Genomic DNA, 72,089 nt, shown 5'->3' with positions numbered 1-72,089 from the left:
GCCCATCATTTCAATTCAAGTGGGTGATTTTAAAATCAACCGGGCACTACTAGATCTTGGTGCTAGTGTAAGCATTTTACCGGGTAGTTTGTATGACCAATATGAGTTTGGTCCACTTCAATCGTCAAACACCACCGTGGTGTTAGCCGATTTGACACCTAAACTACCCCGTGGAATTGTTTCGGATGTGATAGTGAAAATCGAGGTTTTTTACTATCCGGTGGACTTTCTTGTACTTGATTATGTGGCCAAGGACCCAACCAAACAACCTACGGTGATTTTGGGTTGACCGTTCTTAGCAACTGCAAATGCTCAAATTGATTGCAGAACGGGAACGGTTGACATGACATTTGGAAACCGGAGGTTGAGGTTACATGTTTTTTCCGGACTTATGGGCCCTCCAGTTGATGATGAATGCTTTACGGCAGACATTGTTGACACGTGTATACCTCTTTGCGACACAGTCGTTTATGGGGAAAACACAATGGAGGATTGTTATATGTTTGACAGGTCACAGGTGGAGGTGGAGCAAAGCATGGATGAGGAAGTGAGGAGTTTAGAGGTGCTTGCGGTTAGAGAAGGAAAACCGACATGGACGCACCAAGTCGAGAGCTTACCGGAGAGAATTGATACTAAATTGAAGCCGTCTTTAGTGGAGCCTCCGGAAGTGGAGTTGAAAGCATTGCCGAAGCATCTAAAGTATGCTTATGTTGGAGAGGGCAATACTCTCCCGGTTATCATTGCATCAAATTTAACCGGAGAGCAAGAGAAAAAGTTGATGGAAGTGTTGGTCACCAATCGGGCGGCGATTGGATGGACCATTGCAGATATGAAGGGTATTAGTCCCCCGGTGGTGATGCACAAAATCATCACGGAAGAGAATGTGACTCCCGTTCGAGATGCACAAAGGCGGTTAAATCCGAACATGCGGGAGGTCGTGAAGAAAGAGGTGTTGAAGTGGCTTGATGCGGGTATCATTTACCCGATCTCGGATAGCCAGTGGGTGAGCCCAACACAGACGGTTCCCAAGAAAGCCGGTATACAAGTCGTCAAAAATGACGCAGGTGAAGAGGTACCCACCCGGCCGGTAACTGGGTGGCGAATTTGTATTGATTATAGGAAGTTGAATACCACAACTTCCAAAGATCATTTTCCTTTACCTTTTATTGATCAAATAGTTGAGAAATTGTCGGGGCAAAAATTTTATTGCTTCTTAGATGGTTATTCCGGTTATAACCAAATTGCCATCCATCCGGAAGATCAATCAAAGACTACATTTACATGTCCCTACGGTACCTTCGCATTTAGGCGGATGCCGTTTGGATTATGTAATGCTCCCGCCACCTTCCAAAGGTGCATGATGAGTATTTTTTCCGATATGGTGGGAAAGTCTTTGGAAATCTTCATGGATGATTTCTCAATTTTTGGATCATCGTTTGAGACTTGTTTGGACCAACTAGATAAAGTGTTAAAAAGATGTGTTGAAACTAGTTTGGTCCTAAGTTGGGAAAAGAGCCATTTTATGGTTCAAGAGGGAATTGTGTTGGGGCACGTGGTGTCAAGTCGTGGGATAGAGGTTGATCGTGCTAAGGTACAAGTCATATCTACTCTACCATATCCCACGACTGTTAAAGGTGTTAGGTCGTTTTTAGGTCATGCGGGGTTTTATCGGCGGTTTATTAAGGGTTTTAGTGATATAACAAAGCCTTTATGCAATTTGTTGTTAAAAGACCAACCGTTTGATTTCAATGAAAATTGCCAAAATGCTTTTAATAATTTAAAAGGGAAGTTAGTGGAGGCCCCAATCTTGCAATCGCCAAATTGGTCTTTACCTTTTGAGATTATGTGCGATGCAAGTGATTATGCGGTGGGGGCCGTGTTGGGACAACGGGTTGACAAGAAACCCGTTGCCATATACTACGCAAGTAAGACTCTTTCGGATGCACAATTGAACTACACAACCATCGAAAAAGAGCTACTTGCGGTGGTATATGCATTGGATAAATTTCGGTCTTATATATGGGGTAGTAAAGTGATTATTTACTCTGATCACACTGCAGTTAGGTACCTCATGGAGAAGAAAGATGCGAAGCCGAGATTGATCCGATGGGTGTTGTTGCTCCAAGAGTTTGACTTGGAGATACGGGACAAGAAGGGTGTTGAGAATGTGGTAGCAGACCACTTGTCCCGGTTGATGGTAGAAGATGATCCGAGAGCCTTTGAGATCAATGAGTCTTTCCCGGATGAGCATATAATGAAATTAGATAAATTGCCATGGTATGCTAACATTGTCAATTATCTCGTTACAGGTGATATGCCGGCACATTGGGATAGACGGAAAAGGCAACACTTCATGTCCCAAATCAAATACTATCGGTTGGAAGAACCGCATTTGTGGAAAGAGTGTGCGGATCAAGTCATAAGGAGATGCATTGATGATGAAGAGATTCCGAGCGTGCTGCAACATCTACACTCGTTTGCATGTGGTGGTCACTTTAGTGGTCACAAAACGGGTCATAAAGTGTTGAATAGTGGCCTTTATTGGCCTACTATTTTCAAAGACGCAAACGAGTTTGCCAGAAATTGCATAGAGTGTCAAAAGTTAGGGGGTATCTCAAAAAGGGATGAGATGCCCATGCAACCAATCCTTGTAGTCGATGTTTTCGATGTATGGGGTATTGATTTCATGGGCCCATTCCCCAATTCCTATGGGAATTTGTATATCTTGGTGGCCGTTGACTATGTGTCAAAATGGGTTGAAGCAATAGCCACCAAGACAAACGACCATTCCGTAGTATGTAACTTTGTCCAAACCATATTTTCTCAAAGTTTGGGATTCCTCGTGTCATCATAAGTGATGGAGGATCTCATTTTAAAAATTTTCGGTTTGGCAAACTCTTAAAACAGTTTGGTGTTGACCATAGGATTGCTACCCCCTATCACCCGCAAACAAGTGGGCAAGTTGAGGTGTCAAATAGGCAAATCAAACAGATTTTGCAAAAGACCGTGCGGGCGGACCGTAAGGATTGGTCAATTAAATTGAACGATGCTTTATGGGCCTACCGAACGGCACATAAGACACCCATAGGCACTACACCTTACCGGTTGGTCTACGGTAAAAATTGTCATTTACCGGTTGAACTTGTGCATAAATCATTATGGGCTATTAAAGAGGTTAATGTGCAATATGATGATGCAGGTAAGGAACGGAAGCTCAAGTTGTGTGAATTGGAGGAGCTACGGGAGACGGCATATGAATACGCATCTCAATACAAGGACGGAATGAAGAGAGCGCATGATGCAAGGTTGAGGAAGAAAGAATTTGAAGTGGGTCAAAAGGTGTGGCTCTATAATTCAAAGCTCAAATTCTTTCCCGGAAAACTCCGAAGTAAATGGATGGGACCCTATGTTGTCACCCGGGTCGGACAATTGGGTGATGTTACTATCGAGGACCCGAAGGACGGGGTAAAGCAAACGGTAAATGGTCATCGGCTAAAACCGTTTCTTGAGGGTAACGAGAAAGTGAATGCAAACAAGGAATCGGTAAGCTTCGTGGTAAGTTTTCCGGTTTATGAGGTCGAATGAAAAGGACCGGTAACACTTTGCGTAAAGTTATGTATATTTGTTTAATTGTTTGGGTGTTTCGAGGATTATCGTTTTCAATTCCTACTAATCCTTCTTGATTGTGTGAAGTCAAGACATTACGAATGGGTCATGAAGATACAAGGTATGTTCTTAGACTTGTTTATGTGTATTGAGGACAATACACAATTTTTTTGGGGGGTGGTAGGGCCGTCAACGACGTCCATGCTATGCGTAAGTTTTGTTTTAACTTATAAAAATCACAAAAACATTTTTAATAATTTTTAGGAATTTTTAGTGTACATAGGCCTTTTATTAAAAAGTCATAATTTTCCTTCATTTTTCAAAAAAAAAAAAAAAAAAAATGGGTAAACTACAACCCGTCGGCGACGGGTGTAGTCCCGTCCGGGACGGGCAACAGAAAAGGCCGTCGGGCCAAAATTCCCCGTATCCAGGTACTTAGGCCGTCGGCACCAGGTGTCATTTCCCTCACCCGTCGGCGACGGTCTGGGACCCGTCGGCGACGGGTTGCTATTTGTGCGCCGCATCAGTCACGTTTTTACATAAAAAAATTGAGTTAAAAACCTTTTTCACCTCACCAAACCTCATCCAAACCCACTATAGACCACAAATTCGGTCCCCAATCATCTCACCTCACTTTTCACCACAAGAATCTCTGATTTTTCTCTCCCAACATAACCCCTTTCTCTTCATCTTCCTCCTCAAACCCTCAAGAACCCTAAAACCTTCAAGCTCTCATAACTTTCTCAATTCTCCACCAAATCCACTGATTTTTGGGTCCATCTTGGGTAATTTTTCAAGACGAACAAAAACCCCAACACGGTTTTCATCAATTCTTGCTATTGTGCGAGATTTCTGGGCGTGTTCTTTAGGGTTTTTGAAAGGGTGTTCATCAAGTTGCTTATTTGCCATCTTTTCTTAGTTCTTCTTGTTTAACACCCCTGATGGTCTATACTAAATTCAGATTGCTTACCCACCTCGAGATTTTGCACAATTGCCCAAAGTTCTCCATCTTGCTTTTGTGCATCTTTGATCCGGGATATGAGGTCGGGTTCAATCTGCATTCTAGCTAGATATCCATCAGATTTACTAACCTGAAGCCAAATGTCCATCCTTTCGAGATCCCTCTTAATATGAGGTTGAATTTGTAGGCAAGATATAGTCCTGGAATTCTTTCGGCTTAATGCGTCAGCTACAACATTGGCTTTGCCTGGATGGTATTGAATATTTGCGTCATAATCTTTTAAAAGTTCTAACCACCTTCTTTGCCTCATATTTAGCTCCTTCTGCGTAAATATATACTTGAGGCTCTTGTGGTCGGTAAAGATGTCACAACTTTCACCATACGGATAGTGTCGCCAAATCTTAAGTGCAAAGACGACTGCGGCTAGTTCTAAATCATGTGTAGGATAGTTAACTTCATAAGGCTTCAACTGACGGGAGGCATAAGCGATAACCTTCCCATGTTGCATTAGCACACAACCTAATCCTTTCTTTGAGGCATCACTGTAGACTTGGTAACCTCCTGATCCAGAAGGGAGAGCGAGTATCGGAGAGGATACGAGTCGTTTCTTTAATTCATCAAAGCTTTTCTCTTGTTCCTCATTCCATGAGTACTTCGCCCCTTTCCTTAGGAGTTTTGTGAGTGGTAAAGCAATTACCGAGAATCTTTCAACAAATCTTCGGTAATAGCCAGCAAGACCCAAGAAACTTCGTATTTCGGTAACAGAAGTGGGTCTTGGCCATTTTGTAATAGCTTCAACCTTTGTTGGGTCTACCATAATTCCCTCTGCTGATATGACATGACCTAGAAATGACACTTGGCTAAGCCAAAAGTCACATTTGGAAAACTTCGCGTACAACTTCTCATGCCGCAAGGTTCCAAGTACTATATGTAGATGTGCTTCATGTTCTTCGCGACTCTTAGAATATACTAGAATGTCATCGATAAAGACAATAACGAATTTGTCTAGGAATTGGTGAAATACGCGATTCATCAAATCCATAAAGACTGCGGGTGCATTAGTTAGCCCAAAGGGCATAACCAAAAATTCGTAATGACCATATCGAGTACGAAAAGCGGTCTTGGGAACATCATCATTCTTGACCTTTAGCTGATGGTACCCAGACCTCAGGTCGATTTTTGAGAAGAACTGAGCCCCCTGAAGTTGATCAAAGAGATCATCAATGCGAGGCAGAGGATACTGATTACGAATAGTAATCTTGTTCAGCTCTCGCTAGTCAATACATAAACGCATACTACCGTCTTTCTTCTTCACAAATAAGACCGGAGTACCCCAAGGTGAAACACTGGGTCTTATGAATCCTAGATCTAACAATTCTTGCAATTGTTCCTTCAACTCCTTCAGTTCCATCGGGGCCATACGGTATGGAGCTTTAGAAATAGGTTCGGCACCAGGGATCAAATCGATGGTGAATTCTAACTGACGGTCGGGTGGTAATCCCGGGAGTTCATCCGGAAATACATCCGGATATTCACGAACAACGGAGTGGCTATCGATACTCTTAACACTAGCAGAAGTATCCTTAATCGATGCTAGGAATCCAGCACAGCCGTTTGATATGGATTTTCGAGCTTTGAGCGCAGAGATAACTTTAAGAGATTTATGAGCTTGAGTTCCCTGATATATAATATCAGGATGATGAAGATCACCGAAAATAACACGGCGAGAATGACAATCTATAGTTACACGATGTCTAGACAACCAATCTATTCCTAGAATAACATCAAAGTCACACATATGTATTGGAAATAGGTCTGCCTTACACACAATAGATTCAATACGGATCGGACAATCCTTATATACGTAAGTGATTACGGACGAAGTTCCTATGGGAGTGGAAATGGTTAAAGTATGATCCAAAAGAATTGGTCTTATCGGAAGATACTTAGTAAACGAGTGGGATACTAAAGAATGAGTCGCTCCTGTATCGAATAACACATAGATACTACGTTCACCAATCTGAAGGGTTCCAGATACAGTACCTGGAATATTAGCAGCGTCAGTAGCAGAAAGTGCGAAAACTCTTCCTCCAACATTGGGTTGATTATTCTTCTTAGTATCTTTCTTAGGACATTCCTTGATCATGTGTCCAGTTTGGCCACATCTAAAGCATGCTCCTGTACTTTGGTGACAGACGCCCTGATGTCTCTTACCACAAGTATTACATAGTGGATATGTAATCTGACTCAGTGGTTGAGTTCTAATAGGTTCTGCATACAACTGAATCTGGTTTTGAGCAGGCCTCGGGTTTTGAAGTCTAGGTTGCCATGGACGTGCTTGGTTTCCAAAGTTTTGATTTCCTTGTGCTTTACGATCTTGATGCTGGGGCGTAGTGGATGATTGGCCGATTTCTTGCTTAAATTGGCCTTCTCTATTTCTCTTCTTATTATCCCCAGTTCGAGATAGGAATTCTTTCCTTTCGAATTCAAAAGTTTTGATTGCATCAGCAACTTCGGTGATATCCTTAAATTTCATGTACATGATCGATTTCCGAATTCGATCATTAACTGCCCACTTGCATTTTTCTGCCTGGACTTCTGCTGATCCTGCAACATCTCCTACAATACTAGCTAACCTTGAAAATCGAGTAATGAACTCAGAGGCTGGTTCATCACTCCCCTGTCGAATTACTGCATACTCCCTGATATAAGCTTCTTTATCAGCGGTCGAAAAATACTTGTCGTAAAAGATATTACGAAAGTCGACCCATGAAAGATTAGCGTCAAAATCATCCCCTCCTTTGACTTGCTTATATCCTTCCCACCAAGTTTGTGCGTCATCTTCAAATTTGTAGGTAGCCAGTCTAACTTTGTATTGCTCCGGAACTCCAAGAACTCCGAAGATCTTTTCAACGTGAGCTATCCAGTTTCTTGCTTCGATTGGATTACTAGCGTGACTAAAGGATTTCGGTTTTTGTTTTTGGAATTTACTAATCCATATGTCTATACTATAAGTAATATTGTTCGTGGTATTCTCACGAGTTTCACCACCAGAGGTTGGATTAGTGTTAGTGCGTTCTGGATGACGAGTTTGTTGAATAACGGCCTCAGCTGTTTGGGCGAAAAGGTTTGGAAGCAACCCAGCAACAGCCTGGTTGATAGCATTAATTATGTTTGGATCAACTGGAGTCTCATTCGAAGAAGTGTTGTTACGTTCATGGTTAGTACGAGTATTCCTACGTGGCGGACGACGAGGAGGCATCTATAAGAATAGACATAGGAGTTAAACCAAATAAGAGATCAAGTTGAATCCTATCATAGACATCTACCCATTCCTCACAGGTCTTAATTACTATCTTCAAGTTTTCTACAGGAAAGAGCCTTTGCTCTGATACCATAGCTGTAACACCCCAACCCGGAAGGGCTGACGTGTCACAATAACGGTAACATAAACAAAAGTCATAATTCCATTTATTTATTTGATAAGGACACAACCACACGACTATTAAGATTAATATACAAGCGAAGACATTTATCTTAATTAACTAACATCTTCAGATTTATTCCTAGGCTTTATTCTTCTCTCTTTTCCCCTCCCAAAGTAACCTGTGGACCTGTATATACAAAAATTTACGGAATGAGCCGAATGCTCAGTACGGAATTTTAGGCTCAAATAACAAATAAATGCTTCATATGAAATCTTATCCGGATGGAACTTTCGGCGAAAATGATACGATGCAAGAACAAAATTTCATAATCATATCTTAAGGATGTACCCATGAGCAAACTTAAAACGTGACAATACACAGGTAGCTACTCCTGCATAGTTATCACATGAGATGGCGAATTGGCATACCCGTTATCCACCTCCTTATACTTAAATCCTAGGATCGATCCATACGCCTCCTAATAGCCTTATGTACCACACTTGTACTTAAGAGACGCCGTGAACTGATCTCTCCATCACGGATGGAGCACATGATGTTGATGCCACAACAACATGCTCGTGGGACACTCCACGAGAAGCGATACTCAGGGTATCAGAGTACAAATGATCTTATTCACATAACTTGTAAAACTTATTTTCATAACAAAACGGAACATATATTGGAACATGCGATAATGAGTATAACAACATAATACTATCGCATGACATGAAAGCTAAATCAAATGATAGGAATCGAACGGACTGTCAAATGAATCGATAATCAAAGACGTGAGGAGTTTTTAACCGATATAGTAATTTAGTGGTTTTATAACAATTTGAATATGAAGCAAGAAAGAGTGGGGTAAGGATCCGTACCTTAATAACTTCAAAGTGAGCTACCTTATGCTAATATTTTAGATTTATATGAGCAGAGTTTCGACTACTGATTAATCTTTTCACCTAATAACATGCACACAAACTAGGTTAGTAACCTAATACAGCATTTACGTCAATTCACGAGATCAAACCCTCACAACTATCATCAAGTGCAATACTTAATAATTCAATCGGATTCACAACGAATAACAGAGCATAGTCCGAATTCGAACAGCACTCAGATATTCAAGTCAAAATCACGACGAATAATCAAAGTAGAAGCTCAATTTGAGCAGCACTCAGACAATCGTTGGATAGTTATAATCGATCGGACGTTGAATCGTAATAGCGATCGAGTTATTACCCTGATTGCGGCAGCGTTTCGAGGTGTGTGTGTGTTAATTGTGGTATTATAGCTATAACTCGACGTACAGGCAGAGTTTGTGCGTCGTTTTAAGTTTCCAAATTCAGTCCCAATGTTCTGCTATTTATACTCGATTTTGCTCTTGCTTACGGACCGTAAGCCTGGTCCCTTACGGTCCGTAAGGGATACCGAAAATTCTTTTGCTTGCTCCTCACGGACCAAGCCTTGATTGGTCAGAATTTTGGTCCAATTATATTTAGACAACGTTTTAAATAGATAATCGTCAACTAGGGTTTACCCCCCTTGAGTTTTAGGGGTCCTGATCCTGATTCTGATTGTTCTGAAACTTTCAGGGGTGGTGCAGAATTACTAGGGTGTCTTAATTAGGGTTTTCTAGTGGTCTACTATTCTTTTTATTTCTAGAATAATGATTTTAAATTTATGGGCATTACAGGAATGAAGAGAGCGCATGATGCCAAGTTGAGGAAGAAAGAATTTGAAGTGGGTCAAAAGGTGTGGCTCTACAATTCAAAGCTCAAATTCTTTCCCGGAAAACTCCGAAGTAAATGGATGGGACCCTATGTTCTCACCCGGGTCGAACAATTGGGTGATGTTACTATCGAGGACCCGAAGGACGGGGTAAAGCAAACGGTAAATGGTCATCGGCTAAAACCGTTTCTTGAGGGTAACGAGAAAGTGGATGCAAACAAGGAATCGGTAAGCTTCGTGGTAAGTTTTCCGGTTTATGAGGTCGAATGAAAAGGACCGGTAACACTTTGTGTAAAGTTATGTATATTTGTTTAATTGTTTGGGTGTTTCGAGGATTATCGTTTTCAATTCCTACTAATCCTTCTTGATTGTGTGAAGTCAAGACATTTCGAATGGGTCATGAAGATACAAGGTATGTTCTTAGACTTGTTTATGTGTATTTAGGATAATACACAATTTTTTTGGGGGGTGGTAGGGTCGTCAACGACGTCCATGCTATGCGTAAGTTTTGTTTTAACTTATAAAAATCACAAAAACATTTTTAATAATTTTTAGGAATTTTTAGTGTACATAGGCCTTTTATTAAAAAGTCATAATTTTCCTTCATTTTTCAAAAAAAAAAAAATTTAAAATGGGTAAACTACAACCCGTCGGCGACGGGTGTAGTCCCGTCCGGGACGGGCAACAGAAAAGGCCGTCGGGCCAAAATTCCCCGTATCCAGGTACTTAGGCCGTCGGCACCAGGTGTCATTTCCCTCACCCGTCGGCGACGGTCTGGGACCCGTCGGCGACGGGTTGCTATTTGTGCGCCGCATCAGTCACGTTTTTACATAAAAAATTTGAGTTAAAAACCTTTTTCACCTCACCAAACCTCATCCAAACCCACTATAGACCACAAATTCGGTCCCCAATCATCTCACCTCACTTTTCACCACAAGAATCTCCGATTTCTCTCTCCCAACATAACCCCTTTCTCTTCATCTTCCTCCTCAAACCCTCAAGAACCCTAAAACCTTCAAGCTCTCATAACTTTCTCAATTCTCCACCAAAGCCACTGATTTTTGGGTCCATCTTGGGTAATTTTTCAAGACGAACAAAACCCCCAACACGGTTTTCATCAATTCTTGCTATTGTGCGAGATTTCTGGGCGTGTTCTTTAGGGTTTTTGAAAGGGTGTTCATCAAGTTGCTTATTTGCCATCTTTTCTTAGTTCTTCTTGTTTAACAACAACCAAGGTATGGATTCTTCTTAAATTTATGCGTGATTATCATATGTTAGTGTTTTTCTTCCGAAATTTTAAACTTTTGGTTTAAGAGTAGGTTGTTTAGACAATGTATGTGTGCTAGCATGATTTTGAGTAAGATTAGTTGTTTTGAATGCAATTTGAGTATGTTGTAACCATAGTGAAGTGATTACATTGTTATGAACATGATTGAACATGAAGGTGATGTTGACTTTTGTTGAAATTATGAGAGATTGTAAGATTAACAAGAAAATTAATAAGTTTATGATAAAGTGAGCGACTTTGGAAGTTTAAAGAGGCGATTTTACATTCACTTGTTAATTTAAATGTCAACATCATACCTCATGTTCAAAGTTTGGGAGTTAATGAAGGTTGAATTTATATTGATGTTTGCTTGTTTGTGATTGTAGTTATGGCGGGAAGCAAGAGACAAAAGACTACCGGCCAAGCTTCATCATCCGGGGTTGGGTCTTCTTCCAGTTTAATACCGAAGAAGTGGGAGCAAATAAGTTCCGTGGAAGAGAATGATCCGAGGTTGTACAGGCAGGATTGGGAATGGGCGAAGTTTAGGGATAGCCAAAGTGCTAGAATTTGGGACGACGAGAAGAACAAACAGTTGTCGAGTTATCAAGACAGGAAGTTAGAGGCTAAGTTGTGGAAGTGGAAGATGGTGAACGGTGTGAGTACCCCAGTGCCAACAAGGGTAATATGTGAAAGGGTGGTGAACGTGGAAGAGTTTCGTAACATCGGGATTGTGCAAATGTTTGAGCGTTTAGGATGGGAGAGCGTTCTGGATTGGTGCGAAGATAATACTTCCAGGATTTACTTGTCGGAAGTATGTGAATGGTTGTCCACCTTGAGGCTTGTAAACAAGAATGAATCCCCTTCACAGTGGAAGTTAGTGGGGAAGACTACTCGAGGGAGCATGACGATGTCTTTCGAAACCATGAATCGTATTGCTCGTTTTGACTCTTTGGGGGTACAAGCATATGATTACCCATCCATTGAGCATTTTTTGGATAATCATTTGAACATCAACGATGCGGAGCAACTGATAGATGTTATCTTGCCGACCCACCAAGGGGGAGACATGAAACGGAAGCAAATGTCACTTGAGGGAAAGATTCTTCAAGGGATCTCGGTTGAGAACATCTTGGCAAGGTTTGGTGATCGTGGGGGAGTGAGAGTAAGTGACTGTAGGGTGGTGCATGCCTTACTGTATGGGACCCCAACACTGTCGTGGAGACATATAGTGATGATGACCACATGGGCTACCAGGGAGTCGTCCCAGAGGCGTTTTATTCCGTATACACGCCTCATTAGCGCCATGATTGTGCAACAGAATTGTTTACCCTCGGAATCACTATGGGTTTCTAAGCCGGTGGAGGAGTTTAATTTGGGGTACATGCGGAAGAATTGGAAAATAGAAGTCAAGTTCTTGGGAAATAAGTACGTTGTGACCGATGATTTGGGGAACAAGTATGAGATCCGTACTTCTGGGGCACCACCAGTGCAGGAAGAAGATGAGGAAATGGAGGAAGAAGAGGAGGAAGTTGAACCCTCTGGTGCACAAAGACCAAGGCAACGATATATGCGGCCACATAGGGAGATTAACGCAGAGGTGGCAGGTTTTGTGACCAGGAGACGGGTGCCCTCCTACAAAAATTTTGATAGGGGGCAACAGGAGATATATGATAATGTCTCCGCGTGTATAGGTGAAGGTCGGGAATACAATCAAAGGAGAGAAGCTTGGGAGGGGTCTCACGGATCCTCAATGCAAGAATATTGGGCGGCTCAAGGAGCTCAACGTGAAAGAATGACCAAGTTTATGGAAGAGCAAGAACTGTTCCAAGCCATGCAAAGATCACACATGGAACAGTTGGCGAAGATGCAGGAGGATGAGGCAGCCCGAAGACGGGCATGGGAAGAAGCAGAGGCAGCGCGACGACAACAAGAAGAAGAATTGAACCGACGCCGTTGGAGTGCCATGTACGTCTCTCAACAAATGGCGATTAATAACGCCAAAGTGCTACATGATCAGGAGCGGCACCATAGAGACTACCAAGCCGGCCTCCCCTACGCCGAACACTCGGGGTGGACAAATTACTCTGATCTTCCCTATCCTCAAGGCCCATCCGACCCGACTCCACATTGGCCCGAAGCGGTAGGGTCTAGCTTCATCCCGATCCCGTACCAACCACCGCCTCAAGGGGAGCAAAGTCCCTTAGATAACTATAGGGAGATGTTCGAGGCCCTCACTGGTTATCCATACCAACCCAACCCGCCAATGGATCCAAACGAGCGATATCAGCGGTAGAGGTATGGTATGTTTTATGTTGTTGTTGTTGTATATTTTGTTCAGTTATTTCTTTTCGTTTTTTTTTATTGTTTATTTTAATTTTTGCTTAGTTAAATGAACTTTGTGGGTGTGTTCCCTATATAACCCTCACAAGACCGACTCGTCCTCCCGAGCTATCGGGAGGTTTAAAGTGCTTGCGTGCATATGCTAAATGCCGTCGTGATTCCTACGAAAGTGAGTTAGGTTTGTTGTTGTTGTAAAATATTTTCCACATAAAATCAAAGTAAAATAATGCATGACTTGGTAATATGTTCATAAAAAGGGTAGAACTAAGTGACTAACAAATTTTGATGGTTGTGAGAAGCGTGCTTCTACACAAGGATTAGAATTTGTAGGTACGATGGGTTCGCGAGACAACCATTTTTATGAAGAGACGAAGGATATGAGCATCAAGCGATAAAAATCAGGTGCATGTGTTTCTTTTTGCTTTGATTGTTAGTTAGGAATAAGTGGATTGTAATATGTATTTTAATTTCCGGGGTGAAAAGTTGGGAAGGTAGTCGTGTCACATCCCTTGTGCATTTTTAAAACTCTAGTTCCTACACATTGAGGACAATATGTACTTCAAGTGTGGGGATGGGGAGTAGTAAAAATTTTCAATTTTGACCCGTTCATTTAAACACTACACATTGAGGACAATGTTTACCTCAAGTGTGGGGATGGGGGAAATTTTCAAAAATTTTTCAAAAAATGTCTTGTTTTCAAAGCAATCTCAAAAGCACAAGTAACCAAGTCAACGAGGGATGTCACAACCCATTTGGTCATTTGTCATGGTCAAGTTCAAATTAATAAGCATAACAGGTATTTAGCGGGTGGTTATTTGGGAATAATTCGCCTAAGGAGCTAGCAATGTATGCATATCACATATCATACCCTTATACATGAGGTTTGAGCCACTTATATATCATAGATTTACATTTACATGTTTCTTTGTTTGAGTGGACCATTAGTCGCGTATTGTAGAACTTGCAACTTTTGATACGTTTGAGACTATAGACCAAATACAAGCACGAGAATGATTAAGGCATTAGGTAAACCGTTTTCTCTTAACCCGAACAAAATTCCTTAGTCGCCCATTTTGAGCCTAAACCTTTCGTTTGACCACCCTATAGCCCATAAACCTTAAACCTTTTTCGTTTAAACCCGTGTGATGAAAATTCGATTGTAGGAACTTAAGTTTGTATAGTTGTTATGATTCGAAAAAAAAAAGATTGAAAAAGCTTTGAGAAAAACACAAAAAGAAGTGTTAGTAGTTATTGAATAAAAGGCTTAAGTTGTTGCCTTGTAATGATGTTTATAGTTTACTTTTGTTTAGGATAGTCTTTTGTAATAAAAATCGAATTTTTCATCGCCATAGCCACTTTAAAATGTCCTATTCCCTACCCTTAGCCTAGCCCCGTTATAACCCTTCAAAGACCTTTTGACTTGTGCTTAGTATTTGTGTTCGATAGTGGAGAATGATTGAGTTGCAAGCCTATGCGGGTACGTGTTCTAATCGGTTTTGAGCGATTAATTGTTGAAATGCTAATACATTATACATATTAGCAAATTTTAAGCCGAGTGGAGGGCACATTGTGAGGGATATGCATGATTTATTAGTTTTACGGGCGGGTTAATCTTGGATAACCATCATTATAAGTGATTATTCACTTTACCGGTAAATATGTGGAGATGGTAAAGAGTTTGAACTTTTGCATGACAACAGACCTTAGCCTTTTTCTCGGGAATGGGATTTGTATTCGTTGTTTGACTCACGTGAAAGTGAAAAGCAGATTTGCTTGAGGGTAAGCAAAAGACAAGTGTGGGGATGTGATGCGTGGTTGAAAACCGGTGTTCGTTGATGTTTAAGTTGATGTTTTTAATCGACTTTTAATCTGGAATAGCCTACTTTTAATTAGATTTGTGTTTTGCAGGTTTAATGAAGTTTAAGGAGCTTTTCGGGAGCTTTACGGATCATCGGGTCGGAAACCGAAGCACCAGAATGCGTCATGGATCAACCGGGAGAGTCGGGAGCGAAAAATGGAGGATTCACAAAGGAGAGCCCGTCGCCGACGGGGTCCAGACCGTCGGCGACGCCCCCCAGATAAACCCGTAGGCTCTTTTTCCCCGTAACCAGTCAATTAGCGCGTCGGAGCAGGAGACAAAACCAGGACCCGTCGCCGACGGGTTGAGGGCCGTCGGCGACGGCTTGTCAAAACCAGCATCGCGAAATTTGATGAATTAAGGGTCAAGTTCGATTTTTATTGGTGGGGACTCATTGATTTCGGGAGTTACACTTCTCTTGAGTTTGAATAATCATCTTGGAGCCAAGACACACCATCTCTTACACTCTCATTCCACCTACCATTGCATCGATCATCAAGAATCATCCTCATTCAACAACAATCATCATCAAACCCTAGTTCACCAATCCATCATCCTTCTCATCATCACCATCCCATAAACCCTAATTCTCCATTATTCCTTCATCCAATCAAGCTTCAAGATGACTTCATCCGCATTCGAAACATCCGGTGATCAAGCTTCTTCAACCATGAGCGGCTAATCATCTCGGTTTCACCCCGGTGTAGGTAGTTGTTAATTCTTGGGTTTCGAATTGTTCTTGTTTTAACTCAGTGACAATTTGTATTTGATTTTTGAAACTTTTGATAATAGTATTACATTTGTTGCGAATTCGTGAATTGTCGAGCGATGTTAAAAGTTATGACTTCACGAAACGGTGATATGTAATTGTGCATTATCATTGTTAGGATTTACTTGTGTTGATTACAAAGTGTCTTTTTGTCCGTTCTTCGGAGCGTTGATAGTTAGTAGCACCTAAGTCACGGTACACTAAATCCGTTAATCAAATGCAATTGAGTTGAAACTAGAACTTGTAGAAATCCTAGGTTAATAATTACCGAAACCGGGTGTGATTCCTTTTTATTATTATTGTTCTAGTATCCAAAAATTCGTGCAATCGTTAAGTAGTAGTTGTTAATTAAGTAATTCAATTTCAGTAATCCAATTTCACATCTTTCAATTAAACGAAAATCCAAAAATACTTTTGCAAGCTTCATAAATTGTGACAATTGTTTATAATTCATTCGAATCCATACACGGACCACATACTCTTCGTGGATCGACCCCTTACTAGCACTAACACATTGTTAAGGGTAATTTGGGCTTCTAAATTTTATCTTCAACATTGTTAACAACCTTCCTCCATTTTAACATTGTTAACCTTTGGATCGACCCCTTACTCTCCCGGTTGATCCATGACCACATACTCTTCGTGGATCGACCCCTTACAACCCCTTCACCGACAAGCATCGTTACCTATCAACCTTGATGATCGGAATGTCAACTCCGATCGTAGAGGTAACCGTGATCGCGGAAATCCCGCAAATGAAGACCCGTTTTTCAACATCGACGATTTAAGGAATGCAATCCCCGATGATGAACCGTATAGTGTTCCCGGTTATCAATCACCGGAACACGTGAGCATTCATACGGAAAATTCAGACGATGGGGGGTATTACGATGATCGAGCTAATGACGATGAAGATTGGGGCTACGTGAATAGGGGAAACGTCTACAATGCTAGAAGGTATGACGATGAGGAAATTGGTTACCAAAACGCCAATTATGTTGGGGAAGATGAATACGGTTACGGAGGTGGAAGAAACGATGGTTATGGGAACAACCGTCAACCACAAAACAACAACCAACGGAACCGGAATGATGGGTTTTACAACAACAATGCAGACCAGTGAGGGCCTCGAACATCCTCCACGGGGAATTATTCTCGGTCACTATCGGTCGAACATCAGTCAAAAACCCAATTAAACCTAGGTAGCTAGGGTAAGTCGGGTATCGTATCCACGAAGAGCATGTGGTCAGTATCGCACGACCCGTTCGATTAGTTAGACTATTTACAAAAAATATACAATGTGATTATGAAGTTTGCTAATAACTTTTTTTATAAATTTATTTGGTTGGAAAAAAAGAATCAGAGTGAACCAATATTTGGTTTTTATCTAAAACACTTGTGATTAGCTAAAATTGCAAACTAAATTACTAAATGTTTAAAACAAGAAATTAGGGACAAGGTTCACACCCGGTTCGATAATTGCAAGACCTAGGGTTTCTACAAGTTTTTAGATTCAACTCAATTGTATACGATTAGCGGATTTAGTGTACCGTGACTTAGGTGCCAATAACTATCAACGTTTCAAAGAACGGACAAGAATACACTTTCTAGTCAACACAAGTAAATCCTAACCAAGACAATGCATAACTACACATAACCATTTCGGAAAGTCGTAACTTTTAACATCGCTCGACAATTTACGAATACGAAACAAATGTAAACTATTGTCAAAGGTTTCAAAAATCAATACAAATTGTCACAAAGTCAAATCAAAATACAAATGTATGAACCCTAGAAATCTTACAAAAATCTACACCGGGGTGAAACCGAAGAGACTAGCCGCGTATATTCATGACGTCCTACCAAGACTTTGTTTCTTGATTTTTGTGCCAAGTAGTCAAGGGTGTTGCCTCCTCTCCAAAAAAAAATTCCGAACCGTAACTCCCCTCTCCTGTATACGGTTGATTCCCCAAATCGATGGGATGATGAGATGTTGGGCCCATTACGAGAGCCCAAAAAAAGATGTGATTGGCTGCCCCTTTCGTTGGTGTTGAAGTCTTGTGCCCCTCTCAAGTCCACGTGATCAAAGTCCAAGCCCACATGTGCGGCCCACTAACCTCTCCAAATGGTGGTCACGTGATCTTCCATATCAAATAATAACCCCCCTAATAATAATGATAATCATTTCATGTTGTTGATTTTTTCGATCTATTACTCCACGTGTGTCTCAAGTCCACCAAGTAGGATTTTTGAACCCCTTTAATAAAAAACCCTCCACTAAAACTTAGCATTTATAAGTTTCTGTTTCTTTTGAACTTATTATAAAATGCCTCCTTCCTCACGTAAGCTAAAGCTGCCAAACATCAAATCCATGTGATTTTTATATTGTTGTAATCATGATGTTGAAATACAAATACCAATATTGTTCCCCAATGGCCGCCGCCTCTATTATTGTTCAACGTGATGTTATGGCTGCTTTCATAAATAAGCCAAGTCTGCCATCACTCCCTTTCTTTTGGTTATTCCCAATATTCACAAGATGCTCCTTGACTCTTAATGCAATCCCTTTTTCTTAGTCCAAGTCTCTTGTGCATGTATATGGCTGCTCAAAATGTTGATGATGTTCCCCTTGCTTTGCGTGCCTTGTTCTGTTTCATCACTAATCTTTCTAACTTTGCCATATTACGTGTTTTACCTGTAAAATCATAAAAAAACCGTGGTTAACATATTCAAGGTGCATTATCACTTAAACGACAATAATTCACACAAAATACGCACGGTAACACTCGGGTTTCACACTCTCCATCACATCCCCACACTTGTCGTTTGCTTGTCCTCAAGCAAACCTGTTTTTCACTTTCACGTGGGTCGAACGAGAAACAAACGTCCCATTCCCGAGACTAAGGTTAAGGTCTAAAGTCATACCCGGTTCAAACTTTTTACAATTTACAAAATATCTAACGGTAAAGTGAATAATCACATATAAAATGGTTATCCAAGATTAACCCGCCCTTGAAACCAATAAATCATGCACGTCCCTCACAGTGTTCCCTCCACTCGGTTTAAAATTGGCTAATTGTTTATGCATTAGCGCTTTTGAAATAATCACTCAAACCGATTAGAACACGTACCCGCATAGGCTTGCAACTCAATCATTCTCCACCACCGAACACGAATACTAAGAACAAGTCATAAGGTTTTTGGAGGGTTGTAACGGGGCTAGGTTAAGGGTATGGAATAGGATGATTTTTTTTAGTGGCTAATTTGATGAAAAATTCGATTTTTATTACAAACGACTACTCTAAACAAAACTAAATTATAAACATCAACTACAAGGCAACAACTTTAGCCTTTACAACTACTAACTCGTATTTTTGTACTTTTCTCAATTATTTTTTTATTCTTTTTCGCAATATTTTCTGATTTTTTTTTTGTTGTTTTTTTTTGTTTTTTTTTTTTTTTTTGCAAACCACACTATACAAACAAAGAAACCTAAAATCGAATTTTCACCACACGGGTTAAAAATAAAAGGTTTAACGGTTATGGGCTAAATGGGTTGGTCAAACGAAAGGTTTAGGCTCAAAGTGGGCGACTAGGGGATTTATTTGGGTAAGGATGGATAAATGGTTTTAAAAGAAAAGGTTTACCTAATGCCTTAATCATTCTCATGCTTGTATTCGGTCTATGGTCTCAAACGTATCAAAAGATGCAAGTTCTACAATACATGACTAATGGTCAACTCAAACAAAGAAACATATATATGTAATTTTATTATGTAAAAGTGTCTCAAAACCTCACATATATAAAGGGTATGGTATGTGACATGCATGATGTGCTAGTTTCTTAGGCGGATTATTCCCAAATAACCACCCGCTAAATACCCGTCATGTTATTAATTCGAACTTGACCATGACAAAAGACCAAATGGGTTGTGACATCCCTCGTTGACTTAGTTACTTGTGCTTTTAAGATCGCTTTTGAAACAAGAAAATTTTTGAAAATTTTTTGAAATTTTCCCCCATCCCCACACTTGAGGTAAACATTGTCCTCAATGTGTAGTGTTTAAATGAACGGGTCAAAATCGAAAACTTTTACTACTCCCCCATCCCCACACTTGAGGTCAACATTGTCCTCAATGTGTAAGAACTAGAGTTTTAAAACGCACAAGGGATGCGATACGGCTTACCTCCCCAAAATTTCACCCCGAAAATAAAATACAATTTACAATCCACTTATTGGCTAACTAAAAATCAAAAGTAAAAAGAAACGTATGCACCTGATTTTTTAGCTAATTCCTCGTGTGCTCTTCATCTTTCAACAAAGTGGTCGTCTCACGAACAAGGTGTACCTACAAATCTCAACCCTTGTGTAGAAGCATGCTTCTCACAACCATTAAAATTTGTTAGTTACCTAGTTCTACCAATTTTATGAAAGTATTACCAAACCATTCGTTAATTTACCTTGATTTATGTGGAAAAAAAATTACAACAATAACAAGCCTAACTCATTTTCGTAGGAATCACGGTTGCATTTAGCGTATGCAACAAGCTTTTTTAAACCTACCGATAGCTCGGGAGGACGAGAGGTCTCGTGAGGGTTATATAGGGAACACACCCACAAAGTTCATTTAACTAAGAAAAGAAAAAAAAATAAAAATAAAAATAAAAATAAAAATAAAAATAAAAATAAAACGAATAATAGTACAAACTCTACAACAATATACCTGATTTGCCTCTCATGGTGGTCGAAGTGCACATTTGCCTACCGAGTTTCCAACATACGCTCGGTATTTGGCATGCCGGATCCATTTTCTTTTTATTTTGCTCGGCATGCATATTGTACAACTTTGGGGTCGCTTCTTACTAAAGGTCTATGTCTTGCAACGCCACCCTTCGAATCCTTATACCCGAACCCGCATCCCCAACTTTGTTGGTTGGAGTGATAAGTATGGGATAAGGATGGATATGAACGTGGGCATCTTTCGGATCCGACTCGTCTCGCAGTGGGATGTCTTCCGCTCGGTTCAAACATTCATTTTCTTGCTCGGGAAGATCGATAACCTCCTCCACCACTTCACCATCTACTATTGTACCATTGGCCCAAACCTCTTGGTCTCGTTTAAGTTGGGCTAATTCCTCCGCTAATTGACCCACTTGCACCACCAATGCTTCATGGGCTTTATCTCTCACTTCATTCGCTTTCTTCATATCTTTGATATCCTGATGATTTTCTTTCATCATGTCCATGAGAGCATCAAGCTTAGAATGCATCAAATCTTGTGGGTTCTCGTATACCGGTTGAGGGTATTCATTATAATAATCATCATACTCCTCCTCCCGGTAACTTGAGAAATGTGGCAATTCGGGTTTATAGTAGTATTCTTGATAATGTGGTGGTGGCTTGTAACCAGACTTTATTTTTCCTTTCCAAAACACCGGATCTTTCCAAAATACTGGACAATCTTCATGTATATGAATTTTTCCACAACAAGGACATCCGCTTTCTTGCTCTGGTGGTAGAGGTGGTCTAGTGTATGGATAATGTGAGGATGGACCATTGAAATCTTTATGATCCGGCCTCCTATAATCAAACAATCCGCTGAGGTAGTCTTCTCGTTCCTTGTTAGCTTGAACTTTTTCGTAGAAAACAGAGCAATCCTCTAAATAGTGCTCTCCGCTTCCACAACACTCACACGGATCATCATCTACCCAATTCATATTGAAAGATGGTACCTGCAAAACATGTACCTGCACAAACAAGCTCGACCACCCAAAGTAAAATCACAAAAAAAATACAAGAAAAAAAAAACTAAACTAAAATCGAACAAGCAATGAAATACTAAGCGCACTAGCTCCCCGGCAACGGCGCCATTTTGACGTGACCGTGTCGTCCCGATCAGTCAAAAACCCAATTAAACCTAGGAAGCTAGGGTAAGTCGGGTATCGTATCCACGAAGAGCATGTGGTCAGTATCGCACGACCCATTCGATTAGTTAGACTATTTACAAAAAATATACAATGTGATTATGAAGTTTGCTAATATTTTTTTTTATAAATTTATTTGGTTGGAAAAAAAGAATCAGAGTGAACCAATATTTGGTTTTTATCTAAAACACTTGTGATTAACTAAAATTGCAAACTAAATTACTAAATGTTTAAAACAAGAAATTAGGGACAAGGTTCACACCCGGTTCGATAATTGCAAGACCTAGGGTTTCTACAAGTTTTTAGATTCAACTCAATTGTATACGATTAGCGGATTTAGTGTACCGTGACTTAGGTGCCAATAACTATCAACGTTTCAAAGAACGGACAAGAATACACTTTCTAGTCAACACAAGTAAATCCTAACCAAGACAATGCATAACTACACATAACCATTTCGTAAAGTCATAACTTTTAACATCGCTCGACAATTTACGAATACGAAACAAATGTAAACTATTGTCAAAGGTTTCAAAAATCAATACAAATTGTCACAAAGTCAAATCAAAATACAAATCTATGAACCCTAGAAATCTTACAAAAATCTACACCAGGGTGAAACCGAAGAGACTAGCCGCGTATATTCATGACGTCCTACCAAGACTTTGTTTCTTGATTTTTGTGCCAAGTAGTCAAGGGTGTTGCCTCCTCTCCAAAAAAAAATTCCGAACCGTAACTCCCCTCTCCTGTATACGGTTGATTCCCCAAATCGATGGGATGATGAGATGTTGTGCCCATTACGAGAGCCCAAAAAAAGATGTGATTGGTTGCCCCTTTCGTTGGTGTTGAAGTCTTGTGCCCCTCTCAAGTCCACATGATCAAAGTCCAAGCCCACATGTGCGGCCCACTAACCTCTCCAAATGGTGGTCACGTGATCTTCCAGATCAAATAATAACCCCCCTAATTAATAATGATAATCATTTCATGTTGTTGATTTTTTTGATCTATTACTCCACGTGTGTCTCAAGTCCACCAAGTAGGATTTTTGAACCCCTTTAATAAAAAACCCTCCACTAAAACTTAGCATTTATAAGTTTCTGTTTCTTTTGAACTTATTATAAAATGCCTCCTTCCTCACGTAAGCTAAAGCTGCCAAACATCAAATCCATGTGATTTTTATATTGTTGTAATCATGATGTTGAAATACAAATACCAATATTGTTCCCCAATGGCCGCCGCCTCTATTATTGTTCAACGTGGTGTTATGGCTGCTTTCATAAATAAGCCAAGTCTGCCATCACTCCCTTTCTTTTGGTTATTCCCAATATTCACAAGATGCTCCTTGACTTTTAATGCAATCCCTTTTTCTTAGTCCAAGTCTCTTGTGCATGTATATGGCTGCCCAAAATGTTGATGATGTTCCCCTTGCTTTGCGTGCCTTGTTCCATTTCATCACTAATCTTTCTAACTTTGCCATATTACGTGTTTTACCTGTAAAATCATAAAAAAAACCGTGGTTAACATATTCAAGGTGCATTATCACTTAAACGACAATAATTCACACAAAATACGCACGATAACACTCGGGTTTCACACTCTCAATCACACGTGGCGTCACGTCAGATTAGAGGATTTTGAGCAAAAAAGGGGGAGTGGGGCAACTTTGCTGGATAGGGCGTCTTGCGACACGTGGCACCCATTTAATTTTGATTTTTTTATGTTAAAAATATAAAGTGTTATATTTTTTATAAAATTATTGATACTCATTAAATAAAATAACCAACATACAACTTATTCATTAAAAAACATACAAGAATACACATCTACTACTCATCGTCACTAACGTACTCGTTTAGGTCGAGGTCGACTACATTGTTATTATCTTCATCCTCGTTATCTCCTTCATCCTCGTTAACGAGTTCCGCCTCGTATCCTGGTTGTTTGTTGTCCCATAGGTGATCGATCAAGTCAGACATAAGCATGTTGTGTGTTTCTCTATTCTTTATATCCATTATGTTCTCGATTCGTGTCTTCGATGATACTTCTTGTGACCAATACTCCGGGAACAATGAAGGGTCATTCTCATTGTAATCTTGGCAAATGGCTTTGTCTTCGTCTTCCAATATCATGTTATGCAAAATAATGCATGTGTAAATGACGTCATGCATTTTTTCCTTTGTCCAGTATCTTGCTGGATAATTGATGACGTGCCATCGCTTTCGAAGAACTCCAACCGTTCGCTCGATATCTTTTCTTGCTGATTCTTGTTTTCTCTTGAAATATTTTCTTTTAAGATCAATAGGATCGGCGAACGTCTTTACGAACGTTGCGTACTCCGGATAGATACCATTGACGGGTAGTCCGTAGGACAACCCTTAAGTGGTATAAATGATATTAAAATCCCACATTTAATCGGGTAATTGTCTAGAATTAGATAACTACGGTTGCTTGTGTTTCAGGTACATTTGGGGCTTAAAAGTGTGGAAATGAAGCTTCGAATAGGCGCAACTGGATTGGAGATTGAAAGATGGAGAGTATATGAAAAAAAATCAATTATTGTTATGGAAGAATTAAGAGGATAGCATTATAGAGGGCGAAATTACGAGCATGTAGGCGAAAACGGTGAAGAAAACGGAGTTGAAACGAAAAAGTTATGCTGAAAACAAAATTGCATGCTGAAGCCTACCGTAATTTACGGTAGCTACCGTAAATTACGGTAGAACCCAGCATTTTTCTTCCACCGTAAGGCAGTAGAGACCCACCGTAAGCCATTCCAAGCCACCGTAAGTTACGGTGGTACCGTAATTTACGGTGGAGGCCAGCGAGAAATGTGTAACTGCCCTATTTTATGATGTTTTATTGTGTCTTTTCAATGCCAATCATGGTGGACGGTTTTGGAGCAGTTTAGGGGCGATTTTTGGCTATCTTCTTGTGTTCTTGAGTGGTCTAAACATGAGGACTTTGTTTTGGATTCGAATGAACAAAGGTTTGATTGTGATGATGATTCACCACACTATGAGTGGCTGGGTTTGCTTGGTGATCATCCCGAATGTAAGGTTTACTTTTAATTTCTGGAATAATAGACTTTGCATGTGTTGTTTAGTTTATTATGGTGTTTGAATGATTGTTTGTAAATTGTTAATGTGTGTTTGATCATAGTTCTGAACCATACGTTCTTGGTGCCGTTGGCAATCGAGATATCATGGGAGGGATTAGGGTTGGATTTATGTTGATTGGTCATCGGGTAACAACCTCGCGTTCTAGGAATCCAAGTACTTAGTTCCCTTCCATTACAAACAATTGATCTTACATGAACCATGTCTATGTGGTTCTTTCCAGTTGAACATGAACATTGGTTGTCACTTAAAACCTGAAACTTGGGATGATCGCTACCTTCTTATCCTGTTACAAAACTTAACTTTGACTTGTAATCTAATTTAGTTCAATTTAGATAATTAAAACCAAACAAGCAAATCGGTGAATTTACTTTTCTTGCAATTTAGTTTGCTTTAGTTAATTTAGACACACATCGAGATAGCACATATTCCACAAACTCCCTGTGTTCGATACCCACTTACCGCTAGCTAATTAGTTGTAATTGGATTAAATTTGCGTGTACCACGACTAGCACGTCAAATTTTGGCGCCGTTGCCGGGGAGTAGTGCGCAACGTGTGTTATCTTGTGTGTTAGTTTGAAAAAAAAAAACCAAAAAGATTTCTTTTATGTTCATGATTTACACTTGGTAGTTGAGTTTTGTTGTGCAGGATGACAGGGCATTACACAAATGTCAGCTTATTTACGTGTAGATTGTGCGGGGGTCCGCGACATCCATGTATTGGTTGCCACGAGGCTCACTACAGGAGGGCACATGGAAAACCGGTGTCTTATGTTTCACAGCTTCCACCTCCATCATACGTTGACGATTATGAATCAGAAATGGAGGATGACTATTATTCATATGGATACGATCGGGACGAGGACGTTTATTATGAGGCAAGGATGGATAGTCTATGTTTTTGTTGCGGTCGCGATCACACTTATGATTATGATGTGTGCACGGTGTATTCGGAAAACCCGAAGTATTGGAATAAAAAGATGATGGAAGCGCGCATCTATAGACCGTATCAGGGATATCGGCAATATCATCCCGAAGAATATTCTGAGCCCGAGGGTGTTTATGTTTATGAGACCGAGGAGGAAAAAGAGCTTGCTGTATTGGAAGTAACTTTGTCCAAACTCGAGCAATATTTTGCAACACCCAACCTGTCCGATGTAGACCGAATCAGCTGCTTAGTTTCTAAGTGTCATACTTTAAAATTGAAGATAGAGATAGAAGAACGCCTCTCACCATTACCTTACGATATTAGAGATTATTCTCACATGAAGGAGGAGGTTGTGGAGGATAATACCACACCAATGAGTCCTTTATCTGATGAAGAGTCACTTGTAGATCAGATGATGTGTGTAGATTATGAGGTAGAGCAGGCTGATGGGATGGATATGTGCACCGAACCTCTTCCCATATCAATGATTCAAATTAACAAGTGTGGGGAAGTGGGTTCGAGGAACAAGATGAGAAGGGTGAAACTACCAGACATTAAGGTATATGTCATGAAGTGAACTAGCAAAGCCCGTAGGAGCAGCTTTAACATGCCAAATATACTGACAAATCTATGGAGATGGCATGTCAATTTCCGGGCATTTGTTGGAAATGCTGCAGGTAAGTGTGCATTAAGACCACCATAACGCATATCAGGTATGGTCTGGCTGAAGACCTTTAAACTTAGCGTTCTTGGGAGGCAGCCCAAGGATGTAGAGTATTGTATTTGTGTTTTGTTTTGTTTTGTTTTGTTTTGCTTTGTTTGGTTTTGTTTTGGTGTTGTGTTTGTGTTTCGGCAGGTTATTACGTTTCAATCCTCGCGGATACAATGATTCAAGTGTGGGGATGTTTGGCAACATCCCCGTTGATATATCAGCGAATCCAAGAGATGTTTATGTTCCTGTCCGATTACCGCAGTTGCATCACTACCAACACTGCTGATGTACTGATCAGGTTGTGTCTTGTTCTCATTTTGTGCACCTTTGTATATATTCATGTTTATGATCATGGTTGGGCGGATGGGTGGTGTATTGGTTTTGATGTTATGTGTTGGGTTGTGCTAGTTTGGCGGTGTTAATGTGTTTTTATAAAAAAAAAATAAAAAAATATATAAAATGAAAAAGACCAAAAAGAAATTTGGGGTTTGAGTGTTTGAGCTAATGTTGATGTTGAATGGGTTTTTAGCGATCATTTCCTTCCAAAGCCATACATTGAGGTCAATGTATCCCAAGTGTGGGGATGGGGGGAAATTTTGAGGTTTTTAAAAATTTGTAAATCAAGCGAAACATTGTGAGAATTTGAACACCTTGGAATACACCTGAGTAACACACCGACAACCCTTAATACCCTTTGTTCTTGGTGAGAGTTGAATCTACACTTGTATATAAATAATGCTTGTCTTTAATGAGAGTGGCAACGGGTGGGGGTGCATTAGAACTTGTGCTTGAATACGGTTCGAGGCCTTAGTTGAGCATGAATGTAGAAAGGATAAGGGCATTTAGGAAAGCCTCGTCATAGTGTGTGCGAGTGTGGGATTTGGGGGGTTGGACCTCATTAATTATATATATGAGCTTGGTAGTGAGAGGGGCGGGGGTTTGGACATTTAGTTGCCCATTTTGTGCCTAAAGCCGATCATTTGTTACCCCTTATCTAGTTCCCCAAAAATTTACCCGATTTAACCCGGTCTTATAGTGTTAGTAGTTGTTATAGTGTGTTTAGATATGTTATGTCAATCGTTCTTTATGTTTGCTATGTTAAAAAAAAGTGGAAAAGCAATGAAAACGAAAATAAATAATATAAAAAATAGAGAAAAAGAAGAAAAAAAATAAAAAAAAAAGTAATGTTTGAGTTATCTTGTATATAGTAGTTTATGTCTTGTTTATTGTTTTTTTTCATTGTGTAATAAAAGACCAGGTTAAGTCATTCGCTACTACATATATATTCCATTTCCTACCCGTACACCTAGCCACGTTACAACCTTAAAGCCCATTTGATTTGCATTCATGTTTGGCACTTTTGAGGAGGAGGACCGATTTAGGTACACGCATATAGTTGTGAAATCACCCGGTTGCCTTGTGTGTGTCTAGCTATCTTTGCTAGTGCTTACTTGTTGCCGAGAGGAGAGATATAGTGAGGGGTGTGTTGTTCGGGGTGGTAGGAAAGGGTTAGTAAAAGGATAACATGTTTACGCTTGATTTATGTTGATCGCTTGTGCACTTGAAAATGGTTTTTGATGGGTTGCTTGGGGCAAGCAACGGTTAAGTGTGGGGATGTGACGGGTAGTCCGTAGGACAACCCTTAAGTGGTATAAATGATATTAAAATCCCACATTTAATCGGGTAATTGTCTAGAATTAGATAACTACGGTTGCTTGTGTTTCAGGTACATTTGGGGCTTAAAAGTGTGGAAATGAAGCTTCGAATAGGCGCAACTGGATTGGAGATTGAAAGATGGAGAGTATATGAAAAAAATCAATTATTGTTATGGAAGAATTAAGAGGATAGCATTATAGAGGACGAAATTACGAGCACGTAGGCGAAAACGGTGAAGAAAACGGAGTTGAAACGAAAAAGTTATGCTGAAAACAAAATTGCATGCTGAAGCCTACCGTAATTTACGGTAGCTACCGTAAATTACGGTAGACCCCAGCATTTTTCTTCCACCGTAAGGCAGTAGAGACCCACCGTAAGCCATTCCAAGCCACCGTAAGTTACGGTGGTACCGTAATTTACGGTGGAGGCCAGCGAGAAATGTGTAACTGCCCTATTTTATGATGTTTTATTGTGTCTTTTCAATGCCAATCATGGTGGACGGTTTTGGAGCAGTTTAGGGGCGATTTTTGGCTATCTTCTTGTGTTCTTAAGTGGTCTAAACATGAGGACTTTGTTTTGGATTCGAATGAACAAAGGTTTGATTGTGATGATGATTCACCACACTATGAGTGGCTAGGTTTGCTTGGTGATCATCCCGAATGTAAGGTTTACTTGTGACAGTTATGTTTTGTTCTTTAATTTCTGGAATAATAGACTTTGCATGTGTTGTTTAGTTTATTATGGTGTTTGAATGATTGTTTGTAAATTGTTAATGTGTGTTTGATCATAGTTCTGAACCATACGTTCTTGGTGCCGTTGGCAATCGAGATATCATGGGAGGGATTAGGGTTGGATTTATGTTGATTGGTCATCGGGTAACAACCTCGCGTTCTAGGAATCCAAGTACTTAGTTCCCTTTCATCACAAACAATTGATCTTACATGAACCATGTCTATGTGGTTCTTTCCAGTTGAACATGAACATTGGTTGTCACTTAAAACCTGAAACTTGGGATGATCGCTACCTTCTTATCCTGTTACAAAACTTAACTTTGATTTGTAATCTAATTTAGTTCAATTTAGATAATTAAAACCAAACAAGCAAATCAGTGAATTTACTTTTCTTGCAATTTAGTTTGCTTTAGTTAATTTAGACACACATCGAGATAGCACATATTCCACAAACTCCCTGTGTTCGATACCCACTTACCGCTAGCTAATTAGTTGTAATTGGATTAAATTTGCGTGTACCACGACTAGCACGTCAACCATCACTTAAATAATATCCGCGTTTGTAGTAATTATCGCTCGCATAAAATGCTGAACTTGGTGCCAACCCGTTTATAATCTCTTCGAGAACCGGTGAAGACTCAAACACGTTGATGTCATTGTGAGAACCTTGTTGACCAAAATATGCATTCCATATCCAAAGATCATAAGATGCAACCGCCTGCAATATTAACGACGGTTTGCGAATGTCGCCTCTAGTATGTGTACCACGCCAAGCGGTAGGGCATTGTTCCCACTTCCAGTGCATGCAGTCGATGCTACCGATCATACCGGGGAAACCGTGAACTTGCTCATGCACGTCGTACATCCTTTGGAGATCACTCCAAGTCGGACGTCGTAAATAAGCCGGCCCATACAACTCAATCACACCTATATAAATTTAATTTAAATATGTATACGAACATTGACACTAACATATAAAAAAATTGACGCTAAAGTTAAATATATAAAATAATTGAAAACAAATTTAGTAAATATACCTTTACAAAAGTGTGTGAGTGAGTCTCGCGTAGTCTTGGCAGACATTCTCAGGTACTCGTCAAATGAATCAACGCTTGTGCCATATGCAAGTTGTCGGATGGCCGCAATACACTTTGTAATGGAGTAAAGCCAAGATACCCACGAGCGTCGTACTTTTGTTTGAAATAATCATAATCTTCCTCCATGTAGTTTGTAATACGGGTAAATAGACGTTTATTCATGCGAAACCGACGTCTAAATATCTTCGCGTCATATACCGGCTCCTCCCCGAAATAGTCTTGCATCAGCCGTTGTTGTCCTGCGGCACGATCCCGCATAATCTGAGTTCTTTTTCTAATCGGTTGGTCATCCGTTTCATTGTCATCGCTAGCAACTTGAACCATTAAATTGATCGTTGTCATTACCGCCTCGTTGATGGCTTCTTCAAATTCAAAAGAACTAGATGAAGTTGTATCGTCGTCGGACGAGGATGACGAAGGGACATTGAACTCCATTTGTGGTTCCAAAAAAACAAAATGGTTATGTTGAAAGAATGTATTTGGTGTTGTATATTTTTAGAGTGTGTTGTGTTGTATGGTGGATGTATATATATATATATATATATATATATATATATATATATATATATATATATATATATATATAGGTGATTTGGTAAAAAAAAAAACAATAGTTGGTCAACATAGCTGTTGGAGGGGGTATTTTTGTGAAATTTGGTGCAAAATAACGGTTCTTTTTTTTGAAATGTGGGATGAGTGAGCAACGAGAAGAGGACGCCGGGAGGGGGGACGCCCCCGGGAACGCCTCTGGGGGCGGTGTAGGCAGCGACTTAGGGTGACTTGGGAGGGGGAGACGCCCCACTCCCCTCAGTCTTACAGCAATTGACTTAAAACACAAATCCCATTAACTTTTCCCATTGGTCAACTCTTTCCTTGTTATAAATTATCAACGATCCAAAAACGCAATACATATAAAAATAAAAAAATTCATAACATTAATCCAAATACCTTGTTAAAAATAAAAAAAAAAATTAATAACATTAATCCAAATACATTATCACTAGTTCAAAAACACAATACATAAAATAATAACATTCATCCAAAAAAGTGATAAAACGCAATACAATAATAGCGTCAAATATGGACATACCAATAAAGATAAATCTTTTCTAGAGTTGGCTTTTACCAATCTTCTATACTATATAATAAAAGAAACCTATTTTAGAATACTTGTCATTCTCTCATTTAATTGATTAAAATTATTAATAATACGAATAATAATAATGTTTAATCTAAATTAATACAAATTTTTATTATAAATAATATTTAATCAAATCTAATCTAATACAAATTTTTATTATCAACAATATTTAATCAAATCTAATAGGGAAATTCATACGAATTCCAAAGTTGATATTAACTTTCAAATAATTAAAAAAAAATCCACCTAACATCATAAATGTTTATGTTAAATTCGATTAATTAATTTGTTCAACAATCACTATTATCTTTATCATTCAGTACGGTAACCGATTTGTAGGGGTGTAAACGAGCCGAGCCGAGCCCGAGCTCGACCAGGCTCGAGCTCGGCTCGTTTGGTTTTTATGAAGCTCGAGCTCGAGCTCGGCTCGAATCGAGCCTACTTCTTTGAACTTGAGCTCGGCTCGCGAGTAAAACCTAAAGCTCGAGCTCGGCTCGACTCGGCTTGAACTATTTTGAGAACAACCTTAAACGAGCTAAAAACTCGGCTCGATCTCACTTCAACATCGCTTAAACGAGCCAAAGCTCGGCTCGAGCTCGGCTCATCAATGTTATCATAATTATTAATATATTATATATAAAAAAATTAAATTTTGTATGGGCTCGTTTAGGCTCGCGAGCCTAAACAAGCTTTGTATTTTAGGCTCGAGCTCGAGCTCGATAACAAAACGAGCTCTATTTCAGGCTCGAGCTCGTGCTCGGGCTCGTTAAGGCTCGGCTCGTTCGAGCTTTTAACCGAGCCGATCACGAGTAGCTCTTGAGCCTCTGGCTTGTTTACACCCCTACCGATTTGTCATAATACAACCTCCCACCTATTCAATCATATGATTTTTCAATCTTATATTAACTAAATAAATAAAGATTAATATTCAATCTTATCCTACTTTAAATATAAAAAAATCCGTTAGTTCAGACTAATATTCAGTCTTATCCTACTTTAAATATAAAAAAATCCGTTAGTTTTTTTAAATATATATTTTTATTTATTATTTGGTATATAAAATCATATTTATTCAATCCATGTAATACACGGGGGTTTTTAAAAATATAACTTTTTTTATTATTTGGTAAACACTATTACATTTATTCAACCGTGTAATACAATGGTTTTAAAGATATATTTTTTTATTATTTGGTATATAATATTACATTTATTCAACCAGTACAATACATATGGTTTTTATAGATATAACTTATTTTATTATTTAATATATAAAATTACATTTCTTCAACCTATGCAATAAAGGAGGCTTTTAAAAATATAATGTTTTATTATTTGGTATATAAAATTTATTTATTCAACCCGTGTAATACACGGGTTTATAACCTAGTAGTAGCATAAAGGAAAGCAACCAGTTGTATTCTTGATTAAACAATAATAACAGAAAAGGGCACCTTATATCCAGAAAACGCAATCAATGGCGTCTCTGAGAATTCACGTACTCTGTCGAGCTTGAAAATGTGCCCATAAGCTTTACCGAAAATTGTTTTTTTATTTTTATTTTTTTTTAAAATCATCTTAGTATTGGGTTGGGCCCAATATACCTAATGTTAAGTTGGGTAAATTATAAAACATAAAAAGGTATTTGATAATGGCCTCTATATTGGATTTGTATGGGTTTACACTTTTTTCTTAAATAACATATATATATTGATTTTTTTTAAATCTCGTGCCTCTCGAAATCACGGACCTTGTGCGGAAGTCCTCCTCGCACACCATAAGGGCCGCCCCTGAACGCAATACATGTTGAAAGAAGGTGGGTACTGTTTAAGGTGGTTGGTCCGATGGTGGTGAAGAAGGGGTGTCGTAGTTTCCAGGTTTTGGGTTTTAGGGGTAAGGTTTTAAATGGCAATGACCAGTGGTTTACGATGGAGTGGTGGTAGGTTATGGTGGTCAGACGGAGGTAAATTGTGGTGTAAACAGTGGTTCCGACTGGTAGAAGAGTTTTAGTACGGTGGTGTGGTGGTGGTTATGGAGCGGTTATGGCAGTGGATATGGTGTTCTGGTGGTAGAGATGCGTGTTGTGGTGGTGGAGCAATGGTGGCTATAGAGATGATGAAGATGTGGTTCATATATGAATCTAGGGCTTTTTAGATAAAAATGTAAATACACCAAAATGCCCTCCATCTTAAATTTAAAAAAAAGACACATGTCAATACCATATGGCTACTTAGACTTCTCACATAAAATAAACTTCCTATTTGATATTTTCCCCAAAACATAAATCTGTTCGATTATTTTTCCTTTTCTTTATTATGAACAAAACTCTTAGAAACCTCCGCTTTTCACTTTAATGGTGAAATCTCCCATCTTCATTTCTATCAAACAAGAACCTCATTGTGGTTGATTTGTCGTAAAATTTGTTTAATGGAGGTCTTGAAATTCTTAAGCTATAATATGATTTTTGGAAAGGGTGTAGGGCCCCCGATATTTAGTTTGCTTTGGATCTCTAATACGGTTTAATCGGCCCTGCTAGGCGATTTTGGGTTTGCTACGTAGTGATCTTCATTCACCTTGAATCAGATCGCGTAGTTGTTGATTTTATGTGTTGTGTGAAGTTTATCATATTGATAATCTTTATTGCGTAGTTGTTGATTTTATGTGTCGTGTGAAGTTTATCATATTGATAATCTTTTGAGAGTGTTTAGAGTTGGATAATTTGAGTTTTATATCTTTGGATCTTGTATTTATTTTAAGAACGAGTTGGATCATTTGAGTTATGTATCTTTTGGATCTTGTATTTATTTTAAGAACATTGGGATTAAGCTTCTGGTTTGGGTAGGTTTGTTGTTATGATCCATGTTTTTGACAAGGTTCTAATACGAATCCCAATTAGGATGTAGTATGATGTAGTTTATCTTTTGGTAAAATTGTATAAGAACATGTTTGAAGGGGTATGGTCTGAAATGCAGTGCAGCTTGCGACCCAGCCCTTGCCTGCGCAGGACCATAGCCATACTGAAATCTAAACACTCAGCTGGGTCCAAGGTTTTTCCGCGGGCCACTCCCGCGGACACGCAACTATACCAGCATTAGAAGACCATCAGGACAAGTCGCAGTAGCCTGCAGCCAATCCACATACGCTAGACTCTGTCCCAGACGATCCTCACGATGATCAATTGTGCAGGCAAAACAAACAGTACAAAGGATAATCATATGTTGCCAATCAGTATGCGACACTTCACTGCTCCACGGTCTTCGCTAATGGCTGAGGGCAGATGAGACAACGAGTACATTTGGAAAACAACGTGTAGCCAATCACGGCGTGTGATCGTACTCTCACTTTTACGCACACTACATGTCGTGTCAGGTGGGACCATATCGATATTCCTTGAAAGCGACGTCTAGCCCATGAGCCCATATAGGAGAAAACCTGAGAAAAATATAGTGAAAAAGAAAACCTTGCAAAAAAAAAAAAAAAATTTAAGCATGTTTTTACAATTTTATACGGTTTGTTATCATGATGCATATAAACAAGTTTTGTATGGTTGCATACTTGCATCTGATTCACAAAAGCTCTACATCAATATATGAATGCATCACATTAGTATATGGGGCCAGAAATTTTTTAGCAGCGACAGCGTCGAGCCGAGTAACAGCAAAACCTGTTTTTGGCCCCAAAATTTACAAACTCAGATAGCAAAGCCAAAAAACCTAAAACCGAACCTAACCCTTTGTGAAAATTGAAAGCAGTCGAATGGAAAAAATGAAAGTGAGTGGTTTTTAAAAACCCAAAACCGAAATGCATGACCCTACAAACCGCGACAGTAGGTGTCTCAGCAGAAGCTGTGATTGAGTTTTTAGTTTAAAAAGTCGACTTGTGGGGGAGGCGGTTAATAAAAAAATGCGGCTATCTCATTTTTTTCATTAGGTTGTTGTTTTTTAATTTAAAAAAATGGATAGGCTAAATGGTGTTCCATTTCATTGTTTGAAATGATTATGTTGCATTTAGGTTTAATGGTTGATGGTTTTAGCTGAAAAATGGACTTGTGTGTTTCACTGCCAATGAGATAGGGGTGGAGTGGTAGAGGAAAGACTTGGTGTTCCTTGTGACCCAAGGATAATGTAACCAAATCTGATTTTTGTGAGGTTGGATGCTTGGTTAAATGAGCAAGTGTATGAACAACAATTGAATAAAAATGGCAATGGACACAAGGATTTATACGAGAAAAAAATCCATGATCAATGAATGATCTCTAGCATAAAAAACCTAGGATAGTGAAAACTATCACTATCAACTTTATTGATCAAAAAAGGTTACAACTTTGGATGATAACAAGCTCAATACAATGATTTCTAATGTGAGCGTGTGTGTTCGCCAATATCTTTCTGAGATTCGAATGAGAGCAGTCGTGTGTCTAATATGAGCTTGTTACCCGTTTAAGAAATAACAAAAAAATCCTACTAACCAACTATCCGAAAATCAAGCAAGTTATCCACGATCACCACAACGGTCATCAGACTCATGCATGTGCATAACTAGAAGCATATTCCTCCGAGATTCCCTCCATAACTCAGACCACAAGTGCCTGCAATAGTAAACTGAAAACACAAGGAACAAATGTTAAAACATAAATAATCGTAAGGATCCTGGATCCTCATACTCCCTGTGTTATCCGTTAAGGATCCGTGATCCAGGCCCAGTATCAGGATAGATGATCCTTAATATAAAATTCATGCCCTAAGATGTGTCACGGTGGTTGACACATCGTTCCTTGTCGTTAAAAAAAAAAAACATGTTTCAGTGTAAATAGTGTAAATGGGCTTGTCTTATAGTTGTTAATTAGTTTATAACAGGTTTATCAAGTTATGTTTATATAATACTAGGTTAGAACCCCGTGTATTACACGGGTTGAATAAATGTAATTTTATATACTAAATAACAAAAAGTTATATTTTTATGAACCCTGTATATTGTATGGGTTAAATAAATGTAAGTTTACATATCAAATAATAAAAAATATATCTTTAAAAACCATGTGTATTACACAGATTAAATAAATATAATTTTGTATACTAAATACTAAAAATGTCGTATCTTTAAAAAACCCGTGTATAATCGGGTTGAATAAATCTACCGAATAATAAAAAAATTGCATCCTTAAAAACCCTGTATATTACACATGTTGAATAGATCTAAAAAAGAGTTATATCTATAAAAACTATGTGTATTACACGAATTAAATAAATGTAATTTTGTATATTAAATACTAAGAAAGTCGTATCTTTAAAAAAACTCATGTATAGTGGAGTTGAAAAATCTACCAAATAATAAAAAAAATATATCCTTAAAAACCCCCCATGTATACACGTATTAAATAAATCTACTTTTACATAGCAAATGATAAAAAGTTATATCTTTAAAACTTCGTGTATTACAATATAAATGTAACTTTGAATAGTAAATAATAAAAAATTATTTTTAAAAACCCCGTATTTTACACGAGTTGAATAAATACAATTTTGTATACCAAATAATAAAAAGTTATATTTTTAATAAATTATGATAAATTTAATAATAATTTATTATTGATATATTTAATAAAGAGAGGTATTTGTTTTAAAAATATATTAAACTAGAATTACGACCCGCCGCAATACGGCGGGGATTCTTTAGTTATAACTAATTCGATTTAAGACGCGCACGTTATGTTGAACCTGTCAAACGGGAAAAAATAGACGATGTAAAAACGTTCACCCACACACGAACGTTGCGTCGTGTTAACTCGTAAGATTTAGAACAAAACGTAAAAACGTTAAACCAAAGACGCACGTTCTGATGTGTTAAGTCACAAAATTTAGAACGAAGTATAAAGCGAAAAATTTGCGGAAAACAAAAACTATAAAGGACCAAAGCTGAAAATAAAAAAAGTTGTGAGGATAGATTGCAAAAGATAAAAAGTTTTGTGTTAAAAGTAAAAAAAACAAATAGTTTTGGGTTAAAAGTAATTTATGAAATACTTTTCGGTGAAAAGTAAAAAAATTAATTTTTTTTAAAAACCCCCAAAAGCCAAGGTTTTAACAACCATATGCATAACCATTTTTTTGTTTAAAAAACCCCCAAAGCCAAGATTACCACACATAAGTAAAAAAAATCAAAGTAGTTAAATTGCAAAAGATGGAAACTTTTGAATTAGAAGTGAAAAATCAAATTAATCAAAGTGGTTAAATCGTATAAGATATAAACTTTTGAATTAGAAGTGAAAAATCAAATTAATTAAAAGGGTTAAATTACCAAAGATTAAAACTTTAAACTCAAATTGTCAAATATTAAAACTTTAGGGTTAAAAGGAAACAAAGATTAAACTTAAATTGTTAAAGATAAAAACTTTAGGGTAAAAAAAAAAAATTCTAGTTTTTTTTTTTTAAAACTCCTTAAGCACATGTTACAACACATGTATGCATGTTGAAGTTGCTTATTTAGATGTTAATAATTAACAATTTAGATTTGAGAATAATATTTTATTAATGTATAATAATATTTTAAAAATATTAATTTATTATTTATTTATTTAGTTAATATAAGATAAGTATAGATTTGAGGATACATTTAATGATGGCACGTGTCCAAAAGTTGATTTCTGTAGATAGATAGATTAATAATATTAAAATATCTTTTTCTAGATACGCAAATTACATGGAGCTATGATCCGTGCATGTTAAATTTAAGTGAAACAAACAATAAAAGCATCGTTTCTTTTCGATTGTATGAACCTGGAACAGTAACGGCAACAACAACAATAGGGTATGCATCTTCAATATTGGTAGACATCTCTTATATTAGATAACTATGTTAGGAACTCGTGTATAGTTTGGTTTAGAAATATTTTATGTTTTATAACTATCTTTTCTAATTAACTTTTTCAAAAAACTTAAATAAATATATAGAATACAAAGAGGTTAAATAAGAGAAGAAAAAAAGTCTTAAGTTCTCAGAATTAGGACATGGAACGTAACCAGTTAGGCCTTGAGGTGTACTCTAACTTCATTGGTGTTAAAGATGGCATGAGAAGTTAACATGTCTTTAAAACCACTCCCTCCCCATGTTAGGTGGTGTGAAAACATCTCTTGGTTAACATGTTAACCTAGGTATAAAAAAAGAATAAGAAATTAATATAATTTATTATCAACTACTCCCTCCGTCCCATTTTAGACGCCGCGCGTTGCGGCGGCGCCGTACGCGAGATGATAAATTATAGACTACAATCAACCTGACTCGTATACGAACTAAATTTACGTTGAAACATAAAGCAATCAGAATTGATGCCGTTGAATGAAAATATATTATATTTGACCCGATTTGTTTCCAAACAAAATTTACGCCGAAACGTAGACCAATCCAAAACATACATAAAATAAACACATGTGGTGGCATCGTACGCAGCGTGATAAAATATATACTAAAATTGACCCAACTCATTTCTTAACTAAATTTACGTCGGAACATACAATAACTCAAAGATATAGATATAGATTGTTTTCTTTCAACATCGCATAAACCTTCTAGAAATTCTAAATCTAGAAAACTAATTATTCCACTACACAAAAAAGTGCTAATAAATAGTATGGGAAAAGTACTTTAAAATTTTCTTATAATTATAAAATAACAAAACCTTAGATATCACCTAAATACTAATTTAGTTCATTTATGTGGGCTGCAATAAAAAAAAATATGATTTGTGGACATAATCTTTTTTTTGAAACACACACAAAGCCAATGATACAATCAACCTAAGCTAAACCTTGTTACTTATTTATAATATATAATGTTTGTTTTAGCTAATAACTTAATGAAATTGTATTATTATTTATTTATTTTGAATTTAATTTAAATATTAAAATAATTAAAAAATTGTAGCTGAGGTAGAGTTAACAAGGTTAAACCATTTCCTTAGGATGAGGTGGAGTAAAAAGGGAAAAACGGATGATGTGGCGTTTATATGGAGTTAAGAAGAGTTAAGGTATACTGCATGACCTTCGTTATATATTATGTACATGTCTCTTAAGGGGGAGATCCTATGTTCAAACCTGGACAAAAGAGTAATTTAAGATCTATTGTGTAAGGTAGGAGAACAACATTTGTTTTTCAAAAAAAAAAAAATATTAGATACTGGGTTAGAAACATGTATTACATGAGGTTGCGTACTTGTGTATTAAAAATTAATGCAACAAAAGTATTTAAATAATAAATAATTACATGTCACATCTATAATATACTGATTTATTATAAAAATTCATTACATGTCAAAAGGAAAATATTCAAATTAATGTTACATTTATAATTTAAAAATCTATTAATACAAATAAAAACTATAAATTTTGATTTTGGTCCCATGGTTTATAGGCCACTGTTATTATTTACAAATTTGATTTTTTTTTTTTTACAATTTTAATACCAATGTTTTCATTATATTGCAATTTTACTCCACTAATCTTCTAGTTAAAACCAAGTCACATAATAGGTGTAATGCTTCGCATTTCTGTACTTTTCATATTTAGACTGGTTTTATTCGTACTTCTATTTTTAGAAACTTGTATTTATTTAGTATTCAAATTTTTTTCCAACCTTGCAATTATAATTAACATGCAAGTTATAACACACGATATAGTTCGTGTATATATATATATAGTTAACCTGATTAACTTTCTATACAAACGGTGAAGTTTAGACACACGAGAGATGTATCTCATCATAACGCAAAGTTATTTGGAATAACTTCCTATACAAGATAACTCGATTAAATTCTTACACAAGTTTCAAAGTTTTGAAACTAGAGGGACTTGTCTTACACATGAACTAAAGTTAATTTGATTAACTTCTTATCCAAGTTTAAAGAGCTTGAAACATGAGGGACTGCTTGTGTAAAATTCAAACCAACCCAACCCTAGCCGCCCCATTCCCACGTTCGTCTATCCCTCTTTCTACTCTCTCTCTCTCTCTCTCTAGGCGATCAAGAAAGCAAGTAAGAAGTCTCATCTTTTTCGGGTTCTGGTCTTCATCTCCATCGCTCTAGGTAATCCATCGAACACACTCACATAACTTGAAGTTCATGGCTGCGTTTTGTCGATTTTCATGAGTTCCTGAATGTATGAAAACCTAGGTTTTGCTATAAACAAGAATCTTGATAGTTTTGAAGGTTGTTGATTTGTATGGTTCGTATACATGAATGTATGCTTAGGGTTTTTGACTTATTACATGATATTAATGGTGACTTGTTGTTGAATCTGGTGTATTTGGGGTTATACATGATTAGGGGTGCAAACGAGCCGAGCCGAGCCCGAGCTTGACCAGGCTCGAGCTCGAGCTCGATTAACTTTATGTGAGCTCGATTCGAGCTTTGTTTTCAAGGCTCGAGCTCGGCTCGTTTATTATCTATTAATTAATATATTAAATAAAAATAATATAAATAATAGACTTTTTAGGCTCGTGAGCTCGATAAGTGAAGCTTGGGCTCGAGCTCGTCTACTAAATAAGCTTATTTTTAGGTTCGAGATTGGCTTGTAAACAAGTTTGAATAAGCTCGGCTCAACTCGGCTCGTTTACACTAAGGCTCGATAAGGCTCGACGAGCCTAACGAGCTTCACATGCGAGGCTCGAGCTCGGGCTCGATAAACAGACGAGCTTTATTTTAGGCTCAAGCTCGGCTCGGGCTCGATAAGGCTCGGCCCGTTTCGAGCTTTTTCTCGAGCCGATCTCGAGTAGCTCGCGAGCCGCTCGGCTCGTTTGCACCCCTAACATGATATACGGCTTGGATTTAGGTTACACAAGATCATAAACACGTTTTTATGAAGAGATGAAAGTAAACAGATTATGTCCGAATTTTACAGCCGATTTGTATCGGCTGTAACGAGGTCAAAACATAACGAAATTGATTGTTTCTTGAGTCTTAAACGTAGTGTTTTGAATTACGCTTCAAACCTCATTGGTTTCATAATTTTTCGACAAGTTTAAGTCGGTCAAAAGATTTTTACCAAAAGATGTTTACGGTATTAACGGTCCAGGATGCATTTTCTTGTAGAAAGGGTAGCCTATTACGAGATTCATAACTTGGTCTAGGTTTGGAATTAATACTTGAAAATTTCACAATAGATATTTCTTTCTAGGAGGTTAGAAAATTCTCCAATTGTGGTTTAGTAGAAGTACATAATCAGTCCCTGAGTCAACTAGTTTTAATAATTTACAAATTGATCCTTATTCAGTTATATATATTAACTGAGTTAGTTTTTAAAGAAGGATTTCTATTATAAAAGTTCGGATCCTCCATTTTCTGAAGATTTTTTTTTTGATTTGATCTCTCAAACTCAATTCAGGTTAGCTCTCTCGATCTTGTCTACATAAACCCTAATTCAGGTCGCTTTCGGTTCAATTTCTAATTCCTTTTCATATAATTTTATATGTATATGCCTCTGTATGTGTTTTAGGGTTCGCTCGATCCTAATTTAAACCCTAATTTGTTGCAAAATTGGTCAAATTGATGAATACTGATGACTTATATCATGTTCGATTGATTCCTGCATACGCTTTTACCTGATTATCATGGCGGTATTTGAAATTGAATTCGTATATTTGACTTTTTAGGTTACACATTGCAATCTGTGTGTATTTGTATGTCAAGTTAAGTTAGGTTTTAACTTCTGAATCGATTTTGATGTTCATAATTCTCTTAGAAGCTGAATTCATACCAAAATTTGTTTAATTTCATCAGTACTTTAACTTTCGGTGCATAGAAATTGTGATAATTTCTTTGAGTCGACACAGATCGGTAGTTTGAGAGTTGAGACTTGGAGAGTGTTTATTTACTCTCCAAGTTTTACATCGGAAAATTCTTAGCACTTGGACTTGGACCATTTTGTGAAAATTACTAGCACCAAAATTGAAAATCTATGCGTTGCTATGTTATCAAAGACGCAAGGCGCAAGCGAGGCGCATCGGTCTCGCCCGGAGCCTAGGCGCAAGGCGCAAAAAAAGCGTGGGCTTTTTTAAGAAAAGCGCACTTAGAGAAAAAAAATATAAAAAATATGCTATGCTTTGAAAATAAATAAGATTCCACATATAAAATTAAAAAAACTATTATATATGCCATTTAAGATCATGTAGCTAATAGTCAGTTTCATTTTTTTCAGTTTTCCTGCTTATCCACTGCGCCTAAGCACCGTTTTTGCGCCTAGGCGCGCGCCTTTTTGCGCCTCAGCAGCGTTTTTTCAGAAAAACCCATTTTTGCGCCTAGGCTACCACCAGGCGCTATACGTGCGCCTCGCTGCGCCCGGGCGCCTAGGCGCGCGCTTTTTGCGCTTTTGACAACATAGATGCGTTGTCAAATTAGGGATTTTTAGGTCAATCTTCCTTAGTTCCAATAGATACTAGAATGCCTAATTGTTAAGTTGGTTCTTTCAAACCGTAATTGCTTGTTTTGTAGACCATTCAAATTGATTCTTTCAAACCGTAATTGCTTGTTTTGTAGACCATATGAGTGGTAACCGTATCATAAATGTAAAAATGGACATACTGTTATGTATATCCGTATATGCGTGTGTATCAATATACGTGTTAGTGGTGTTCAAAAATATCCGAATCCGAAATAAATTAGCTTCGGTTGAGGAAATCTATGTACATTTCTCCATACATCCGTATATGCGTGTGTATCAATATATGTGTTAGGGGTGTTCAAAAATATCCGAATCCGAAATAAATTAGCTTCGGTTGAGGAAATCTATGTGCATTTCTCCGTACTTGGTAAATCTCATGTTTCATGTTTTTGCGAGGAAGATGGCGGAGAATATGCTTTCGTCGGATGGGTCATTGCAGAGTGGGGATGTGTTTTCGTCAATTACTCAGGTATGGGGTGATATTTGAAGCTTGTAGTAACAATTTAATTTAAGGTACAATGGTGAAAAAAAAATTTCAGTTTTTTTTTTATAAAAATCGGAACTTTTTATATTTTCAGCCAAAAACACGTAATGTACACATATATAGAATTTAAAAAAAAAATTCTTACATAAAAATCAGGAAAACGAGTCAGTAGTCACAAGTCGAGTAATTAACAAGTATGATGTAAATGACTTTATCTGTTAAATTTCAGATTACAAGTATCGCGGATACGGTAAAAGGGACAATTCAAGCACAATCTCAATCAGTTCAATCAACTGCAAGAAAAGAACCAATTCAATCTCAATCCAACTCTTCAGTTCAATCAACTGCAAGAAGATTGAAGAGGAATGACAAGGGAAGAGAGATACTCACACCAAAAGTTTGTTTTACTATCCCGGAGGAAGAGGAAGTGGAGATGCGAAACGTCAAAGCACGAATTCTAAGGTTGATTGATCGAAAAACGGCAAACTGTGGCAGCCAGAAAAAGAAGGATAAGCTGGCAGCTGCAAAAGCAATGTTCATAGAGGCTATTGAAGAGCCAGATGATGATGATATTTAAAGTTCTAGGAGCAAAAGAGAAGCCAAACTTTTAATTAGCATCTGTTAACTTTCAATAAGCCTTTGTTATATTAGTTAACTAGATTAGAACCCGCGTGTACACGCGGTTTAACAAATGAAAGTTGGGTGGTAAACCCACTCGGTACCGAACCCCCATCAACCGCCAACCTTTTGCCGACACCCCTTTACTGATTTTTGGATTCAATTTCGGTGAACCTTCACCGAGTCGGTGAGAGTGAAGGGGGAGAGAGATGGGTGTGTGGTGGGGTCCATTCATTCTCAACCAATCACACATTTTTCCTTTTTTTTAAATAGTTTACCTAAACCCCATTAGGTAAACCACCGCCAACGTTTTTGAAAATTAGGTAAACAATTTAGGTGAATTGACGTGGCACTGTCTGATTGGGTGAATGAGGAGTTTATCTATTCCACATAGGTAACTACTCCCTTCACTCTAACCCTCCAAGTTTCACTTATGTCACTTTTTTGAAACAAAAGTAAATATCCCTCGAGGTTTTACTTAAGCCACCAACACTTTCTAGTAGATTATTAAAAAAAGTGATAGAAAAACAATAATTGACTAAAAAAATGAATTATTGATAAACCATTTACCTATGAACTCTATAACCAAGACATGGAATTAAAAGAGGTGGAATGGCACAACGAATTCCAACTACTTCCAGGCTGCAGTAAAATTCTTATTAAAAATCATAACACCTCAAATAAAGTATAGAGCTATAAATATTGGTCTGACAAGTATAGCAGTCAAATACCCGTTACAAATCCTAGCACCCAACATACTCCACACAAGTAGGCCCTACTAAAACTATTACATGACCAAAAGCAATTCAATAGGTCTAGCTTAAAATGATCATAACACACTTCCAATGAAAAAAATGGTCTGACTTGAGTATCATACGCATTGGACACACGAGCGACTTCCTTAAATTTTAACCGTGGATGCATCGACTAAACCAAAAATGAAATTTTCTTGAATGGTTGTCACATATCATTTCGAGATATTACTTGGGCCTCAATAACGTGGTTGGCTAGTAATAGGACCTGTACCCAAGTTCCACAAGAGTATTAGCAATACATAAAAAATGTATTAGCGAGACACCACAAGAGTACATACAAAGTATAATCTATATAAAAATTCACATATTTTTTTTGACAGTCCAAATTTTTCTGTCCGAACATGGGTGAATCAAGAATTATGTTACAAGGTCGGTCCCTCCATAATGGCTGCATTATGTTGTGCATACTCGATCTTCTTTCCCAACCAACCTACCGAAAAGAAAAGAAATTGAAAACATAATGCTTTAGCTAATCTTACAAAACGTAGAGAATTTTGATAATGTTTATCCTATTGATAGTTATTTGTAGAGTTCAAAGACTCAAGTCAGTCCTTTTTTAAAACGTTTTGACCCGAGCCCATTTTGGTCAGATCCCTGTTTGACATGCTATACTAAAGATCCCCATTGAGAATTGGGCCAGCGGACACTTATGCCAGTTATTGTAACCATGTACCTAGATAATAATAAGAACTCTCAAGATAAAGAATACGTATTACATTACACCACCCATTAACAATGAAGACACTTATCATATCTATACTGTATAATAAAAGAAGGGGAAATCACCAAAATGGCCATTGACTGGTCAATTTTTCCAAAATGGCCAACTGAAACGGCTCCCCAAGCCTTTACACGAATTCCGACACGGCTTAAGAGAGCTTTCCTCATCAGCCACTCATGTTTTGCCACGTGGCACCTCTGTTCAGTCCTTGTCTTCTTCCCCAATTTGGCTGTTTTGGTCATTTCAGTCACCAACCACCAATTTTCATCATTCACGACATCAGTTCATCATCATCCGTCGTCTTCTCCACCATTATCTCCGGCACCCATCTCCGATTAACCTGCTACATCATCGTCTCTAGTCTTCTTCTCCGACAGCCACCGTTCACCAACGACCACCGCTGTTAACACCGGTCACCGTACAACCCACCTTCATAATCACCGTCGTCATCTCCTTCTTCTCCGGCGACAACCACCATCGACCACCATCATCACCTTCACCTTTATCATATCTTCCGACGATCTCCCGACGACCTCCTTTCCTCCGCTGAAATCTTCTCCGGTTAACTTCTCCGGCGACCCTCGTCACCATCATCTCTCTCCGACACCTGCGACCTTCATCATTTATCAACCTTCATCATCATTTCTCCGGCACTGTCGTTACACCACTCCGATCAACAACCACCGTTTAAACCTTAAGACCTCCATCATCTCCGTGCACCATCGCACCTCTTGCCTTAATCAATCTCCATTCAGTTCCGTTCCGACACGTCTTCTCCGGTCATACTTGGCGGCTGCGTTATTTTTAGGGTTTTGGAAGGATAAACGAAGAAGACGTTCTTTTTTGGCGTTTATGATTACCCCACGTGACACCTCTTTTCAGTCCTTGTCTTCTTCCCCGAAATGACAAACGATGTCGGATGACAAAAAAAAAGGAAGAGAGAAGGTGTGTCGCCACGTGGCAAAATGTGAGTGGCTGATAAGGAAAGCTCTTTTGAGCCGTGTCGGAATTCGTGTAAAGGCTTGGGGAGCCGTTTCAGTTGGCCATTTTGGAAAAATTGACCAGTCAATGGCTATTTTGGTGATTACCCCATAAAAGAAACCAACTTTGGGACACTTGTCATCATATTAGGCCATGTCTTAGGGATAATTATTATTTAAGTTTAATCTTTTCTTATTAATTATAAATAACCTTCCTATGAAATATTATTTAGTTTAATATCTTATAGATAATTATTATTTAATTTAATCTCTTCTAAATAATTATAGATAACTCTTATACTAAATATTATTTTATTATTATTTATTTTTATTTTCATTAATATATATAATAATTTAACGAAGGATACGATCAAATTTACATTGCACATGTGAGATTATTTGTACCATTAGATAACCATTTTGATTTTTCTAATAGTTGAATACATACTCACTTTTAAATAAAGACAAGACACTATAAGAACAAGATAGAAATTAATACATATTCCTATAACTCACTATATATGGTCAACACTCGTACATGTGTTTTTACATTTTTCTGTTTAAAGTTAGTTTTGTATTAATACAACACACACATATAGAGTAAAGAGATGTTCAATTTCTAACCATATTTAACTATACGACAATAACCAAGTTGACGCTGTAGATATGTTTCAAAATGTGACACATAATATAGTTTTTTACGCCTCTCTCTCTATAGTTTATGTACCTTTTACAATTGTTATAAAAAAAGAGTTAAATGTCATTTTAGTTAAACTAGAAATTACACCCACGCGCGTTGCGGCGCGGGCTACGAAGCCAGAAACGTTGCTAACACGTGTTATAACGTATGACATCAAACAAACATTTTAACTTCGTCGTGGGAAACACATAAAATTTATTTTTTTACTTGAACTAATATATGTTTATTTAATCGAACCATTTGACCCAAACTTGTTTTGCCAGATCTACTTAAGAGTAATTAACATTCATTTTTGGTGACAGGTTGGCTGAAAATGCAAACAGGACATGCTGCAATGTGCTATGAATCCAACAATACTTAATTCTTAACTTCAATTCCAAAAAATTGACTTCAAGGGCCCATAACTAACAATAATTTATCAAGCATCAAATTTATAACCATTAGGACTACCATTTCTTTTAAAAATACATTAGTCCAATATATCACATATAATCACTTTGTACTCCAAAGTAATGAACAAAGCTTCAAGAGTAAGTGGTCACAACATGACCCTTGAATAATCAAGTAGATATATGTTGTTTTCCAGTGGAGACAAATAAATTGAAGGAAAAGGTACCTTGGAAAAGAGTTGTTGGCAAAGTTTTGGTGTTAATTTTAGTTGAAAAAAGAGGGACAGTAGCATCTGGTAATGTGAAGAAACAGAAATGAGTGATTTGTTTGAGATCTATAAACGCGTCTTAGACAAGTGTAGTATTAATGTCGTTATGAAACTATGAACAACACAGGCAATCGACGAAACTATACAAGGATCTTAACTTCTGCAAACTCTTGCTAGTTAGGATTAGATTTTCACCATGTACATGATCCTCCAGTCTAGACCTTTTACTTTGTCCACAAAGCAGGGAAAAAAGTATAGCTGACATTTTAAAGAACAAAAACAAAATTTTAGTCAGTTTCAATAAACAACGAAGGTAAGTAAACGAAGTATTACCATGGCATCTTACATGTCATCACCAATTTCTTCATTAATAAACTCCTTAATGCTTTCACCAAATTCCTTGAACAATATATAAACCAAAGAACTCATAATTTTCTAGTGGAACTAATTCCAATTCCTTCTTTCACTAATTCCGATTCCCTAAAAAAAGCACCTGCAATTATGATGCCATTTTTCTTTTTAGAAATCCAATTTACAATTAGAACACCTCTTTTTTGTTTGCGAAAGGATTCATCTTAACTAACATCAACATTTTGAGCATAAAAAAGTTATTTAAAACATAACCTATCCTTACCCCCATGGGTCGGCTGAATCCCCAAGAGCATGTACATTGTTTCCCTACAAAATACGATCCAAACAACACCCCAAACCGTACTCAACCAATCTAAAACCACGAACATTACAATAAAACATGCTTCAAACAAACTCAATTCATCGAACATTTGGTACTGAATAACAAAAACCCTTAATTTATCAAAACTTACATGATTGTCGGATAAAGAATGCATCAGGCATGTTAATTCTCCCATGCCTATCAAAGCCGAAACACAGAGACAAACAAATAACCCTTAAAGTAAAATAGAGCAAGGTAAATTTCCCGTTACAAAATGTTTAATCGCAACAACACATTAGTGAAGTTCCGTATGTCACCTGTCAAGAGGTATAATTTCATGCTTCCTTTCAGTTAGTTCACGATTCAAGCATGTTGGGACTTTTTCAATCCCACCAAACCTATTGGAAAAAAAACCATATTTGATTTCCAAAACACAAAATTCAATACCACTTTCAGTCACAATAAACAACCAAAAATTAAACAATTCACTCTCAATCAATGAGACAAGATTGTTAGGGTTTCAATTCACTCACCTGGGCGGAAGCAGTGGACGACGACCACGGCGATAAAAAGGATTAGGGAGGCCAGCCGGAGATGGGTTGTCGATGATGATCTTGGATTTGTACTCAGTGAGAGTGATGAAGTCGATTGTGCATGTACTTGTGGCTGGGTGAAACGAAGAAGACATCACAGATGTGATATTTCTTCTAAAAGAAGGTTTTTTATGGTAGGGAAGATGAAAGGATGCTCAGAGACACAGGGTATATGATATCTTTGAAGAAAGAGGGTTTTGTGATGGAGAACCTAGTAGATGTAATTTTTTTTTTTCTGGAAACACCCAAAGCTGAAGTTACAACCTACCTAAGCACAAAGTTGTTGCTTATTTATATGGTTTTAATTGTTATAATAAAGGTATCGAAAAGAATTAGAGTAAATTTGTATATTACAAATAAAAAGTATGTGTTTGTCATATGATATAGATATAATTTTATTACACATAATATGATGACAAGTGTCCCAAAGTTGGTTTCTTTTATTATATAGTACAGATTATATCTATTTTATTACATAATTTTAAACAAATCGTATATAATTTCACTATTACTTTATATATAAAATTATATTTATTACGGGCTTTTTATATATAATTATGGCTGCTTATTTGCTTTTTGAATAACATGTTTGACCACTCTATTTTCTTTTCAATAATTATCTCCACAATCACCATATTTATGGTGTACCGAGTATACTCATTAGTTTTTTTTTTAAATATAATTTTCTTATTTTTTGGTATATAAAATCATCTTTATTCAAGCCGTGTAATACACGAGGGTTTTAAAGATATAACTTTTTTATTATTTGGTAAACAATATTACATTAATTCAACCAATGTAATACATGTGGTTTTAAAGATATAACTTTTTTTATTATTTGATATATAAAATTACATTTATTCAATCCGTACAATATGGTTCTTATAGATATAACTTTTTATTATTTAATATATAAAATTATATTTATTCAACCCGTGCAATAAAGGAGGTTTTTAAAGATATATTGTTTTATTATTTAGTATATAAAATGTATTTATTCAACCTGTGTAATACACGGGGTTTTAAAGTATTATAGATTTAACTGGAGTCTCCCCCCTTGTCGGGCTCAAGGACAAGGGCTTTGTCATAGGGCAAGCGGTACTCAAGGCAGAGACGAGCAAAGTGGCAAAACATGAGAAATCCTGCATGGAGAATCAACATGTGTTTGTCCCGTTTGCGTTTGATACTTTTGGTGGTCTCGCTCCTAACGCTGTGCGACTTTTGAATCGGGTTCAAAAAGTCGTTAATAGTAATTCTTCGTCGCCAAAGGTTTCAAACTTTGTATTTAGTAGAATTGGTTTTTCTATTCAAAAGGGGGTGGCGGCGCAACTTGTTGCCCGACTACCTGCCATTGCTTTGTAATTGCCATTTTTTGTGTGGAATGATATTGTCTTTTTATGATAAAAAAAAAAGATAAATTCCTATTAGCTAGTTCACAACGGATACCCCAACGGAGTTTTTTCATTCCTAAATTTTATTTATCAACAACCAAAAAATCAAGCAGCTAAAAGACATGGTAACATGGAATTTGCATTCATTAAATAAATATTAAATACAGACTAATATGTAAGGGTAATAAAACAAATATCAAATAAAATAATACAGAACCCCAACCTTTTGTTCAACAACCAAGAATGAAAAAAAAATCAAAGCATAAGAATATCACAATAAAAGACAATTTATATGAGTAATCTTAAAGAAAAACGCAAAAACCATTGATTCAATCTAAGAACAGAATGAATAAGATGAAGTCCGGATAATCTTACCTTGTATTAGAACGATCAGGAACCAAATGACTTGGAGAAAGAATCAGATAAAAAGGGATGATACGATTGAGGATTTTAAAATTAGGGTTTCTACATAGAAGATGATATAGTGGGTGTTTGGGTTAGCTTATTTTGGAGCAACTTATAACTTATTGATAAGTTGTTTTTAGAGTATTTGTTTTAACTTATTTAAGTTATTTTTGTGTGTGGAGAAGTTGTTTTTGAGAAGTTAGAAATTGTAACTTATAACTTATATAAGTTAATAAGTTGTTTTTTAGAAGGAATCCCAAACACCCCCATAGAAGATGAGAAGGGAAAGAGGATATGATGGGAAAAAGGGCGTGGATACCGGTTATAAGAGATTATATAGGATCTAGAAGTTTGTTCATGGGTCAGGAGTTATACCTGCATCTACTACCCATTTAATCAAAGGATCCCTCCTTGAGTGACATGTGTCTCAAACTTGGTTTTCTTTTATTATAGTAGATAGATCTGTATCCTAATAATTTGGTTGTGTTTCACGAAAGGACATGCAAGACCAACACCTCTTAAGTTAATTCTTAGCACTTCATGATTATTTTTCTGAGTAATACAGGGACAGTTTGTGTCATTTTCGAAACCTCAGGGACTGTTTTTGTGTTTTTGTAAAAACTGAAACTACAGGGGCCAAAGTGAAAATTTTCAAAAATCAGAAATAAAAAGAGGTTCTTCCTCATAGAACCGGCTAAACGGTACTAATACTCGGGGTATTAGTGCTCACACAAACAATTTATTTTTTTTACAGAGAGTATTTAAAAAAACAAGTCTAGTAACAGACATATATATCGGCTAAAATTGACTAATATGCGGGGTATTAGTGTTCACACAAACTAGTGTGATATAATAGAGAGTGGAGTTGTGTGGGTTTAAAAACGTTTGGTTTGAAAATGAAAAGTCAAAAATTTGAATAGGCCTGGCAAATTGGGCAGGTTGTGTGGGTTTGGGTCATGGGTCAATATGGGTCTGGGTTAGAGTGGGTTTGGGTCAAGATGGGTAAATTATTGAAAACCGTTTGGTTCCAGTTTTTCGGTTTTAGCAACGGTTTGGTTCGGTTATTAGTCTACTAATATTTCATCAAGATAGAAGGTAATACCGGGTTATTAGTCTACTAATAGAACACAATAGCCTAATACCCTCGTTATTAGTGTTGCCATTAAAAAAGACACACATACACATAGTCTCTTATAGAAGTGCAATATACTATAAACGCATTCGCTACCGCTAGTTAGGGTGCATACGATATCAACGTCAAAATGGTGAATGTTATGCAATGTTCACATCAAAGTAGTTATCAGTTTAAAAACACACATCAAAGTAGTTATCAGTTTACACAGCCTTGAGTAACCCTTGATCAATGTTCAATCTTCATGATTTTTCTGTTTCTTTGACTTCTTTTTCCCCGACGGACTGTACCTCTGTTTTTTTTGGGGAGTCGACGACTCCTTGATAAGTTTTGGGTTATTCTTTCTCCGGTTGATAAACAGGCATCTCGCCTATTCTTCCTTTTATTCAATTTTGTAGTGTATGCAATCAAAGGCTCATCATCACCTAATACTTCTGTTTCTTTTGTTCCTTCATGATCCTACATGAAAATATTTAGTTGTTCTATTATGAAAAAAAAAAAAAAAAGAGAAGGTAAGAGTAAATTAGTGATAATACTTTTTCTGATGTCTCAATTTTTGATCCAGGCTCATCATCATCATAATCAAGTCTAGTGATGGGGGAATGAACGAAATGCTCATCATCAAATTCTTCTGTTCCTTCATGGTCCTACATGAAAATATTTAGTTGTCCTCAGAACATTTTGGAAAAAAAAGAGAAGGTAAGAGTAAATTAGTGAGAATACTCTTTGGACGGAAGGAGTGGCTGTTTGGAAGGAAGGAGTGGCTGTCTCGTTTTCTCTTTGGACGGAAGGAGTGGCTGTTTGTGGACTGTTTTGGATACTTTTGGCGGGACAAAGTGGAAGTGCAAAACAAGAAGAGGTGTCCTTAATACATTTGGTTTCTAGATGTCTTTCTTCATTCCACATTTTTATGTACTTTGCGTATTTCTCGCAGTAATTTCTCTGCGCCGTTCCCCTAGCCATCTTCCTCTTCAGAGGTTCCTGCTCACCCACTTCTTCTAGATTTGTAATTGACAGTTGTCCGGGCCCTTCTCCGGCTCATGATACTGTAACTTGTCGAAGTTGATCAAAACAGTCCGCGAAAAAAATATTCTTTGAGCCTTATATGCCGGGTATTTCTTGTATGGTCTCAAGACTATACTCTGAAATATTACCCAAATATCAGTTAAAGGCTTAAACTACCTAAAGTTGGAAACGGTATTGGAGGTAACAGTGTTGAAAATGGGGATTTGTAAAAACATACCTGATCCGTCATGTTGTGCTGGATATCCTCCAAGGCTTTCTTCAAATCAAACTTGTTATTCGTTCGTTGGCCTGGTGCTACCATAAGTAGGCTATAGTAATCATGAAGAGGGATGTTTTTCTGTGACTCGTCAGGTAAGCCCACCTCGGCAGATAAGCCCACCCCAAAGAACTGTGACTCGTCAGATAAGCCCACCTCGGAAGATAAGCCCACCCCGAAGAAAACCTTTTTTATTTCGGGAATTCTTTCCAAAAAAACATATAAAGATAGTATATAATATAATATAAAGTCAGAATAATCATAAAAATAGTTAATAAAATAAAGTCAATGTACTGAGTTGTACAAAGGTATGTGCAACTGTTTGCACAAGTGCAAGTAGTAGTTGCATAAGACAAGCGACTACTACTTGCACTTGTGCAAATGGTTTATTTGCAATACCTCTGGTCTTGCTTGTAGTGAGTTATACAAAGGTATGTGCAACTGTTTGCACAAGTGCAAGTAGTAGTTTCATAAGACTAACGACTACTACTTGCACTTGTGCAAATGGCTTATGTGCAATACCTCTGGTCTTGCTTGTAGTGAGTTAGTGAGTTGTACAAAGGTATGTGCAACTGTTTGCACAAGTGCAAGTAGTAGTTGCATAAGACTAGTGACTACTGATTGCACTTGTGCAAATGGTTTATGTGCAATACCTCTAGTCTTGCTTGTAGTGAGTTGTACAAAAGTATGTGCAACTGTTTGCACAAGTGCAAGTAGTAGTTGATACTACTTGCACTTGTGCAAATGGTTTATGTGCAATACTTCTCTCTGTTCTTGCTTGTAGTGAGTTGTACAAAGGTATGTGCAACTGTTTGCACAAGTGCAAGTAGTAGTTGCATAAGACTAGCGACTACTACTTGCACTTGTGCAAATGGTTTATGTGCAATACCTCTGGTCTTGCTTGTAGTAAGTTGTACAAAGGTATGTGCAACTGTTTGTACAAGTGCAAGTAGTAGTTGCATAAGACTAGCGACTATTGTTTGCACTTGTGCAAATGATTTATGTGCAATACCTCTGGTCTTGCTTGTAGTGAGTTGTACAAAGGTATGTGCAACTGTTTGCACAAGTGCAAGTAGTAGTTGCATAAGACTAGCGACTACTGTTTGCACTTGTGCAAATGGTTTATGTGCAATACCTCTGGTCTTGCTTGTAGTGAGTTGTACAAAGGTATGTGCAACTGTTTGCACAAGTGCAAGTAGTAGTTGCATAAGACTAGCGACTACTACTTGCAATTGTGCAAATGGTTTATGTGCAATACCTCTAGTCTTGCTTGTAGTGAGTTGTACAAAGGTATGTGCAATTGTTTGCACAAGTGCAAGTAGTAGTTACATAAGACTAGCGACTACTACTTGCACTTGTGCAAATGGTTTATGTGCAATACCTCTGGTCTTGCTTGTAGTGAGTTAGTGAGTTGTACAAAGGTATGTGCAACTGTTTGCACAAGTGCAAGTAGTAGTTGCATAAGACTAGCGACTACTACTTGCACTTGTGCAGATGGTTTATGTGCAATACCTCTGGTCTTGCTTGTAGTGAGTTGTACAAAGGTATGTGCAACTGTTTGCACAAGTGCAAGTAGTAGTTGCATAAGACTAGCGACTACTGTTTGCACTTGTGCAAATGGTTTATGTGCAATACCTCTGGTCTTGCTGGTAGTGAGTTGTACAAAGGTATGTGCAAATGTTTGCACAAGTGCAAGTAGTAGTTGCATAAGATTAGCGACTACTACTTGCACTTGTGCAAATGGTTTAAGTGCAATACCTCTGGTCTTGCTTATAGTGAGTTGTATGTGTAACTGTTTGCACAAGTGCAAGTAGTAGTTGCATAAGACTAGCGACTACTACTGCACTTGTGCAAATGGTTTACGTGCAATACCTCTGGTGTTGCTTGTATTGAGTTGTACAAAGGTATGTGCAACTGTTTGCACAAGTGCAAGTAGTAGTTGCATAAGATTAGCGACTACTACTTGCACTTGTGCAAATGGTTTATGTGCAATATGCAACGGTATTTTGTGTTTGTGCTTGTAGTGAGTTGTACAAAGGCATCGTGGTTAGTTTACACATCTAGCCTCTTTTTGCATTTTTGCTAGCCACACTTGCGGGGACCCCGGGTTTATGCATATCCACTAGCCCCCTATATATACATTCTGAGTAAAAGGCAAAGTGTCGGGAACAGACATTACGTTTTTCAATGGATCATAATCTGCCATACCCTTGTGAAAGCGATTCTAGCCAACACTTGTAAAATTTCGAACACTTGTGAAATTTTCCAACACCTGTTGAATTATTCAACACTTGTGATATTTTCACAAGTGTGCTAGCACAGCCTCTTGGAAGAAACACTTAGGAACTTTTTTGGGTTGGGGTCTTGGGTGGGGAGGGACGAATCTGAGCGACGAAGGGCTGAATCTCAGTGGATCGTGGCAGCAAGGCCACTCTGCCACTTACAATACCCCGTCACGTATTTAAGTCGTCTTCAAAGGATTCTACCCGTCGCTTTATGGGAATTGTACTTCAAGCCGGCCCGCGCGACTCGTCAGCCACGCGAGCTTTGCCTACGACACGTGCCTTTGGGGGCCAAGGCCCCTACTGTTGGTCGGCAAACAGGCGACGGGCACACGCGTCGCTTCTAGCGCAGATTCTGACTTATAGGCGTTCAGTCATAATCCAGCGCACGGTAGCTTCACGCCACTGGCTTTTCAACCAAGCGCAAGCGCGATGACCTCTTTTCTTGCTTGTAGTGAGTTGTACAAAGGTATGTGCAACTGTTTGCACAAGTGCAAGTAGTTGTTGCATAAGACTAGCGACTACTACTTGCACTTGTGCAAATGGTTTATGTGCAATACCTCTGGTCTTGCTTCTAGTGAGTTGTACAAAGGTATCTGCAACTGTTTGCACAAGTGCAAGTAGTAGTTGCATAAGACTAGCGACTACTACTTGCACTTGTGCAAATGGTTTATGTGCAATACCTCTGGTCTTGCTTGTAGTGAGTTAGTGAGTTGTACAAAGGTATGTGCAACTGTTTGCACAAGTGCAAGTAGTAGTTGCATAAGACTAGCGACTACTAATTGCACATGTGCAAATGGTTTATGTGCAATACCTCTGGTCTTGCTTGTAGTGAGTTGTACAAAGGTATGTGCAACTGTTTGCACAGGTGCAAGTAGTAGTTGATACTAATTGCACTTGTGCAAATGGTTTATGTGCAATACTTCTCTCTGTTCTTGCATGTAGTGAGTTGTACAAAGGTATGTGCAACTGTTTGCACAAGTGCAAGTAGTAGTTGCATAAGACTAGCGACTATTACTTGCACTTGTGCAAATGGTTTATGTGCAATACCTCTGGTCTTGCTTGTAGTGAGTTGTACAAAGGTATGTGCAACTGTTTGCACAAGTGCAAGTAGTAGTTGCATAAGACTAGCGACTACTGTTTGCACTTGTGCAAATGGTTTATGTGCAAAACCTCTGGTCTTGCTTGTAGTGAGTTGTACAAAGGTATGTGCAACTGTTTGCACAAGTGCAAGTAGTAGTTGCATAAGATTAGCGACTACTACTTGCACTTGTGCAAATGGTTTAAGTGCAATACCTCTGGTCTTGCTTGTAGTGAGTTGTATGTGCAACTGTTTGCACAAGTGCAAGTAGTAGTTGCATAAGCCTAGCGACTCTACTTGCACTTGTGCAAATGGTTTATGTGCAATACCTCTGGTGTTGCTTGTAGTGAGTTGTACAAAGGTATGTGCAACAGTTTGCACAAGTGCAAGTAGTCGTTGCATAAGATTAGCGACTACTACTTGCACTTGTGCAAAAGGTTTATGTGCAATATACAACGGTATATTGTGTTTGTGCTTGTAGTGAGTTGTACAAAGGCATCGTGGTCAGTTTACATATCTAGCCTCTTTTTTGCATTTTTGCTAGCCACACTTGCGGGGACCCCGGGTTTATGGATATCCACTAGCCCCCTATATGTACATTCTGAGTAAAAGGCAAAGTGTCAGGAACAGACATTACGTTTTTCAATGGATCATAATCTGCCATACCCTTGTGAAAGTGGTTCTAGCCAACACTTGTAAAATTTCGAACACTTGTGAAATTTTCCAACACCTGTTGAATTATTCAACACTTGTGATATTTTCACAAGTGTGCTAGCACAGCCTCTTGGAAGAAACACTTAGGAACTTTTTTGGGTTGGGGTCTTGGGTGGGGAGGGACGAATCTGAGCGACGCAGGGCTGAATCTCAGTGGATCGTGGCAGCAAGGCCACTCTGCCACTTACAATACCCCGTCACGTATTTAAGTCGTCTTCAAAGGATTCTACCCGTCGCTTTATGGGAATTGTACTTCAAGCCGGCCCGCGCGACTCGTCCGCCACGCGAGCTTTGCCTACGACACGTGCCTTTGGGGGACAAGGCCCCTACTGTTGGTCGGCAAACAGGCGACGGGCACACGCGTCGCTTCTAGCGCAGATTCTGACTTATAGGCGTTCAGTCATAATCCAGCGCACGGTAGCTTCACGCCACTGGCTTTTCAACCAAGCGCAAGCGCGATGACCTCTTTTCTTGCTTGTAGTGAGTTGTACAAAGGTATGTGCAACTGTTTGCACAAGTGCAAGTAGTAGTTGCATAAGACTAGCCACTACTACTTGCACTTGTGCAAATGGTTTATGTGCAATACCTCTAGTCTTGCTTGTAGTGAGTTGTACAAAGGTATGTGCAATTGTTTACACAAGTGCAAGTAGTAGTTACATAAGACTAGCGACTACTACTTGCACTTGTGCAAATGGTTTATGTGCAATACCTCTGGTCTTGCTTGTAGTGAGTTAGTGAGTTGTACAAAGGTATGTGCAACTGTTTGCACAAGTGCAAGTAGTAGTTGCATAAGACTAGCGACTACTACTTGCACTTGTGCAAATGGTTTATGCGCAATACCTCTGGTCTGATACCTCTGGTTTGCACAAGTGCAACTGTTTGCACAAGTGCAAGTAGTAGTTGCATATGACTAGCGACTACTACTTGCACTTGTGCAAATGGTTTATGCGCAATACCTCTGGTTTGCACAAGTGCAAGTAGTAGAAAATCAGAAAAACACAGCTGAAATGGCAAGAACTCTTCAACCTGGCTCTGATACCACTTGTAGGATCGTTTTGGGACCCGAACGAGTCGATCAGAAGAGTTTTTCACCAATTCAAGAGGCAGAAACTAATGAATTAGCGTTATTCCAGTTGTATTCACTTTAATCTGTTGTTTTTATTGATATACAATCCTTTTACAAGCTTGACAACACTTCGGCAGCACTTCGTGGCTCACCGGAAGACAATCACACCAACTAACTGATTTCGCTCCAAGCAGCCTATATATAGGCCTTCATATTCCGCTTGAACACTACACATTCGGTTCAAGTGGAATCACTATAAATCAGTTCAAGCGAAATCATAGCTTATACACTCTCGAGCGGAATCAGGTAACTAAGGGGTTTCGCTTGAAATGACATCTTGTCATTTCAACCGGAATCACCTTTAAATACAACATTCTTGATTCCCGAGCCCTAAACTAGCTATCTCTATACAAGACTCGATACAAGACGTAGGCGATAGATGGATGCGCCAACACATAGTGCTATCTCGACCGTCGTTTTAATTTAATAACCTCGCTTAGAGGGATTTAAAATATATCTGTTGGAATAGGTATACCAACAGATATATTTTGGGGACAATTGTTATGGGTGATTTTCTGCTCGTATATCCTGACTGATATTCTGACTTTGTTTGTTTTATTGTGGCCAGGATGCTGGATCAGGATATTGGTATCATCCTGATACGATATCCTGGTAGTTAATAATTAACTCACGTGCAGATTGTTGAAACCAGTCTCTAACGGTCAGGTGGACTTCTTCTCCTCAAGACTCGAGCAAATCAGTTATATTACGAACGTTGAAGCCGGAAGACGTGGACTACAACGTCCATATATGGAATATTCGCCGGATCCCGGAATAGTAGGATAGTTAGTTGCTTTCTTTTTACTATAAAATGGGATTGATCGGATCAGATTAGGGACACAATCTTTCACACACTCTTTCTCTTTACTTGCAAACACTCACAACGCACTAACACTTGTACTCGAATTGCATTGCATTGTAACACTTAGTTGATCCGCATCATATCCTGCACTGCACTGTATCCTGATATTTGAAGCAATAAGAAAAACAAGGCAACTGCGATTGTCAGCTCCCGAGGTTTTATGCCGGCGATCTAGATTGATCAAGGGCTTTCCTCGTACATCTTGTGTCACCCTTTACATTTTTGCTCATCGTTTGATCATAGATATAGCTCAATAACCTAAGCTATATCCTGAACCTGTTTTTGCAAACAACTTAACTAGCATATTTTCAACACACGTTTTTAGCACACTACCTCACTTTACTAATTTGATCACTTAATTGCTTTAGTGATTTTTGACCAAAACACTTGTGTTATACAATCCTTTAATACATGTTTATACATGAAACCGAAATTTATTATGCATACATACAATCACTCACACATACACGATACGTAATCCACACATACATATGCGTTACATACTTGAAAATACGTTAAAACATAAACTTTAGCATAAAATGATAAACATATCAAAGTTCAGGGGCCTAAGTTCAACAAAACAAACATACAGATGAATCATGAACACGCCACATCGCGCGTTGGGCAAGCCTTTGAAGCCCGCGTGACGCGAGGGTCATCGATCCGCAGAAAGTTGTTTTCAGCTTGTGGGTTGGCCAATTTTCACACCTCCATTCTTACCCAATCACCTTATAACTCCATTAAAATACAAACCCTATTTCATTATTATAAAACCAAGCCTCCTACACCTTCATTTCACTTTTCCCACACTCTAAACTCACTTAAAACACTCTCAAGATACTAAAATATCAAGTTTAGGATAGATTCTTGCAAACTTTAAAAGTGAGCTTCAAACTCAGCTTTCTTTCTCTTCTTCATGAATGCTTGCTTCACAATTGTTTGGGACACCTCTAGGAGTGTTTCCACAAGTTTACTATGGTAAACTAAGGTGGAACATCACCATTTTGAGGACCAACTTTCTGTTTTGAAGAAACTTTTACTGAAAATAATTCTATAAACATGTTTAACTTGTACAATCTCGCACCTACCTTGCTTCTAACCAAACCTATGGTTATGGAGATTAGGTATGGTTGATTGCTATGAATTTAGAGGTTCAAACACCTTCTAAACTTTTTGTTTTGATAAGGTTCTAAGAAACCTACAAGTGTTGAGATCATCCAAGCTTATCATCTTCCATATGGTGAGACTTGTGTTTTGGTGAATGTGTGAACATGGAAGCCTTGGCTCTCCAACTTATTCGACTACCTCACTTGTCGATTTAGTATCTTCATACCACTAGATCTCAAACAATTCCAATCAAAGGGACAAGGCTACATCACGTCCCCAAACACTTTCCATGTTTGGGATGCACGCATCTAGCTAGATTACTTAGTTGTTTGTAGGTTTAGTAGGTTTAAGTTCTTATTATTTTCATATTCACGACTAACCGAAATCATCAACAAAGTTGATGGTTTTGTGCTTTGATGAAACATATAATGAGGTTAAATGGATGTTCATCATCCTACCTCCTTGCATGACCACATTCGTGGCTCCTTACTTTACATTAAATTATGTTATACGTCCTAAATTCCGAATCCGATTTGTTAAACAAAAACAAAAACCGCAACTCACACACCTTCGTTTCCCTCTTAGGGTAACTTAGGTGTTCCAAATACTCAACACCCGTCAAACTCACTAAGTGGAATTACTTCGCAAACTGTGAGTATACATGACCCTCTTTCGTTTTCACACTTTTGGGTGCAATATATATTTCGTATTAAAACGTACAAGAACACGCGTATGCAAATTATTTAAACATACAAACGAATCCATTATATATGCTTTATACGTTTATACTTTAAGAATACATTCATACTAGAAGCCATTCTTGCACTATACTTTGTCATTAACTTCCTACGAGCCTATCTTAACATGTATAGCGCTATAGAAGTAGCAGATGGCCCTTGTTGGGTCTATGTTAGGTAATCATACAAACGGTCTTGTCATTGCGACGACAAGATTACGCTAGTGGAATCTTTGGGTTGACACATATGTGATACATGCTAGTTCATGATATATTATGCCTTAGTATACGTTTTTTCCATGTGGATTTCATTAAAACTCTTTTATATATATGCTAGTACACTAAAATTGTATGCTTACTAATGCTTTTGTGTTGACATGTTACTTTAATATATATTGTAGGAGTTTGATGTTGATGCGTTGAAAAGAAATCTAGTAAGAAGGACTAAAGCTGCACTTAGTTAAATTTATGTTTTGTGGTTTAAATTGTTATGTTCTAAATGTTGTATTTTCCTTTTGAAACAATGTATTCCCCGTTATCATGAATTGAAAAATCGTTACTTTAAATACTTGCCACAATTAGTCGTTATGAAGTCTTTCGCAATCTCGTTTTCGTCTCATTCCGATGTTTCCGCCATCGGTATGGGTGTGACAATAGGCATGTGCGGGGGCAAACTCGTAAATAACCAAAAGTTGAAAGAAACAAAAAGAACAAAAATCCATCTCTTGTTTGTTGTAGCCGCTGCTGCTGGTATTTGGTGCGTGCAGTGCTCCAATTCCAGCTTCAGCAAGATATTGAAGACACTTGAAGATTGCCTGTGCTCCGAGTGAGAAACCCACTAGTATCACATGCCTGAATTTTATATGCACGCAATGATTACGAATTTGGAGTATAGAATGCAAGCTTTTGTCAAATACTAGGGTAAGCTAAAAATAAAACTACACTTCTAGGACATTTTAATGATGCATAAATAGAATAACCTAATATTAGTATTCAGTAGCACCTGTTGCCTTGCAACCCTTTGAAAAACACTTTAGCAAGCAGCTTTCAGGGAGCAAAACTGTAAATTGAAAAACTTGTTCACAACAATTGTCCATTTTCTGTTAATAAGATCCGTTAAATAAAAGTAGAGTTGCAGGCCAGGCAAAAGCTTATACAAAGGAGCTTAGTGCAGCCCCTGCTGTCCAACACACCAGGTTAAGTGAAGTCGTTGTCCAACACGTCGGTTTAAAACCAGTTAACAACTCTCATAATTTTTTGTTCTTTTTTTGTTTCTTTCAACTTTTGCTTATTTACGAATTTGCCTCTACACATGCCTATCATGTGACTTGATTTAACTAGAAGATGGTTGGAGTTAGTATGCTGGAGTAAAATTGCAATAAAATGGAAACATTGGTATTAAAATTACAAGATATTTCAAATTTGTAAATAATAGCAATGGCCTATAAACCACATGTACCAAAACCGCAATTTACTAAAAAAATTACAAAACTCTAAAATATTCTTTGTACAATATTGGATGTTTACTCGAAAGATTACCAATTTTTTTTAACAATTAACAATTTAAGTTCATCTCTACTTTTGACTTCGAATTAGTCATGTCCTTGAACTTTTAAAATAAAACGACTCTAGATAGTAATTTTCCTTGAACTTTATTTATTGTAATCGCGAAATCAGCGAGAGAAAAATGTCTTCTTTGATCTTTTGTATTACACTATGCCTGAATAAATAGTACAATGTGAAATGAAAATGTATACGTATTTAATGATCTTTTCTAATTGATTTGTCTTTAAATTATACTTTTTTTATATAATCTAAATATATTATTAAATTTAATAGTAAATTTGGCTTTAAAGGGAAATTATATAGAAGGAAGTTAAATAAAAAAAATAAAATTATAGATGATAACAAAAATTAGTTAAAAGATAATTTAGGTAAGAATTTAAACTCGAAATTATATCAATTGTCATAAAATATGATGTGAATGTTTAATTTACCAAAAGTTTTGGTATTCATTATTATAAATCGAAAGAATTATTTCTACAATTTATAATAAGTTATAACTAATTATTACAAAATATTAAATAAAATATAAGTAAAAACTATAAATTTATAAAAGAATGTCACGTGAAATTAATTGATGTCCTTTATTAGAAGTCAGAAGAAGATTAAATCAATACACATTTGAGTTTCTTGGGTATTTGTTATATAAGTGCATTTTATTTTCTTGAAGAAAAAGAATACATTTTGATCCTTTCTTTGCCTTCCACTTTTATTGTGTTTCTCTTATCTATTGCTTACTTCATCATATTGCTTTTCCTTTGTACACATTTTCATTCTATGTTTAAGCTAAATCAAATTTGGAACAACTCATAAAACTAAATTTCAAGAAAACACATAAAGCAAAATGAGTTGTTTATTTTCCAAATTAAAGAAAAAACATAAAAATATAATGTTTAATGTTCCTCATTCACATTCATATGTAAAAATGAGTTATATATGTACACATATGCAAAACAACTGACTATACATACGTGTACAATATATATTGTACAACACCCTCTTTCTTTCTTTTTTCTAAGGAAATTGTATACACATATGTAACAAGAAAAAAATGTACATCTATGTAAAACACCCATCATCAGGTAGTATTCAAAAGTCAATGTTCGTGGTTTATATTTAGCGTAAAAATGGGTTACACATACATACCCATCCGTTTTCGACACCTCCATTTGTTCTTCTCCCGCCCTTCCATTTCCAATGCCTTCCTCTCATCCGTCGTTAATTGCCTGCTCCACAAATGTGTTAATTCAACATTCATACTCTAAAACATAGTAACCATAAGAAATGTACAAATACCTCCAAGTCTAGTTTGAAAGATGGCCAGTTTGAAAGATGACCCTCATCTATGTCCTTGGCACCCACTCTTTCCTATGTTGCTATGAATTCAACAATATTAATCAATCAATGTTACACATGCTTGGTTTTATTGTATTGTTTGTATATGTTTTTGTGTATATGTTTGTAATCCATGTTTGAAGAGGGAGGTATTGAGTATGAAAAAGATATGTTTCTTGGATTCCGCAGTTTTTGTTATGACATAATTAAAAAAAAAACCCAAATCTGAAAGATTCAAGTAAATATGAAGATTCAACTAACCGAAAGATTAGAACAAAATCAAAATCCAAAAATAAGTATGAGTAGGTTGAATTCAACTGCTAACCTTAACCCCACACCTGAAGATAATCACAAATGATTTAACCTCGTATCCTTGTCGCATTCAAAACAGTCGTATATGTCATTTGCCGTCCAACTATGTAAGGTCTCGTGGCCCCCTGAATCGAAGACACATATGAACATTGCACTTGATTCAAGAAGTAAAACATAGTAGATGTGAAAGTGTTGAAGAAACTCTTTTGTATCATTCAGTCATCACAGATTTACAATACCGAAAGAGTATACATCATCCTCCCGACATGGTTTAGGTCACATAGATCTAAACCAGGTCTTTCTCTCTCTAACACACAGTCTCTCTCTACAAAGTTCACTCAAAACTCTCTAGAAAGCTACCTAAATCTAACCTACAATCATCTATATAGAGGTTAGACCACAAACTTGGACAAAACACATTGTCTAGGAAATATACAAGTAATACGGAATGAACGTACATTCCAGACTATCATAATAATACGGAACAACAATAATTCAGAACTCCTCCAGGATTACATAAGTTTCGAATTCTTGACTTGACTTTGACTAGGTTTGACTTCTTTGACCAAAACTGATAAAACTACAGTTACCCAGTAGAAACTACACTTACAAACTCCCTTCTTTATTTATTAATCACCTCCACCGACCTTTCTAGATGAGCAGCCCATCCAAGTAAATCGTTTGCAAGGTCCATGTAATATAAGTAGCCAAGGAAAACCACTAATCACAACAATAATATTCTGATCCACTGTTGCAGCCCAACCCATTGATATCTTTAATTGCCTCAAGCCCATCTTTGCTTTTAATCGTAAAATGAGATTTAGTTACTCTAATAATTATTTAAATTATTTAGATTAATACTATGATAGTCAATAATAATATATACAAACTATACCAGGTTTGATTGTTAGAACATTAACATAACGTTATCGATATTTTAGCTTAGTCAAATCATTTTAGCTCGGTTTCATCTTCAACATACATGACACTAAAATCCCATCAAGTAATATATTTTATTCTAATTTTAATGTACTTATAACATAATTAGTATTCAATAACTTGCACCTACAATTGCATCGATCAATAGATTTAATACAACTTAAATATGCAAGTCTACATATACGTATAATAAAGGTATACACAATTTTACACATTTTGTTTTAGCACTACACCTTTGTACACAAATACATTGACGAGTATACATATATGTATATTCCAGTTTTACAGAGAAAAAAAAAACACTTGTTTAACAGACAATCGGTTATCCAAAACTCAAAAAAAAAAAAAAAACCCAATTTCTAATAATTGAAACACATGAACAATTTTGCAAGACGCATGTGTAACTATCACTCCCTAATTATGTACATAGCTACAATACACGGTTGAGAACCAAATGAACACACATTGCTTGTACATTACGACCATTTACGGTGGTGATGAACAAGAATGTAAATCAAACATAAAAAACACAATTTTAGTCAAAATCGTGATAATCAAACAAAGAAGATATGTTCTTACAACATAACATATGAAGATGATCAAAGTTTTCGACTCCATTTGATTGCAATGTTTATCGGCAATTGTTTGTTTCGAAGAGAGAAACGACGGGTGAAGCTACTACTAACTTTTGGGCGTTTGATTTTCAAAAATAAGCTTTTCAGGGATCATCGTTTCAATTGGAAATGATTGTTGCCAAGTTTCAATACAAATTTAAGTTTCCAATTTTACTCTTTCCTTTAGAAGTTAAATTAAATCTGATGTATCTCATACTAGAAGGGTGTCCGTGCGATGTGATGGGAAACATAGACACTGTCATGGTATACACGGTTCGGCTGATTTGGTTATTATCCTCAACGTCATGCCTAAGGACACACTTTGATGCAAAAGCATCCATGGGTATGTGATCTCTTCGTTTAATGGGCCTTTGATTCACAAAATAATCATGCCTTTGATTCGTGAAATAAATCATTAGCTTGATTGGGCTTACAGGGGAAGTATTTGGGCCGACTGGGCTTGGGGATGAATAATGGCAACAAAGGAAAAGATTTATAGTAACAAAGGAAAAGATTTATAGTACTTTATATATACATATTGCCTATATATATATATTAAAATTTGAAGACAATGAACAGTAACATCATCACTTACCTATATATTATATATATATTAGTGGTGATGCTCCATGAACAGTACATTGCCCAAACTTTAAAAAAAAAAGAAAATGGATTACATGACAATTAAATAGCTGTAAGTTTATTTTTTTTAAACCTGACTATTTGTTGTCATATTATATCAAATAAAATTCAATATATATTGCAAAAAATGAGTTGGTTTAGTGGTTTGTGTGCACCCTACTCAAATATTGAACCCAAGTTCAATCCTCATTGAATACTTTTTTATTTCTTTGAATCTCTTCACTTCTTGAATCACAATGAAAGTTTTTTTTTTTTTTACTTTAATTCTTATTTTAGTTAAATATTTTTACTTTGGTTTTTGTTACTATCTAAGTTTCTAATGTTTTTTTCTTAATTTCTCCTCTTGAAGAAGTATATACTTTTTTTATGATTTTAAATTTTAAATATTTTCTAATATCTATAGTTACTTTTAAATATTGGTTTCGATACTAATATTCGTTCTTTTATAAACACGTGTTGATATATTTTTGTCCATATCACGACTTATTTTTTGGTTGCTATATTAAGTGTTGGTACCATAACGAACAGAATAGGTATACCGATCGAATTCCCGCCACAATAACGAAGGCCCATGAATAGTTATTTTAAATTTATAACAATATATATCTTTTTAATATTTTATTATTTAATATTATAATAGTTTATTATTATATTCACTTTTACGTTTTAGCATATTTTTACTTTTTTCCATTTTAGAAGTCATATTTTCTTTATCATTTAGTTTTTTTTTAATAATTCGTTTTCTTTTCTAAATTATATTTCCTTTATCAGTTAATTTAATATTTCTTTAACAACTTACGTTCGTTAATTTTTTTTCCTGAGAATTTAAGTATGTAGTTGTGCTTAATTTCTTTTCCAACATTCTGGTATGAGTTTTGTTAAAAATGAATTTGTATTCAAAATAAAGTATTTATTTGGTATCATATAATGGTATGATAATAAACTGAATCGATTCTGATAACATGACTTTCTAAACAACATGCTACATTTTCAAATAACATTTGCTTTACATTATCAATTGCTTTGTTTCGCCGCAAGGCGCGACATAAAAGAAACCTAGTATATTAAAATTAAAATTTGAAGACAATGAACAGTACCTGTACTAAATTTACCAAACCAGGTATATTTTAGGTACCGAATTGGTACACACTTTTACCTATATATTAAAATTAGAAGACAATGAACAATCAAGGTTATCAGGTACAATGAACAAATGGTATCAGGTACTGACCAGTACCAAATTTACCAAACCGGATATATTTTAGGTACCAAATTGGTACCCACTTTTACCTATATATGAAAATTTGAAGACAATGAACAATCAAGGGTATTATATATCCCTACAAAAAGTAACTTAAGACACAATGGTTTAGATCACACCTTTTCAAAAAGTCACAACCTTTCAAACTACTTATATATACATATATCACACCCTTACAAGAAGTCACAACCCTTCATATGCATAGAAAAAGTCAGAACTCTTCAAACTACTTTTAAATATATCATACCCCTTACCAACTTGAGGCTTGTACCTATTCTTGTGTCGGTTAGAAATTCATTTAAAATTGCGTCAATCAGAAATTAAGACTTTGACATAATATTGTGATTTATAGGTTAAGAGACGCCGCATTCAAACCATCACCTCTGTTCATGAAACGGTACGGCGCTTTCTTTATTTAAAACAACAGATATTCCGATCCGTTTGCTGGTATGCATGCATGTTCAACACAAAAGTGATGCGCCCCACGCACCGTTTCATCACTCTATTTTCTCCGTCTGACTAAATGCAACTTCAAAATAATCTATTGAATAGAATCTAAATACAAACCCTTCTTCTTCCTTCATACTCCATTCCAACTCATCAACCACATCCCATTCTCAGTTCATCAAAAACTCATTGCAAACTAGCACCAAATCATCATTCGCATTGGTCATTAAACGTAAACGCAAACTAGAACCAAATCATCATTCTCATTGGTCATCAAAGGTAACACTTACAAATTTTGCGAAATCGACTCAATCATACGATTTTACATGCTTATTTTTCGACTTCGCATCTCAATTAGTTTAACAAGTCCGATTAAGTCGTTAAATTGTATGTACCCTTATCCACATGGCATTTTCGCAATCATCGTTCATTTTATATCTGTTATAAAATTGGATTATGCCTTATTAAAAATTGGATATCTTATTAATTAAGTAATATATTTACATATAGAAGTGATGTAAATACGACGATTATCACTCTTGGGAACCAAGGAGAATAAATTGAAAGCTCTTTAATTGATCAACAAGGAAGCGGAAGTCAATTCTGATCATTCGAACATCAGAGGGGTGTTCGGTCTTTTGAATATCAATCGAAAAACGATACTGATTATTGTTGCTTTTGGCAAAATTAAAATTAAGAAGTCAAATACACGTAAATTAAGGATTCTTTTGATTTTTTTAAAACACCAATTGTGTTTTAACCGTATATAAGTTGATTGTTTAACTTTGAAAAATCGTCTGTAGTTAATCATGGAAGGAAAATAACAAGATGATCGATGAGGATAAATGCTCGGCTGCCGCAAACAAGAGGAATTAGGATAACAATTCTGATTCAGACGATTAAATTACATATACCATTAGTGTGTTTAATATTTCTCTTTTTTTGTCTGCATACACAGGGTAAGACTGCGTTAAGATTTATAAACATTTATTGTTTGCAATTTGTTAAATCGATTCAAGAATATTCCTTTTCCATTTTGGCCGTTTTTTTCTTCCTTCTTAAATCGCTTAAGCTAAAGAATTTTCGCATCCCTTACGATGATATTAAAGGCTTTCATAATCAACATCCCGCCGCAACGCGCGGGTAACGTTAACTCGTTAGGTACAATGAACAAATGGTATCAGGTACTGGTACCAGTACCAAATTTACCAAACCGGGTATATTTTCGGTACCGAATTGGTACCGACTTTTGACATTTTCGGTATCGGTTTGGCACCGGTATTCACCGGTTTTTACCCTCAAATACCGGTACCGTACCAGTACTGACCGGTACCGAATCGTACCGTGCCAGGTATATTCGTTACCGGTACCAACTTTTAGGGATTTTTGGTAACGGTATTTTCTGTACCAGTTGGTACCGAGCTCCTCAAATCCTATTACAACGTAGCAACGCAAGTAATTGCACTGTTTAGATTACTTTTCATACACAACCCAATGAATAGTAACATCATCAAGGGGATGAGCAAATGGTATCGGGTACTAGTATTGGTATCAAATTTACCAAACTGTGTATATTTTCAGCATCGAATGGTACCAACTTTTGACATTTTCGGTATCGGTTTGGCACCGGTATTCACCGGTTTTACCCTCAAATATCATACCGTATGGTACCGAGCATTTTCGGTGCCGGTACCTAATTTCGAATTTTCTGGATTGGTACTTTTGGTGTCGTTACCTGTACCGAGCTCATCCATATTTTAACATGTTAGTACCGTAGATTATTTAAAATCATTTTTTAGGACGAAGTGACTATCGTTACCACGTCATTTTTATTTGTGTTTTGATATTCGGTATCTGCTTGCCGTTGCCGACACGCGTTTCGCAGACATTAAGCGGAAAATCAACTAGTTTAGTTAAATTTTGTTTTAGAGTTAATTGCCAAAATCGCCCCTGGGGTTTGAGTACATTTGCCATTTTCGTCTAAAATGACACTTTTGTACCATTTTGCCCCCCACGTTTGTAACTTTTTGCCATTTTCATCCAAACAACTAACTTAGTTTATTTTTTCTGTTAAGTTGAATGATATTTGGATGAAAATGGCAACTATAAACCACAGAGACGAAAATGGCAAATGTGCTCAAACTCTTTTTAATTTCTTTTATTTAGTTAATTTGTCACATATATAATAAAAAAGAATATACATGCAATTTTTATATGAAAAAAATAATAGTTTTCTCACATATTTTTTTATAAATTTACATCCAACCACTAACTAAGTTAATTTTTTTCTATTAAGGCGAAGGATGTTTTAAATTTTATAAATTAATACAGAAATTAGTTTCCAATTGTTTATATAGATCAATTTTATAAAAATAAATCTACTTAAACCTCTAATTTTTATAAAACTAAAATGCTTGTGACCTTATAGAAAAATGTCAAATAAACAAATATTATCATATGTACCAAGTTTTTAATTCATCTTCTACTCTTTTAAATTCGCTCCTAACAAAAAACAAAAGCCAGTGCCCCCATCAAACAACGTACCGTTACCAAACCTTAAAATTACCCACCAAATAGTAAGTATAATGCCATCTAATATTTTGTGATAAACACTTTTCACGACGAGCTATTTTCTTGTTAAACTCTCAAAAACGGAATCGAAATATTCATGTTACTTAGAGAAAGAAAACAAAGTTCTATTGAACAAAAGACAACATATAATAACCTTGATACAAAAAATTAATTTATAAAATTTAAATATCTTTCGCCTTAATAGAAAAAAATTAACTTAGTGGATGGATGAAAATTTATAAAAAAAAATATGTGACAAAACTATTATTTTTTTCGTATAAAAATTGCATGTATATTCTTTTTTATTATATATGTGACAAAATTAACTAAATAAAAGAAATTAAAAAGAGTTTGAGCATATTTGCCATTTTCGTCCCTGTGGTTTATATTTGCCATTTTCATCCAAATATCCTTTAACTTAACAGAAAAATAAACTAAGTTAGTGGTTTGGATGAAAATGGCAAAAAGTTACAAACGTGGGGGGCAAAATGGTACAAAAGTGTTATTTTAGATGAAAATGGCAAATATGCCCAAACCTCAGGGGTGATTTTGGCAATTAACTCTAAGTTTTATGATGACTTGGTTTCATAATTTATCCTTTTTTGTTTATTATGAGTTAAGAGTTTTAAATTGTTTAGTTGGTTGATTATTTTGATTAAAAAAATTGCAAGTTTTTTAGCTTGATACTCGAATTTTTCAAATCGCTTGCATCAAATGGTATTAGAGCTTTGATGCATTCAAATGATTTGTGGAGAGGACGATCTTCTGAGCCGCATATTCGCTAGACGAGGCAATGGTCAAGTTGTGTTCCATTCACAAGGTCGCAAGATTTAAGATACTGACCCAAGATCGGTTCATCACGGTCATCTGAATTCTGAGATGAGGATCATGGTGACCATAGGTGGTTAGGGTTGGGAGCACAACCTTACACCTAATGTGGAAAGTAGTTTGGGAAGTCGAACAACAAATCCACTATTGGGAGACAGGTTGAATTTTGAATCAGTGAAACTGAAGAAGTTTCAAGTAAAAGAATGTTTATTTAATTTTACATTGTCAATTCAGCAACTACCCACAAGGTTTTCTATACATTTTCCTTTTTATAATTACACACTAAAAACATCAATTATTTCTACAACTTCTAAAACTTATAGAAAATGGATCTTATAATAGTTTTGAGTGAATCCAACCCGACCAAAAACCATTTGTTTTAACAAACCCATTGTAGCCCACTACACAGCATGCCCGACCCCCATTGCGCCACCTCTACCGGCAACTACAAGTCTCAAGGAACCAATTGGCTTATAGCCCAGTGGTACCCGCAGCCAATGAAAGTCACGCTGAAATGGGAAGTTGTAGT

The 72,089-nt window shown here is 37.0% G+C and overlaps 3 protein-coding genes across 10 annotated transcripts; 1 reads left to right on the top strand and 2 right to left on the bottom strand.

The window, feature by feature from the left end:
- Positions 1 to 23,707: 23,707 nt before the first annotated feature.
- LOC110931180 (protein ALP1-like) lies at positions 23,708 to 30,556 on the bottom strand. Its single transcript, XM_022174587.2, has 3 exons — positions 30,118 to 30,556; positions 29,562 to 29,951; positions 23,708 to 24,255 (listed from the first exon to the last, which is right to left on the bottom strand). The coding sequence occupies exons 1-3, from the start codon at positions 30,554 to 30,556 to the stop codon at positions 23,708 to 23,710; spliced, it is 1,377 nt and encodes a 458-aa protein (XP_022030279.2).
- A 9,633-nt stretch (positions 30,557 to 40,189) lies between these two features.
- Positions 40,190 to 44,031, top strand: LOC110928597. Of its 2 annotated transcripts, XM_035987364.1 has the most exons (4): positions 40,216 to 40,335; positions 41,633 to 41,672; positions 43,089 to 43,157; positions 43,402 to 44,031. In XM_035987364.1, the coding sequence occupies exons 3-4, from the start codon at positions 43,089 to 43,091 to the stop codon at positions 43,747 to 43,749; spliced, it is 417 nt and encodes a 138-aa protein (XP_035843257.1). In that variant the 5' UTR covers positions 40,216 to 40,335; positions 41,633 to 41,672; the 3' UTR covers positions 43,750 to 44,031. The 2 variants fall into 2 exon arrangements, with proteins under 2 accessions (XP_035843256.1, XP_035843257.1); XM_035987363.1 differs by lacking the exon at positions 41,633 to 41,672 and having other exon boundaries at positions 40,190 to 40,335.
- Positions 44,032 to 47,697: 3,666 nt separating this feature from the next.
- On the bottom strand, positions 47,698 to 49,256 carry LOC110927522. 7 transcript variants are annotated; one of them, XM_035987361.1, is made up of 6 exons: positions 48,871 to 49,256; positions 48,655 to 48,735; positions 48,489 to 48,571; positions 48,289 to 48,388; positions 48,011 to 48,157; positions 47,698 to 47,922 (listed from the first exon to the last, which is right to left on the bottom strand). In XM_035987361.1, exons 1-5 carry the CDS (start codon positions 49,023 to 49,025, stop codon positions 48,145 to 48,147), a joined length of 432 nt encoding a protein of 143 aa, XP_035843254.1. In that variant the 5' UTR covers positions 49,026 to 49,256; the 3' UTR covers positions 47,698 to 47,922; positions 48,011 to 48,144. The 7 variants fall into 7 exon arrangements, with proteins under 7 accessions (XP_035843254.1, XP_022026795.1, XP_022026794.1 ...); XM_022171103.2 differs by having other exon boundaries at positions 47,998 to 48,157; positions 48,299 to 48,388; XM_022171102.2 differs by having other exon boundaries at positions 48,299 to 48,388.
- Between the last annotated feature and the right edge of the window lie 22,833 nt (positions 49,257 to 72,089).

This window comes from Helianthus annuus, chromosome 3, assembly GCF_002127325.2.
Source record: "Helianthus annuus cultivar XRQ/B chromosome 3, HanXRQr2.0-SUNRISE, whole genome shotgun sequence".
NCBI classification, from domain to species: Eukaryota; Viridiplantae; Streptophyta; class Magnoliopsida; order Asterales; family Asteraceae; genus Helianthus; species Helianthus annuus.
This window is presented reverse-complemented; position numbering and strand designations above follow the sequence as displayed.

Excerpts from the sequence above, each read along its gene's own strand:
- LOC110931180 (XM_022174587.2), bottom strand. The coding sequence starts at position 30,556 with ATGGAGTTCAATGTCCCTTCGTCATCCTCGTCCGACGACGATACAACT. Across the intron at positions 29,952-30,117 it reads AGCGTTGATTCATTTGACGA|GTGTGATTGAGTTGTATGGG; the intron begins GTACCTGAGAAT and ends AAATTTATATAG. Across the intron at positions 24,256-29,561 it reads CGGATATTATTTAAGTGATG|GGTTGTCCTACGGACTACCC; the intron begins GTTGACGTGCTA and ends ATACCACTTAAG.
- LOC110928597 (XM_035987363.1), top strand. The coding sequence starts at position 43,089 with ATGGCGGAGAATATGCTTTCGTCGGATGGGTCATTGCAGAGTGGGGAT. Across the intron at positions 43,158-43,401 it reads TGTTTTCGTCAATTACTCAG|ATTACAAGTATCGCGGATAC; the intron begins GTATGGGGTGAT and ends GTTAAATTTCAG.
- LOC110927522 (XM_022171103.2), bottom strand. The coding sequence starts at position 49,025 with ATGTCTTCTTCGTTTCACCCAGCCACAAGTACATGCACAATCGACTTC. Across the intron at positions 48,572-48,654 it reads GAAATTATACCTCTTGACAG|GGTTATTTGTTTGTCTCTGT; the intron begins GTGACATACGGA and ends TTTTACTTTAAG. Across the intron at positions 48,158-48,298 it reads GATTCAGCCGACCCATGGGG|GTGCTTTTTTTAGGGAATCG; the intron begins GTAAGGATAGGT and ends TCATAATTGCAG.